This window comes from Peromyscus californicus, unplaced genomic scaffold, assembly GCF_007827085.1.
Source record: "Peromyscus californicus insignis strain IS unplaced genomic scaffold, ASM782708v3 Scaffold_5__1_contigs__length_169319896, whole genome shotgun sequence".
NCBI classification, from domain to species: Eukaryota; Metazoa; Chordata; class Mammalia; order Rodentia; family Cricetidae; genus Peromyscus; species Peromyscus californicus.
Window position 1 is genome coordinate 149,025,022 of NW_026294573.1, and position 72,089 is coordinate 149,097,110.

Genomic DNA, 72,089 nt, shown 5'->3' on the forward strand with positions numbered 1-72,089 from the left:
AATTGCAAGGAAAAAAAAAAAAAAAAACCACAGTCAGTACTAACAGATTCAACATTATAGTAATTGTAACATGTGTTTCCTGCAAGGCTACTATGTGCCAGCCGCAGGCTTCTGAGCCGATTATTCAAGCAACATTGGCCCAACTCCATAAGCTCTGCATTTATCAGCTCTGTAGAGTGGTCAACCTCTATCTTCTTGACAGAACAGGAAGGAAAAATGTACTTAAGGTCACTAGAGACCAAACTCCATTGTTAAGTCTGTCTTGAAAGCATTGTATTGTTGGTTATGTTTGGTTTCTGCTGTGACTCTGTACTTCAGTGGTTCTCAACCTGTGGGTCACATCCCCTCTGGCAAACCTGTCTCCAAAACTATATGTATTATAATTCATAACAGTAGCCAAATTACAGCTTGAAGTAGCAACAAAATAATTTTATGGTTAGGGGTCACCACAACTCCAGGAACTGTAATTAAAGGGTTGTAGCAGGTAAAGAACCACTGATCTAGTTCCTTATATTACATAAAAATCAAGTCCCCATGCAGTTTCACCAATCCTGATCATTAACTTTATTTAAAGTCTTGGATTTCACACCTTAAGAATTCCCTCTCCTATACACTTGTTTTCGCCACTGAGGAAAATTACTCACTGATCATCTCATGGCGTTCTATAACTCCATAGTATCAAACATGGCCTGGAACTCTACTTTCCAGATTAGATACCCTTGATTCACATCTATATTCCCATAATGGACTGCTTCATTTCCATTTCTATGCCTTCTGTGCTTAGATCGCTAAAAGATTTTGGAGAATATTGTAGCAGACCGCCTGGCTCAGTTATGAAGGCAGGCCTTCTAGCCTGCCGATCAAGAAACAAATTCATTAGGGCTATATTTACTCATTTGGGGTAATGCTATTGACCTTGGTAAAAGATCTTAACTAAAGATGATCAAAAGAGCCAGAGACAATCTAACAAAAACCTCAGTGCCTGACAAGGGAAACCACCATTCGAGTTGTTGGCCAGTGGAGTCTTTGGACCTCCAAAACAAAAGGCTATTGTAGTTGCCTTTGGACTACTTCCAGAACTTGAAGTTAAAAATCCTATCATTTAAAACATCATATACTTCAGGCCCAGGACTTGGAGGAATTGAGCTGGAGCTGACCTGGAATCCTCATCTTAAAGGGCTAGCTCTCATACTATTAGAAGGTGCTATGCCAGTTGCCAAAGAAGAAAAGCAATTGATAGTCATACCCAATTGTAAATCTACAAAGGGCAATAATGATTAGCATGGCCACATATCCCCATAGTGGCGCTTCTCTCTTGTGGGTACCCAAGAGCTGTCTATTTGGACTTAAGGCTCACTCAATAGGAATGAATTCATATGTAGGACAAAACATAGCCAATCACCCACTAATGGTGACATCATGAATCTTCGAGGAGACTCTACTACTGCCAATTTCCTAGACCAAGATAATTTCTAATAGTATTCTAAATACTTAATCCTTATACACACAAATAACTGTACTAGTCACCTCGCATCAACGATGCTTCTTTTTGCAGCAGACATAGACCATTACAGAGATCCACAATTGGTCAAAATGCAGATAAAAAAAAAATGGAGCACCCAACACCAGTTGCTCAGGAAATATCCCAGAAGAGAAAACAGAAAGATTCTAAGAGCCAGGGGACCAGGATGTCTATTGTGAGTGTCTTTTATAAATGACAGGGAGGTGGCACCTACAAAATCCCAACAATATAGCTGCCCAAACAAGGCCTGATCAATGACAAAACCAGTTTGCATGCCAAGGAAGATGGAGGAAACCTCATAAGTCCTACCCCAAGAGGGATAATAAGTCTTCAGGAACAATACCTTGGTATTGATAATAAATAAAGAATAGGTCAGTAATTTGAGAGGGAATCAGGGTCATGGATGGAGTTGGAGAGGGAGGGGTAAAAATGATGTAAATATAATACTCATGCATGAAATTCTCAAAAAACAGCTACTTAAATTTTTTAAAAGGACATAGCAGAGTAAATTGATATGGAAAAAAAAGAGGGACTTGGGCCAGAAACTCAGGGGTTACTAGAGGGAAAGAACTATATTTCCTAGACCTAACGGCTAACAACAAACTAGCCAGGCTGAAGAAGGTGGAGGTCCTTTCACTTAAACTGCTGCTTGCCTGGATTACAATATGTTAAGCACTGGGGAATGTAATCCAAAATACACTGATGATGTGGGGAGTGGGAAGTCAGGGAAAGAGAATGAAGGGATCTTAGTGGCTGACAGTCACAAAGACCATAGCCCTATACAGTACAGAATTTTAGACACCCTCATTAGCAACAACAGTTGGGGGCACTTTCCATGACCTTGTAATTCTTGGCAGCAGGTAGAAGCTTCACGTGTGTTAAAATCATAAATGGACAAGACGCGTCTCCTTAGTAAAACATATAGTGCTTCCAACAGCAGGCATTCAACTGCCACAGGAGTTTCAATAGTAGCCCTTGATAAAAGTTTATAGTGGCTTTGTCTTCCTTGGGAATTGCCTAAAGTGTGGCTAATGTTATTCAAGAAACTGATGCATTTAAAAATGATGGGCTCAAACACCCTAATTGTCATGCTAGAAACCTCATCCAACTACTGAGGGATCTGGATGCAGAGATCCATGACTAGGCCCTGGGTGGATCTCTGGGAGTCCAATTAGCGAGAATAAGGAGGCTTTATATGAGCGAGAATTGTTGAGACCAAGGTTGGATAAAGCACAGGGACAAATAGCCAAACGAATGGAAACACATGAACAATGAACCAATGGCTGAGGGGTCACCAACTGGATCAGGCCCTCTGAGTGGGTGAGACAGTTGATTGACTTGATCTGTTTGGGAGGCATCCAGGCAGTGGGACCGGGTCCTGTGCTCATTGCATGAGTTGGCTGTTTGAAACCTGGGGCCTATGCAGGATTGCTTGCCTCGCCTGGGAGGAGGGGACTGGACCTACCTGGACTGAGTCTACCAGGTTGACCTCAGTCTGTGGGGAAGGCTTTGCCCTGGAGGAGATGGGAATGGGGGGGGGGGGGGCTGGGGGGAAGGTGAGGGGGGCGGGAGGGGGGAGAACAAGGGAATCCGTGGCTGATATGTAGAACTGAAATGTATTGCAAAATAAAAATAAAAAAAATTTTAAAAAAAGGAAAAAAATAAATAATGGGCTCATTCAATAAGAAAATGTTACCTAAATTAAACCTAGTTGATTTTTCCCTCTCTTTTACCTTTGAAAGTATTAAGGAGTTAAAGAGACACATCTACGTAATTTACCAAGCAATTGATTTAGGAGTTAGATTAGTTACATAAAGAGAGTTCGGGCTTCATGTGTTAAATTTGATAGCTATTTATCATCACGCATATTTTAACACTCATACGTCTTTGATTTCAGCGTCCCTTTGTGTGAATTTCACAAAGTGTCAATATCTATTTGTTCACTCACAGATGACAGTTGTATTTATTTACCTTTTCCTGGCCTTCTGGAACTGAGCTGTCTAAAGCACACACACACAGCCTTCCCACAGGCATGCCTGGTCTCAGAACCTCACGTTATGTGGATGTTTTAGTACTTGCATGTTGAGTACGGCTCAGATAGCCTGATGGGTTTTTCGAGGGTAGTGGAATGAAAACCCAGTTACTTTTGACCCTAACTAAACAGCTATCTGTCAAACCGTGAATCCCTTGCTGCTCCATGGGCTGATTTAAAATTAGGATGCCGCTTGTCTTAGTGAATACAGTAGTTCGCCTCGGGCCACAAAGGAGCAACCAGGCCCATTGCCAGCTCCTACGGTGTTGGCGGTTCCAAGGCATAGACTCAGGGAGCCTCATTTTGAGTTTAGATGGATTTTTGAACAGTGCACATTACCATAAACTTCGGAAAGATTCCCCACAACAGTATTAACCCCACAGCTAAGATTAGCGGAGAATGTTTTAGATCCTCAGAGCCATAATCTGCTCCTCAGGTGAACGCTGAGTACCAAATGCCAGGACACTGAGAAAACAGGTGTACCAACCTGTGCCTGGGACCTGAGGAAGGGGGTTTACAAGCAAAGAGCAGCCAACTCAGAAGTTCCCGGGTATGCACGCTTTCAAACAAGTGTGCCTGAACGTGGGAAGCTTGAAAATGCCCTCCGTGACATGCTGCCTACCATGCAATTTCACGTGAAGGAGCACTTCATAAAGTGTATTTCATGGAACATGCATCCCCAAGATGCGCCACGTGAAAGGTATGCTGCATCACACTTCAGTTCCGGAGCTTAGGAAGCCCCAGAGCATCCTGTTGTAAAACACACGGTTTAGCACAGAGCTTCCCTATTTAACCATAAAACTATTTTTACGCAATTACCTTCCATCATCTTTCAGGATACTTTTCAATCGTGTACACGTTTGGAAGCACCATCTAAGCAGCAGTTCAGATACAGCTGGCATCTTCCAAACTCCCAAATGCGGCATCTGTGAGTCTTCAGAAGTTACATTTGAAAAAGTTGTGACCTACCCGAAGTGGTGGAATTGAATACCCCCACCCATTTCTTTCCATAGGAGCTATTGTTTATGTCGATATTCATATGGATGGAATATTGACACAAATGTGTGGAATGTCTTCATACCTAGTCTCAAAGAGAACATTGCAGCGATACGTTTTTATGGAAGCATTTAAATTAAAATTTAACCTTAACATGGAAACAAAATGCAGTAGTAGTAGTAGCCTGCCTCTTAAATGCTCCTGATGCCCAAGAAGTATGACAGACCCAGCTTCTGGCTTCTAGGGGAACCTCAGTGAGTATGAGAAGCCACAGATGAGATCTGAACTACCAACTCTGCGATCCAGATACTTGACCTGGTGTCACTTCCCAGGTGTGCCACTTTAGCAGTTCTGGGTCCACACTTGGAATAGCTCTAGACTTGCTCTAATATTTTGCTTTTGTCATATTTAAATTTGACTTAAAAATACATTGTATAAAAAAATCTTTAATAAAAAATAGAGAAAAAACAAAAAAGAAAAGAAAAAAATTAATGACGTTTACAATGGTGTTATGTTTTCATTCTACACAGAGCCTTGGAAATCACATAGCTAGTTTTGTTTGCCTAGGGAGGTGAGCCTGTCTTCTGTGCCATTTCTGAAGTTACCGGCTTGGCCTACTGCATTATATCAACCATACTTGTCACCTCCAATTATCAGCTTAAATGCCTTTTGATAGCAAAGCCTGAAGTTCCTTAAGATGCCAGTGTGCAATCATGGAAACATGGAACTCAGAGTCAGGGTTCCCACGATAGACTCCACAGTTACTGAGGTTTGGGGCTAAGCACTATTACCAGCTCTGGGGTCACCTTAGACAGCTGTTTCGTTTGCTGTCTGCATAATAGCCTACGGAAAACGGCAAAGGACCAAATAGAGCTGAAGCAAACCCCTGTATGCTCCTGCTGAGCATCTTTCCTGGTTCACGCATCTGTAATTTGTACAAAGGTGCACAGAGGCTATGGGTGGCCCTACCCAGAGCTCTCATTTTTCAAAAAGAGGACAAGTGTTTGATGTTTAAAAACATTAAGATAACATGGAAGGAAGCTGCTACCACAGGAGTCACTAAATGCCTTTGAGTCAATTTCTTGAATACAGTTGTTTATGTTCTTTCAAAAGACAATGAAAACATTTTGCGCTTCTTTATTTCTATTTACTTATGAATAATACACAAATACTGTAAACAATAATGTAGACAAAGTGTTTCTGAAGTATAGTTTTCACTTTCTCTTGACTAATGAGTCTCAAGTTTTATACCTGCACCCCATTTCATCAAAAGGCAGAGGAAGAGATGCCTCGGTGTTCTAGATATTGTCTGAAGTGATTAAGAAGACACAGGAGATCTTTGCTTAGATCTCATTCGTGGTGATGAGTGTATTTCATGCTGAGTTAGTCTTGTTGGACAATTTCCACATACAGTGTGGATATGCTTGAGCTGTATAAGTGTGTGCAGTGTGATGACTGGATGGTACCTGCGTACTGATGGTGTGAGACAGTACCACTGAGTACCAGTTGGATAGTTCTGCTTCTGAACTTATGGTCACTCTAAGATAACTTAGTCTCCAGTAATGTTCAGAAATGCTAATAGGATTTAACAAAGGCTGGGATTAGGCCTGAAAAGGCAGTAAGGGCCAAGGGACTTACTGATGCTTTTACAGAGATGATTATAAAATCAGATCATGGACCCTTAGTTGCATAAGAAGGAAAACGATACTATGATGGATGGAGAACTGCGATGAGAAGGTAATTTTATTAACCGGAAGTATCTGGTGTCAAAGAATGTTTGAGTGAGTGGAATTGAAGGTAGATGACAAGGAGGACGATGCTTGTCTGTGAAGAGTTCAGTAATGGTCAGGGTATTATGATGATAAGGTCAAGTGGCTGTCTATAGGGTGCTTAAATGATGCTGCTTGTGACTAAGTCATAGCGTGGCTTGGCTGCTGGCTGGCCTCTCTGCTGGGGCTCCACATGCTGCAGTTTGGCAAGGTGGTCAGAAAATAAGGGAACAACTAACATAAAGCAAGTACAGAGAAGTCCTCCTAACCCTCTACTCACAGAAGTAAAGTGCACAAATCAGGGAAGTTTAAGATTCCTATTTATGTCCACTTATCCAGGACTGTAGCTGTGTAAAACAAGTGAATTTCCATGATTTTTGTGCCAGACATGCTTGCTTCAAATGTAGCATCACTGGTATGGTTGAGTCATTTACGAGATTCAGAGTGTAATTTCATTTTTTTCAATGCTGATAGTTGACAGATGACTGATTAGAGAGTTAAAAATAAAGAGATAATGTGATTGACAACTCATAAATACCATGGATTTTTGCAAGCACTGCAATCTCTTCAGTGAATTTTGCATATTTCATTTCTGATGAAGAAAGGAATGGAGAAGAGAGAAGAGGGAAAAATGGGGAAGGAGGGAGGGAGGGAAGGAGGGAGGGGCAGGATGAGGGGGAGAGAAATGCTCTGAGCAAATGAAGACAACATTTCCATCTGGGGTTTGTGCTTTTCTGAGTGTCGACTCATTTTGATAGATTATTAGAAAACTCATATTTGCTCATAAATGTGAAAAAATAGCAAATGTAAAATTTGCAAATTTATTCCTAAATGTAGTTAAATTCATAAATATTTAGACACTTTTCTGTAAAGCTTCTAATTTATAACCTTTACATGAATCTATAATTTGGTATAAAAGCTTCTAAATGCAGAAGTAATGTCACAAATGTCTATAAATATTCACATCTCATTTCCAAATGTTCTACAAACCATTAGAGGAAGAAACTGAATGTAAACCAGTTTTTCAGGTGGAATTTGCTCTACATGACTCAGGACAATCAACAAAAACTTTCTAGTGATAATTTTCAGACCAACGTTAAGGTTGTTGCTTATATAATCTCAAAATACATTTTAAAAATCTTGAGAAAATGGCTGGTCAGTGGCAGCACACACCTTTAATCCCAGCACTCAAAGAGGATCTCTGTGAGTTCCAGGCCAGCCTGGTCTACAAAATAAGTTCCAGTACAGCCTGGGCCACACAGAGAAACCCTGTCTTGAACAACAGCAGCAAGAAAAATATTGAAAAAAATGTTAGAGTTACAATAGAGAATGAGTAAACATAGTAACAGACAAAAAGTAAAATCTGAGAAAAGTTGAAATAAAAATTTCAAAGAAAATCAATGACCAGTAGCATGATGATTCAATATTTTTTCTGAAACTCCTTTTTAAAAAATAACTTGTGAAATGGTCGTAATGCATTCTTCTTCACATTATTTTAAAAACATAGTAGAAGTATACAAGGAAGAATTGCTCCCTCTCACCCTGCCTCTACTTTTCTCACCACTGGCCTCTTTCCTGGGATACTTGGCTAGCTCGTTTCCATCCCAGCCTTATCAAACTCCTGTACACAGTGACCCCATGAAAAGAGAGGTGCCTTAAGTCACTTTAATAAACTCTCTGACACATTGTGCCCAGAGTGAGTCAATCACTTACCCCTGAACTAGCCACCACACCCAGAAGAATGGAATGCATCACTTAGCCAAGGCTAACCCCATTTCTAAAGCCTAGGCAGGGCCTTGAAAGCATCTAGGGCCATGTTCACAGAAAGCAGATATTTCTCAGTCCATCATGAATGCTGTCAGCAGTAACAGATGGAGATGAAGGCCAAACAAGCAGAAACTAAATGTTCTTCACACATGCTCAGTAGCTAAAATGGAACAATGTATGAATGGATCAGTATTTATCACTTAGCAGGTCCTTGGTTCCTTCCATCATTAACCACAATTTACTACAGTTGCTTTTTCAATGTTGAAAAAGAAGAGGAAAGAAATTTAATTAGGGAACCAGAGGATAGAACAGGCATTACTCTACAAAACTCTATCCAGAAAGTTCAAATCAAAGGGAAAATCTAAGTTTTCCCTTTTAATTCTGCTAGCAACACCTACCCTTTTAGTGTACCTACTATCACATCCACACAAATTCAGAGGCGGTCTGTACCCCATGCACGCAGTGCCAGGAAGTCAAGTAGAACTTTCATTTGACGTTGACGATGATCAGTGCGTAGCATAGACCTGAGACTGCCAGACAGCTGCTTCTGTCTGCTCTGCGCTCATTGCCCCCAACCCTCAAAGAGCCAGATTCAGTATTGCTTGGGTTTGGTGACAGTGCCACTGATCTGCAGCAGGAATTATTGATGTTTTATGTTGTTGACTGTGGAAAATATTTTATCTTCATCAAATGTGTTTCATTGAAAATCAGATCACTTGGCTTAATCCTTCCAAAGTTGTTTGGTATTTTTTCTCCACTGCCCTCTAGTAACATGTGCCTTACATTTATTTATTAGAAAAATTAGTACAGTAACTATCTTTTTCCTTTGTTTAAATTAAAAATAGATTTTTCTCTCATACAATACATCTTGATCACAGTTCTCCCTCCCACCATTCCTCCCCAAGTCCCCCTTCCCCCTGATCTACTTCCTCTCATTTCCCTTCAGAAAAGAGCAGGCCTCAAAGAGAGGACAGTGCAAGAGGACAAAACAAGACACAGTAAGACAAGGCAAAACCCTCATGGAGGCTGGACAAGGCAGCCCAACAGGAGGAAAGGAGTCCCGCGAGCAGGCAAAAGAGTCAGAGACACACCTGCTCCCACTGTTAGGAGCCCTACCAAAACAGCAAGCTAACAGGTACAACATACTCAGAAGACCTAGGGAAGAACCATGCAGGCCCTGTGAGTGGGGCTTCAATCTCCATGAGCCCATATGAGCCCTGGTGGGCCAAGTTATCCCACTGTCCTTGACCCTTCTGATACCCATACTCTTTCCTCTCCCTCTTGCATAGGGCTTCCTGTGCTCTGAGGGGAGAAACGTGATGGAGATCTCATTGTCTGGATGACTGGGAACCAGAGACTAGATAGCCCAGACACCTAGAACCAAAAACTAATGGCAACAAATAAACAAACCAAAACAGCAGCAGCAACAACAAAGCAATAAAACCAAAAATCAAAATTTAAAAAAAATCAATGAAATGATTCCTAGTAATATTCTGCTATCTTCATAGATCCGTGCCTTATCCAGTCACCATCAGAGGCTTCCTCTGGCAGCTGAGGGGAACAGATGCAAAGACCAACAGCCAGACATTATGTGAAGAGAGATTCTAAATTGGGGGTCCTCTTTTTTCTAAATGATTTGTTTTTCAAACTTCAAAGAGGTTCTTCTGCGGTTCATATGCCAGGTTAAGAATTCTTAGTCTGTAAAATTTGTATGCTTCTCTCTAATACTAGTTAGATGTTCCTGCTTCTGCATGAAAAGCATCAGTTTTCTACACTGAAAGCCTATAATCATTTTTGTCTATTCTTTTAAGAACGCTTTAGTCCTTTTGATCAGCTTAGTTGTTTTTTCCTTTAGTTGTTTTGTCCCCACTGCTGTTTCACTTTATGAGGTCAGCAGAAGTCGCACAGTAATCCAGCTCTGTAAAAATAGGTGGTCGTTGCATTGCACAAGGCAAAAAGCTTGGCTCATGTTTGAATTCTCCTTTAGTGTGTGTGTGTGTGTGTGTGAGTGTGTGTGTGTGTGCATGTGTGAGTATGTGTGCGAGTGTGCATGAGTGTGTGTGCCTATGTGAGTGTATGTATGAGTGTATGTGTATATGAGTGTGCATGTATGAGTGTTTTTTGTGTGTGACTGTGTATGTGTGTGAGTGTGCATGTGTGTATGCCTATGTGAGTGTATGCATGTGTGTATGTGTATATGAATGTGCATGTGTGAGTGTGTATGTGTGTGAGTATGCATATGAGTGTGTGTGCCTGAGTGTATGCATGTGTGTTTGTGCATATGAGTGTGCATGTGAGTGTGTATGTGTGCGTGTTGCATGCCCTTCTTAGTGATTAATATAGAAGAGCTGTTATCTCCTAAAGTTATGCCATAGATTTAACAGGTGACTCCCTAACTAAATAATCTGATATCCTAAATATATCTAGACCAATTAATCCTCCAAGCATTTCCACTATTTGTGGAAATATCTGGCTCCTGTCTCTCAGGGTTAAATAGTTACAATTTGTATCCAGCCTACAGAGAACACTGATTTTGTTCCCTGGTCTATAGAAAGTCCTGCACATACAAATTCACTGATGTCAAAATGCTGATGATTGGATGAGGTTTAAGAGCCCTCTCATGAAATTAGTGTCTGTCCCCGTGCTTGAATGACTCACCCTCATATCTGTGAAAACTGGAAGGTTTGGGTTGATGAAGTCTCTGAATATAAACTTGAGAAAGAGACATTTGCAGACATTGCTATGGCTAAAGAAGTGGTGTATACAAAGACTGGGCTTCACTATGCTCTGGTGAGTGTGAAACCAAGGCATACAGATGTGGAGGCAGCTCGTGAAAGGTCAGTCAAGAAGCTGGCATAGTATTCAAACGCTGGTCTGGCCTTGGTTTTTCAGTTTCTTCCATGGTACAAAAATTGTTCTTTCATCATGGTGTAGTCTTTCTTGGAATCTTTATTTTAATTCTGTAACATTTACATTCCAGGAGTAACAGCAAATCTGCTGATTACTTATGAAAGCAGGGGAAAAATTGCAATTACAGTCAAAATTAAAGTTATTTTCTAATCTTCTCATCTTTTTTAAGGAATGAGAAACTTTAAATATGGTCAACATCGCACATTTTAAGAGTCAAACTTACTGAATCTTTCTATGCCAACTGAATAATAATTTTCTGTAAAACAGTGAACATTATACAGATTTTTCATCATTTGACCTGTTTAATGTAAGTTGAAAGATCCCTCTTGTGTAAGTACCATTGCATAATGCTGTGCTGAGATATTAAGATATATTTAGTAATTCCATTAGAACTGCACCATCAAGCAGGGCAGAGCATATGGAAAGAAGTTGGTGAAAAACTGATTAAACATTTATATCAAGTACATTTTGATTTAACTCACATAAATAATTCATTTTTATGTTTTCTTTCTTTCAAAATAAACCTTTTTGACACCTGCTGTGCTAAAAATAATGCTAGCATGGCTGTAATAAAAAAGTCTTAAAGCTTGCATCAATGACATCATCTGGTACCGATGCAGATACTAAATTACTGGCACATAAGTGCAGAAAAGTAAGACTTGGCATTATTTATTATTTATTTAGTGCCTCAAAAATATGCCACACTTAGTGGCAAGTGAAGCACCTGACTGAATTTGAATTGAGAGTTTGTATCAAGAAAAAGTAAAAATTAAAAGGCTCACAAAGACACAATAGAAAATGTAGGAGAGAGCTATAAAGATATTGAGCCCCATTTTTCCCTGAGCATGAGAAATAAGCTGAGAAATGGAGTCAATGAGCTAATGCAAAAACCCCAAGAGATGTCAGAAGTTACAATAGAAAGAGAGAGTGGTGGTCAAGAAGATAATGGCCAATCCACATGATCCTAGCCTTATTCCAGACAAGTATTTCCGTAGAGGATGTTGTTAGCCTGTCCATAGATAAGGTGTAAGTAGTAAGTAGCTATGAACCATCAGGATATGACTCGCTTTAACCATGACTCAACTGACAAGTCCTACTAGGAGAAAGTCTCAGCCTTGGGTGAGAGTTACTCCGTCCTTATTATCCTTATAAGACTAAATCTCCTTTTCTTTGTCAGACATGCGGCTTAAAGCTCTGAGCATTTCTGAGCACTGATGTGTTTATTAGATAATGTTACTAAATAATACTTAATAACACTTTTTTACTATTAAAATTTTGTCACTTGTAGCAAATGTTCAGTTTCCATGTACAATAATATCAAAATTCTTCTTAAATACATTTGGTAAAAACACGAATCTGTCCAATGGCAGTTGCTATATAAATAAGAGGCGGTCAGAGCAACAGCCCCCAAAGTGGATGTGTTGAGGAGCAAGTATAATAATACTTGGAAATTGAATTCCCACTAGCTGTCTGGTGCTAGTTTATTCTACAAAAGAGGAAATGTGAAGGTGAGTGTGAATGTATGGCTTGGCCTCTATGTTATTGTGTAGTAAGAATATGCAGTGGTTACAATGGGCAACACTGTGTAGTCCCCTTCAAGAAACCCTTTCACATAAGCAGAAAGTGTATGAGCTGATTGCCTACTGCAGATCCCATTGAACAAAACTTAATTATTCTGTGAGAAAATGCATGCCAGTGCCACAGTGGACACTGGGAAAGAGAATCTCATGCTTGATACTTGAAAACTTGGACAGCATCTGCATAACCAAATATTTATCTGAGCTAATTCTGCTGTAAGGGACTCACAATGATTTTCCTCCATGATGTACTATTCAAAATTTCCAGAAGTAAAATTCAGTACAGTCATTACCATGTCTATTAGAATGTAGTGATGGCACATACTTTCTAGACTACATTGTTCAGCTATAAGAAGAAAGCCCATAAACAGGTTCATGGACATATTACAGCTATTGTTCTTTCTTCTACTGAATGAGGACTCAGCAAGGACCATCAGGCAAAAGATGAGAGTGAACCTGTACTGTTTGAAAGGGACACAATGATACCAATGCTTCAGTCCCATGGAGTAGCAAAGCCTTCCCTGGGTGAGGCTCAGAGGGATGACAAAACCTTCCTCTGGCTAGAATTTGAATGCTAATACTGTATGCAGGAAATGTCCACCATAGCTCCCTCCCTACACCCAGATGCTTACAGCCTGAAGACTGCTCCCCTACAGAAACTGCTCCTACTGTGATTAGCTAAACTGCCTTTTCTAGCTGTGTAAAATAACAACCGTGACGCTCTGTTTTACCTGTGTGTAATAGGAATAACCCTACTTCCTTGCTCAGCTGTACACAATGACTCCACCTCCCTGTTCACTGTATATAATAAAGGGGCTGAGCTTTCCAGGATGATGTAGCCTTCTCCACCCGAGGCCCAGACTACCTGACCTCATCTTCTCTGTCTCCATGTTTCAGTGTGTGTATCGCTTCTTCATTCCCTCACCACCCCACTTAGGTCAATCATTGGAGCTGTACAAGGCCATGGTATATAAAATTTTGAGTAGTACAGAGCTTTGAGAAAAAAACAAACATCAGGTTACATTTATCACCTAAAATAACTTTTTCTATAATTATGAAAATCGATGCAATCTGTAGCAGATGTATGTAATTCAATTAATATAATCACCGATGATGTTCTGTTCATTTAAAGATGTAGTTACCTACTCTTTCTATAGAAATTCTGTCTTTGAAATAAAATCACACAGAAACTAATATTCTTATTTAGACTCATTTTGTAGGTCCAGTAACATTTCTCAACAGGTAAAAATGTCTGTCACCAAGGCTGATGGCCTGAGTTTGCTTTTGGGGGTCCACAAGGTGGAAGGAGAGAACAGACTCCTGAAAATTGTCCTCTGACCTCCACACTGCATGCTGTTACCCTCCTCTCTAAAATGTAACGTTTTACATTTTAATGTGAACTATAAATTGCCTTTGTCCTGTGAACATAAGAAGACAGTTATCTAGACTATTTTAATAGAACACTTTCATTGCTGTATTATTTCTGTTTGTTAAAGTTTTGCATAAGATTGCATGTTTTAAAAAGTTCCTTCCTATAACAATGGATTTTACAGATTTGTAATTTCTGTAATTCAATCAACTCTATATTTTAGTTGCACTTGTTTTAATATTCTACTATTTTAATTAAAATTCAACAAACATCTCATCCACAAGCACTTAGGACCATAAATCCATCAAGATGGACTTTATTGGGCAAAGAGTATAAACACATCAAGGTTAATATCCTCAAAGTGAAATTTCAGTTTTCTCTCCTGTGTGTGGTATTTGAGAACCTGTGTTTACTACAACTCTATCTTCCTTAAGGATTCTATTCTGTGTGCCTTTCAGTTAACTAAGAATGTCCTATTTATTTCAAATGTTCAAATGTAAATAGAACCATTCAACATAGAACTTAATACACTTCACTAATTAGCACTCACAGTTGAATGGGAACAGTAGAACAAAATTACAATAACTCAGAACTGCCCAATTGGCACCCCTATTCTGTTAGATGTGGTTGCTTGTATTCTTTTTAGTAGAATAGAAAGTAAAAGTTCAGTGTGGCATTCCACTCTCTGACTTATGAACCAAATGTTAGGAAACTGAGATGCTACATCAGCCTTTAGTAGGTCAGTGGGTTACACAGTGTACACACTCTCTTCAGACCTCTTCTCTGGCTAATGGCTGTTTATGTAATGGAATCATTCTATCTTCATTAGTAGGCAGGATTAATCAACCTCTCCATAAACAGTGCTTTCTCAGGACTTGTATCTCTTCCTTAATATTGATGACATTCTGCTCTGCAATACCACACTTTTTATCCATGTCTTTTCTCCCTTGTTAATCTCAGTCTAATTTATTTATGAACTTCCCACAGTGGCTAATGAAAACAAAAGCTTCATTTGTATCTCAATAAATTTACCTCCTTAGTCAATAAATATCTACTACTCATCTCCTGCTTACCAGAATTATGATAGTCATGCTACAGTCATTACAACAAGTGAGAAGAATGCAGTTCCTGCCACTTCAGAACTGTGTAGAAGGAACAACTATTCACCTACTATATTAAGTACAAAGTCAATTGATCAGGTGCCAAGAGGGCACTGGGTGCAATATGTTCCCTTCAGCGAGCAGATGTGGTGGTGGCTTTAGTGACTGTCATAGTAGAAGAGGCAGAGAGAGGGAGTGGATAAACAGAGGCCATTCTTAAACCATACTGAATACACTGACATTGAAGAAAGCCAATCAATATTGTTACAGAATCTATAATATGAACAGGCAAATAGATATGTGCATTGAAAGAGAATTATTGATGAAATGAAGTCACTTGGTTTGCTTTTCATTAATTGCTTTCAAACAATATATAGATTTTACTGTCAAGAAGTTTTGCATGTGTCATATGTTTTGGCACACATACACACATACAAACATACACGAAGTGCTTTTCAAAAACAGTCAAATAGGAGAATGGATCTGTCTTCACAGAAGCAGAGAATCCATTCTGTTCCCTCTTGACTCCATAGTCAACTCTTTCCTCCCATAAAGGAAGGTAACAATGATGTTTGATAACGTGTTCCATATTGCTGAGATTCCTCAAAACAGCCTTTAAGCAATCCGTTTGGTTGATTAAGTAAACCACCAGAAGCATTAGACTACCCAAGAATCCTTTTCAGTTTTCAGTTTACTCCTTAGTAGCTCCAGACAAAATCAGAACTATAAACTTTGCTAGAGGGTACTCTTATCTTCCCAAATCTTTCCAACACATTGATACAGTGACTGCCATAGGGTAGGAAACAGTGGTAATTTAGTTTGCATGGACCTTACCATGCTGTCTTGGATCTAAGCATTGCTCCTCCTGTGTCCTAAATAGCCTTTGAACATCTCTGCATCATCCTGTGGTATGTGCTCTGTTTTTGCTTCAGTCATAAACCTTATCTTGACTGGAGCTGATGAAAGGAAATGGTGGTGATTTGAGATAGGATGTTTTGAATATTTCAGTCAACTGAGCTGCACATTTTTTTCCCTATGTTATATTTTAGGCTATCACTAGGTGTTTTTTTCCTCTTGCAAAGTAAAACATGTTTGTATTAAAATGATATACATAATATACCTCTGCCCTCAGTCCTTCTGCATATTTATTTTATTGCAAGATCTGTTTTCTTAGTAGAGCACAAGGGAGGGAATTGCTAAATTGGGATATTAGCTTTTATGAGGTTCATTAAATGACTGTGAGTGGAGAATCAGGAGAGAGAATTTGGCAGACTTCTTGCTACAAAGACTAATGATGCTGTCTAGTTCAACAGAGAGAGGAGTCTCCTGAATTAATTTTTTTTTTTTGAGCAGTATATTGGTCACTGGATGGACAAGTTTCTTTTCTTCCATCATCAATCCCTACAAAACTGTATGTTTATCCTTAAGTTACTCAATACACACTTCAGAAGAAAATTCTAAAGATTATCACAAGTAAAAAGCTTATGCTAGAAGATAGAAGATACACAGAGATTAATATTTATTCTCTGCTGTCAATTACATGCACTGACATATCATGTCAAATAAAAAAGTAATCCCCAAACATCACCTTTTCATGGTGGATGTTTTACTTTAAGCATTTTTTTCACATATAGTAAATCAATTAAGTTAATTTCAACTATGAGTAACCGAAAAATTCAATATATCAGTGGCTTAAATATTATTGATATTTATATTTCTGCTTCAGTGACTTTAAACTACAAATCCATATTGGAAGCATTTCCATTTCATATTTCTTTTTTGATTACTATAATTATTCTGGAACAGAAGCAAAGTAGAGGTGAGAAAATAAATAAGGTGAGTCAAAGGAAAGTTTGGGGTTAGTTCCACTGGGGAGAAATTCACATGTATGAAAGGAAACTCCAGGTTTAGAGAAAGTCATTGAGACAGTGTCTTTAGCCTGCCTACATATCAAGCCATTAGGAAGATGTCTGTTGTGATTTGACTCTGTCCCTCAGCTTTTTGTGTGTGATTGTTTGATCTCTATGCTGTGCTGCTACTTTGAATAATGTGGAGACTTTAAGAGATGACATCTAGCTGGTGGGAGGATGTTGTGGATGTCTTTCTCTATGCTATGAATATGTGTTGCTCTGATTGGTTGATAAATAAAATGCTGATTGGCCAATAGCCAGGCAGGAAGTATAGGTGGGATAAGCAGAGAGGAGAATTCTGGGAATAGGAAGGCTGAGTCAGGATGCCAGCCCGCTGTCCAGGGAGCAGCATGTAATGGCACACAGGTAAAGCCACAGAACATGTGGCAACATATAGATTAACAAAAATGGGCTGAGATTAAGTGTAAAATCTAGTCAGTAGTTAGCCTGAGCTAATGGCCAAGCAGTTTTAATTAATATAAGCCTCTGTGTGTTTACTTGGGTCTGAGTGCCTGTGCACTCAGTGGGACACAGAAAAACTTTTGCTATAGGAGGAGGCCACTATAGAAGGCCCTGCTAATGATTTTCTTGCCTCTGGTTCCTGTGACTCCCATTCAGCTCCCCAACCAATAAATGGAGTGGCTGAAATTTTAAAGCCTGTCCAAGTTATCCAATAAAGTATCTTCAGTAAGCATTCTACTAAGCCTCATGTTGCCAACTTGGGTCAATGGTATTCTCAGGGGTATTTCTCCACCATTGGTTATTAGCACTGATATTGACATATTGGAAAAAGCATTACAGTGACACCAACTTTCTTACCATTAGTCCAGTGACTAGGAAGAAAAGATCATGAAAGTCCCCACTGAACAGAATTAAATATAACTCTGTGGTATTACTTCCTTGCTGTGATGCGCAATCTTAGTCATGTTTTTGCACCCTAATCATTTGATAAAAGTGGTTTTTACTTACCTGATATGATGCCTGTGAATACACCCATTTCAGTACTTGACTGGACAAAGATATGCTCTCAACAATAACTAGTGGAATTGCTTTGAGTTTCTCTCCATTTAATTTGATGTTGGCTATAGGCTTGCTGTAAATTGCCTTCATTATATTTAGGTATTTCCCTTGTATCCTTAATCTCTTCAGTACTTTTACCATGAAGGGGTGTTGGATTTGGTCAAAGGCTTTTTCGGCATCTAATGAGATGATCATGTGTTTTTTTTTTCTTTCAGTTTATTTATATGATGGATTACTTTTACTGATTTTCATATGTAAGACCACCCCTGTATTTCTGGAATGAAGCCTATTTGGTCAAGGTGGATAATTGTTTTTATATGTTCTTGGACTCAGTTTGCAAGGTTTTGTTTTTTTGTTTTGTTTTGTTTTTTGATTATTTTTGCATCTATATTCATAAGGGAAATTGGTCTGTAATTCTCTTTCTTTTTTGAGTCTATGTAATTTGTGTATCAGGGTTAACTGTGGCCTCATAAAATGAATTTGGCAATGTTCCTTCTGTTTCTATTTTGTGGGATAATTTGAGGAGTATTGGTGTTGGCTCTTCTTTGAATGTCTGATAGAATCCTGTGCTAAAACTGTCTGGCTCTGGGCTATTTTTGATTGGAAGACTTAATGACTGCTTCTACTTCACTAGGGGCTATAGGTCTATTTAAGTTGTTTATATGATTTTTCGATTTAACTTTGCTAAGTTGTATCTATTGAGAAAATTATCTATTTCTATTTTTGCTGAACTCAAATCTAAAAATAGACAGAAAGAATCAAAGAAGTTAAAAGATTCAGACATAGTCAAAACAAACAAACAAACAAAAACCTGCTGTACCTCCATTCTGCTACTGCTTTGTATTCTGTCTTTCTCCAGCTCTCTCTTTCTGTCTCTCTGTCTCCTGTCTGTCTCCCTGTCTTTGTCTCTCTGTCTCTGTCTCTCTCTGTCTCTGTCTCTGTCTCTGTGTGTGTGTACGCGCGCGCGCGCGCGCGTGCGTGTGCATGAGTGCGCATGTGTGCGAGTGCTCGCTTGTGCGCACATGTGTCTTTGAACTACTTAATAGATAAGATACCAGTTAAGGCAGCACCCTGTGAGACAGACTTGACCAGAGCACTATTCTCTTAAGAGCTGTATATACCTGGGTAGTTGATTGTCTTCATTACCTGGAACATCTGTGAAACTGTCTTCTATCAGCACCCTAGGGCTAAAGAGAAAAACTCACACGGATATTTCCACATCTGACCTCATGAAATAGGGAATGTAGTGCATGGGCTGCAAAGAACAGATACCATCCTTCTGGAACAGAAAGCCCTGACTTAGAAGAGGGAAGATCCAAAATTATTCACTGAGTATTATAAAACATAAACAAGCAAGAGAAACCAGCTAAAAACACCATAGCCATTTGGCTATTCAAGTGTGTAAGGCATGTGTTTGATCAGGCGTGCATAAGTCAGTACTCACATGCTCAAATCCTGCCAATTACTGTGAAGTCCCTCTACTTTCTCTCTGGCCCAGTCAGCTACAATGGATCATTTCCAGCTCACAGTGTACAGTATTAAAAATTTACCCCCAGTGTTAAGTCTCTGTTTCCAAGTGTCTGCTGTGTTAAAAGTCCTCCTGCATATGTCCTTGTTAAAAGACTCCACAGTGGGGCTAGAGACATGGTTTAGTGGGTAAGAGTGCTTGCTGGGTAAGCATGAGCAACTGAACTCAAATGCCCAACACACATAAAAAACTGGGTGTGGTTATGCAAGTACCTGTGATACTAGCAGTATAGAGAGTGGAGACAGGAGGATTGCTTAGGCTTGCTAGCTTTGGCCTTAGCTCCAGGAAGAGTAAGAGAGCCAGTCTCAAGAGAATAAGGCAGAGAAGGATAAGAGCGTCTGAGGTTCTAACCTGACCCCTGCAAACATACAGGTGTGCATCCATGGACACACGAATGGGCGTGCATGAACATATACGTTCCTTGTTTGTTTTGGTGAATTTATATACTTAAGGAAGACATTTTTCTCCTTGAAGTTGGGATCTGAATGGTTTGATCACTGTATGGGATTTGCTGGGAGCCATGAAAATCTGCCTCTCTCAAATGACCCAAAGAAGTTTTCCTTACAATTCTCTAGCTCATCTGTGTACTTCCGTTTATGTGTATTTCCTTCAAGTTGAAGAACCTCCCAGGATATTAAATTTGATTAATCATAATTCTTGCTTCATTTTAAATTACTTAAAATTGAGGAAATTCTCGTAAGATACCTTTTTCCTGTCTAGAGCAACAGTGTTTTTAGGACGGGTGGCAAATGAGCTTTGAGCGTTTTCCAAGTCCGTGCCATTTAAATATTTACTGAGAAGTGCCAATTCTTTTCAAGAAATTTATTTAGAAATTAATTCCAAGCACAAATTATGGCTGTGGGATCCATTTGGACAACATCAAGCCAGTTGCTCAGTTACCATTTAAAATACAGTCGTAAAATACTGCTTGGTAATATCACTTTAATCTGGTGTTTACTGTACCTGAAAACTGCCTTGGTGTACACTTCAAATTATTTAGATAGAATGTGGTTACTAATGACCAAAGGACCACCACCACTGGGTAAATAGGATTAGAGGTAAGTCAGAGATATTTCACTACTCCTGACATGGATTTAAACGCCCGAGGATCAAATTGGCAAACTGGATGAAGTTCCTTTTATGTAGATGAGTGTCTTTCTTGCCTGGAATATTTTTATTTATTGGCCACATATCAGAGCTACATAACGCTGTAGGAAATGCTGTCACATTTGGTTCTGCTGCTTCTAACTTTCAGAAAAAGCAGAGCAGCAACACAGCGAGGCAATCAGCGGGGCACCGGCTGGGCGCGCAGGTGGACAGACAGCCGCACAAGGATGCAGCTGCGCCTCTCTGGCAGGCAGCTCCGTTTGTCAGCTGCGTTCACAGCCCCAAAATAGACACTTTCCCTTTCCGTCCTTCCTGACTCACCTGGAACATAATGATGCTTCCCCCTTGCAGAAAAGTACAGCTTTATTTTTATGGCCACAAAACCACCTGGTGATATTTGTGTGCCAAGAACTAAACGGAGATTTCTTCTCCTAGGACCCAGCAAACAGAGCGTGCTTTACCTTGTGTCAAAATCTTTTTTTCCCCTCTAGCACAAACCACTTGAATTTATCCTTCATTCTTAAATAGAATTTTGTACCCCTGGACAAACTTCTTACCACAACCCCTTCCTTCGGTCCTCCCCAGTCTGTGGTAATAACTTCACTGAAGCTGACTTTTTTTTTTTTCAGTGATATTTGTCCTGTGCAATTTAAAATTAAAAAAAAAAAAACATTTAAGAGTTGAAAGAACTCTGTCTCATTGTAAAAATTCTTATAAGTAAATAGATTTTTATGGTAAAGAACAGTTTTTGTTTGTTTGATTTTATTTGTTTGTTTTTTTTGTTTTGTTTTTTTTTTTTTTTTTTTTGTCACAGCAGAGTCTAGCAAGGTATTTGCCTCCTGAGGGCAATGTCATTCAGCCCCTTGTGTTCAGGAGCAGCTCTGAGACTGGATTCTGGCCAGGAGCATGTGGCAGAAGACTCAAGTTCCATTCTCAAGCCTGGGCAGTAAATCCTGCCCCATGCTCCGCATCTGGCTCTGACTGCAGGGCAGTTGTGACCCCAGTCTCTAATGAGGGGCCCAAGTAAAGGTTCCTGCTGGCCACCATGGGATTCTGATGAGAGCAAGAAATAGGGTCGCATACAGCTGCCGTGGAGGTCTAGGGTGGTGAGTGGGAGCAGCCAACCTGCCCTGGCTACCATGTGTTTCTTAACCTTGTCACAGTGGCCTTCTCAGGAAAACCGCCAAGGAGAAAGCAAAGCAGCTCTCAACAGTGATTGCTGACAGAAGGCCTGATGAGGAGGGTGGTTCTAGAGCAGGGAAGCCGCCAGCAGTAGCCTGACCTTGTCTTCAGAAAGGGTGGGGGCAGAGGTCTACTTCCTGCTTTACCTCCCAAACGCAGCCTGGACCTCCCACACACTCTTTGAAAACTGGTACACCAGGGTAAGTTTAGACTTGATGTTCTAAAGAAGCAAATCCATCCGTAGCTTTTTCCTTCCTTCCTTCCTTCCATAACAGGAATATATATGTGTATATCTATATTTGCTGAGAGTGTATTTGTCCATGGGTCTTCAGGTTCATCACAGGTAAAAAGTGTCACCGTTGGATACATTTATAACTCTTTGCTTAAGTCAAAATACTCATTAAACAAAACAAAAAATAATATCAAGTAAAGACTTAGCAAGGATTCAGTAGTCTGTGCATCACAGCCCAGGAAGACAGGCAATTCAAGCTGGAAAAAAATATCCACTCAGATCAAGCTTTTTCGATTGAGAACACACAGGAACATCTGCCGGCTTGTTGGCTCTCAGTTTTTGAAGAAGTGCTTTATTTTCCTGGGAAGTGCAAGCTTAGAAGCTGTATTACCTTGCTCTCCCTAGATAGTTTTGGGCTGTGTCAGGTCCCAGGAAGGAAGCAGGCATTTTCCCTTTAAAAAGATGGCTTCATTGTCTTTCAATTGAGGGTGCTCTTATCCACAGGAAAAGCCTTTATTTATCTTACCACCCATATTATTCTCTCTAAAGTACCTCAGCTGCAGAATAAAGGGCTGTCCTTTAGCACCTGCTTTGGCCAAGCTCCTGCACCCAACTTTTACAACTCAGCTCTTGGATTGCGGAGATAGCTCTGGTGTAAATGCCTGTCATGCAAGCATGGAGATCTGAATACAGTCCTCAGCTTGAGGGTAACAAGATAAGCATGGTGGCACATGCCTGAAGTCCTCGCACTGAAGAGGCAGAAACTAACAGATCCCTGGCCAACTAGCCTAGACTTGCTGGTGGGCCACATATGCAAGCTAGAGACCCTGTCTCAAGAACAAGGTGGACATTGTCTGAGACATCTGGCCTCCACCTTCACTGGCACACACATGTGCACCCGCACACACATGAAGATTCACACAAGGAAAAATCATAACTCCCTCTCCTCTCATAGTTACAGGATAGAGAAAGCCAGAGATTAGAATCTAAAGGGGTCTGTTGAAGGGAGAATAATTTCAGTTGCTGTCTGTGTGCACAGCTGCCCTGGTACTAATACTTCCTCCCAGGAACATCTGCCCAGGGCCTCACCAGACACCCAGCACACAGGCTGCTGGCTCAGTAATACACACTGTGATGTGGGATTATCCTGTCTGCATCTCTCCCATAACTGTGTCTCCTTCCAAGTGAAGATGTTGGTTATCCAGAAACAAAGTGGACTCCATTTTGGGAAGTTGTGATAAGGGGATTAAGAAACTACAGAGGCCTAAGAGTGTTTTCTGTGTTACTTAGAAGAAGAGCAGACCCAGCTTTAATCAAAGTTAATCAACCCATCTGAGGCAGATCAGAGCAGAGATCCAGACTGGGCTGGATGCTAATACCTTGGGGGCACCAAGGGCCTTGCTGGTAATAGGCATGAAGCTTCTTCGTCCAATGCAAGAGATGCTCAGTTGTCTAGACCATATGTCTGCTGCAGTCTGTGGACTTGTGGATGGAGAACTGCTCAATCCCAAGGCACCATGGAGCAGAACAAGTGGTGCTGGTGCCAAGGGGTGAAAGACTTCCTTTGTGTGTCAAAGGTAATCAGTGTCCGCAACAGAAGTGCAGGCGGATGAATGTGTTATTGGTGGTGCGTTGTGTACTTTTTAGTCTAGTGTATTCCTCTTTTTTTTTTTTTTAATCAGGGATGAAGGGTTTGAAATTCAGAAAAAATAGAGGACACTAATACTGAGTTTTTAATACTTAACATTCTTTGTGAAGTTGACAGTTGGGGAGGTTCTCCGTTGATTGCACACAAGTGAAAGTTACTAGTATTTTATTTTAACATGTATTATAATATGATTACTAACACATGTACAATGCACAGTGATCAAATCAATTTTGATTTCAATTTTGATGATCAGCATATTCATCACTTCCCACAATTATCACTGAATGTTCTTTCTTCCAATTATTTTGAAATATACAAGAAATAATTATTAACAATTATTTTTCACAAAATCATTAATAACTGAAGCCAGCACAAATATTCACGAACAGTGCATTTGACATTCATACTTGATGATGCACAGATGTAGTATATATGTGTATGTATATTAAATCATAACAAAATTATATACAAAGAATAGGAACTGTATACAATGGTAATAAAATGGATTCATCTCACAAACCCAGTAATGCAAAGGGTAAGGTTCATAGTGATCTGAAAAGTCCAGTTATATCAGTTCTGCAAACAGGAAGTCTAAGCTTAATGTTCAAGAAGGGATTCTTCCAGAGAATACAGTAGTGTCTCTGGGAAACTAACAAGGAGGATTCAGGAATATAGGAAAATTTTAGTCCTTGATTTGGATTTTAGAATTTAATTATTACCTTCGAATCAAAGGGGAAAAATATCAAGCAAACCCTCTGGTTTCATTTGCCTTTCATTGTTTGTTTTTATTACCAATTTTAGAGGTCACATGGCTAAGCAATGTATTTCTATTAGCTGTGCTGTAGGTAACACTTGTCACACATTGGTGACAATGGTAAAAGTTGCCTAGGTTGTTTTTCTGAAACTTGGCCAAAAGTCCACCCTCCAGACCATTTTCTGAATATGCATCCTCTGAAGAGCCATAGCCATGGATTACTTTGTAGCTGGAAGTTTTTCTGTGTCCCACCCAGTCCACAGCCACTCAGACCCAAGTAAACACACAGAGGTTTATATTATTTTTAAACTATGGCCATGGCAGGCTTCCTACTAGCTAGTTCTTATATCTTAAATTAACCCATTTCTATTAATCTATGTTTTGCCACATTTTCTGTGGCTTTACCTGCATCCTGTTACATGTTGCTCTTTGGACAGCTGGCTGGCGTCTCTCTCTGCCTTCTTCCTGTCTCTCTAGTTAGAATGTCCAGCCTAACCTTATTCTGCCTCACCATTGGCCAAACAGCTTTATTTATCAACCAACTACATCAATACATATTCATAACATACAGGATGACATCCCCATCATTACTTCCTTTTTTCCAGACTTCAGTCACCACCCTGGACACCTCAGGCAACCCTACAATCTTTGCCCCATACCTACCCCTGAGGCTAGTTCTCCTATTTCCCTATGATTGGACATTTTGTCAATAAATACTTAAAGGGAATCTGTTTCAGAAATTGGTCTTGTTCAGTAACATCTTGTGATGATCAGTTACACACAACCTCACAACCTTTATAAGTGTGTGCACATTTTATGTTTGTGCTTTCATGCCTAATAAATATTTTGAACATAAAATTTTGATGAAGCTAAAGATTAATTTTATAGAAATAAAGCACAGTTCCTAAAAGTTAGAAGAATAATAGGTAGAGAAGACAGAAAAGAGGTGGACAATGGGTACCAAGCCCTAATTACACAGGGATAAGCTGTAGTGTACTACAGTCCAGCAAGTTGACAACAATTTACAATTTTTATGCATGTTGTAAAGAACTCAAAAAGGTGTTAGAAGGTTCCAAGTACAAAGAAAGTTCCAGTGTTTAAGTAGATGAAATACTATGAGAGGACATTGTTAGAAAACAAATCATCTCATTGCATTGGGCAAAGCTATTTCCTCCCATTCCAATTGAAGATATATTTACATATGAAATATATTCATACTAAGAATGTGTCAGTAGTTACATGTTCAATGTATGACTTTGACATCATAATTTCTTGTAGCAAGTGAACATGACTCAAATTGCTATCAGTTTCTGAGTAAAATTGTGGATATTTTAGGCAGTAAGCACAGACTTTTTACAATTTTAAGTATTTTTTAAAAAATAATCTTTAAAGTTTTATAATTAATAATTAATTATACTAGAAAATAATTTAAAACCCCAGTGACTTAAGGGCCACATTATAGCCAGGCAGTTCCCTGTAAGCCTGGTTACTTAGAGGACTTCAGGAAGCCAGACACATTTTAATTTGTTCATCCTACAAACATTTCATGTTGAACCGCTTGGATGCATTGCTTCGAACATAAAGATAAATAAGATATGACCCATGGCTGAGCAATTCACATTCAATTTAGGAAAAATAGCCAGATATTTATTCAGTCACTGACTTGAAATTTATTGAGCGCTTCTAGATGATGGATAGTCAAAGATGAATGGCCTTGATGGCCTTTCCTCTTGATGAGCATACAGCATAGAGTGCATGATAAATTCCAATAATACAGCCTATGTTTTATGATAAAGGGCAGAGGACGAGACAGTATGCCTGCTACGGGTTAAGCTGTGGTGACAAGGAAGTGATAGCCAAGCTTCATTCTGAAGGGTAAGATAAGGTACCATCACGTGCAAAGGTATGCTCACCAGCAAAACTGGGAAACTGTAGGTCTTTCAGTAAGACTAGCCCACAGGTGGGCAGTGTTTTGGTTTGACTATGAAATGCACTCTGGAGGCTCGTGGGTTCAAGGTTTTGCTGCCAGCTAATGGGCTTTCTGGTAAAGTTTGGATCCTAAGGGCAACAACTTCATCATTGTTTAATCCACTGACAAAGTAATAATGTGATGGCATTGTTTGGGGGTGATGTACACATTAGGAGGTAGGACCCAGTTGAAGAAAGTAAGTCACTGGAAATGCATCTTTGTAGAATATGTTTTGTTCTCAGTACATTTGTGCCTCTGCTTCCTGGCTGATGTGAGGCGAATAGCTTGACTCCAGTGCACGTGCCCTGCACGCTGTTTTGTCTTACCTTCGGCCCAAAGCAATGGAGTCAATCAACTATCCATAGAACCTCTGAAATCATGAGTCTAAGCATGTATCTCCTCCTTTGAATTGGTTCTCTCAAGTGTTTATTGCAGTAACAAAAGGCCTGTCTAACACAGATGTAAGAAAAGTCTGAAAAACAAAGAAGGGACCAGATAGCAAATTTTCTTCTACTGCTAAGCATGCTATATTTGATTTCATCCTTTAAGCAGGCACAGCTATTAGACACATCTAAGTAGATCTCTTAGAGCAGTCATATGCTTGCATTAGGATTTTAGAACTACTCTGCTCCTAGCAACTTGGAGGGTCCTCCCTAAAGCAGAGGCCTTTCACAAGGCAAAAAGCAGATAAGAGCACATAAAAGACATTCCTGCCTCAGAGCTGATGACATACTTGCTGTTTGAGGTAAGAACTGGAGTTTTAGTGATGTCTATCCAGGTATGGCACATGCAATGGGAATGTCCATCTGTAGACTTCTAAATGCCCTTAGAAAAGGGTGTCTTTGAGATCAATGGATGGAATCTCTATAAATCCTGAGAAAAATACATATCCCTATGATGATTTGAATGAGAATTTTCCAACATGCTCTTATATTTGAAGGCTTAGTCTCCAGTTGATGGAACTGTTTGGGAAGGATTTTAGGAAGTATGACCTTATTGGGGGAGATATGTCACCAGGGGCAAGCTTTGAGGTTTCAAAATCCATGCCATACCAGGTTATCTATCTCTACCTCCTACTTGCTGATAAACATATTAATATTTCAATTACTGTTCTAGTGCCATCCTTACATGTCTGCTGCCGTGCTCTTTGCTATGATAGTCATGGTCCCTAAAATTATAAGTACCTAATATTCTTTGTAAGTTGCTTTGGTCATGGCATCTTATCACAGCATTAAACACGTAACTAAGACACCTCCCATCTGATAAGTAGCACTATCTTTATCATTGTAATCTAAGTGATAAAAGTGATTTCACTTTTCCAATAAATGTCTGATACATCCTTCAGAGGGTGGATCAATTCTGATCTCCTTTAGAAAAGTTGCCATTGATCCTCTACATGTGGTTCAGGTAATATCAACTGCTCTTCCTACAGCCAGGTGAAATTTTTGTGTCTCTACTTAGATCTAAATTTGTCTCTGATCACTAAAGTTTTCCCAGAACAATTTCATTTGACACCTGTGGATAAAATAAAGCCTATATCTAGAAATTCTGAAGAGATGAAATTGTGGAGAACATGTGCCTCCTTTGAGATTTCTTCCTCTGCAGTAGTTGCTGCTTACAAACCAGTGCTGCCATTATCTCTCTCTTTTCAGAAGCCTCATACTCTTCCTCCCAGGCACACATGATTTAGTTGGTTCTACTCTTGTCTCACTTAGAGTGTCTCTGATATGTCTGTGTCTTTCTAAGACTCTCAGAACAGCACCAAAGACATACTCAGGTCATTTGACGTTATCTTAAGCAATAACATGAGGCCACCTTAATAGCTATTGAATTAACAGGTCAAACGGTAAATTTACACCATGAGCTTCAGATGTGCTAAAATGAGGTTAACTTTCTTAGAAAATACTTAACACACTTTACAAAATCAGCTCTCTTAAGTGCTAGTTAATGCGTTCTAAAGCTTAGTAAAGACAAGTAAGTTAGAATTATGCAAAGAGAGAGGGGAATAAGTTATGTTTTGATACCGAAGTTGCTAATACTATTGGGTTCCCTACCCCACTGCTATTCAACTTCATGATTTTCCAGAGAAAAGAGTGAAAACCACAAATCACACAGTGACCTCTGTTACATGCTTTTAGCCAGCTGCTTGTCATATTCAGCAGGGACCCAAGCAGAACCATGCAGGCACAGGACCTGTACAATGAATTGGAAATAGGCATTTCTGTTCAATGGCCTTCAGCCTGACTTGCTCTAGCACAAGACTTTTTTTCAAGCAGCATTACACAGTGTCTTCTGCTTTATACATAGGTGGAGCATGCCACCAAATATGGAGAGACAAAGGTGGGGTTTAACATAAGCCAAAACCCTCCTCTGGATATTGAGGACCTTTGTGAATGTACTGTAGCTCTGAAAGCTTGCTGCTACAGAGGAGACCTGATTTTCAGACTCAAGACATTAATCTCCTTGTAGATGAGTGTAGATATAGTCATGGTGCCTATAAAGCACCATGCAGATACACTTATAGAAACAGTAACACTAATTTCATTCCAATTGAAGAGTAAAGTAGATCTACGTCTCACCATGAGACAACCATTAGTAATAATTGAAGTATGGGTAGAAATCACCAGCCTTCAGAAGTTTTTCTGTCTTTATGTGGACTACGGGCTTGATTCCTTCACTGTTTATTGATTATACTAAGACAAATTCCTAGGATATTCAGAAAGAGTTAATTAAAACATTTCACATTTTATTTATTCTACATTTAAAAGAGTTTTTAAGGTGCCAATCATCCACCAAATCACAAAGCCTGTGTGTTAATTGGTTGCTCCAACTTTGGTTTCATTGAACTGTTTATTAAACATATACCATGATGTTTCAAACACAATTTAGATGGAATACACACTGAACTTAGAAGCTGAATTCGGTTAGACATTTTTCATGAAAATACATGGATTGGGGAGATGTCTTAGTCCATAAAATCATTTTTTTTTAGCAAGAAAGAAGACCTGAGTTTGGTTCCTGCTACCCAGGTGAAAATCAGTCATGGTCACAGTCACGCCATAACCCCAGCACTGTGAGCAAAGACAGGTTGATCCTGGGTACTTACTGCTTAGCCAGCCAAACCAAAACCAGTTAATTTCAGTTTCTGTGCCAGAGCTGGTGTCTAGAAACAAGGTAGACTCTCTAGAGCTCAGGGAACCTTACATTAGAGGGAATGAAAAGAATGCAAAATCTGGAATAAAAGGAGTATGGCTTCAAAATGACATCTTCTAGGCATGACACAGCCATTGCAACCTTGACCTTACAGCTAGCCTTGCCAAGAATCAGTTGTAGAGAAGGGGAAGCTTGTAGAGCTCTATCCTTGCCTTCTGAATCACTGGCCACTGAAAGATTCTAGGAGAGAGAGAAAGAGCTGCTGTCTTCAGTTGTGTACAGAGGAGCCCTCAGGTCCCAGGGGTAATTCCAGCCTCGTGGGTACACAGGCTGCTGAACTCAGGCTATCATAAAACAAACAAACAAACCAAGATATGATTGTCAGAAATAGGTAGGAGAAGACATGACAGGGCTTATAAGTAAAAGTGACTGGGATATATTTTATGTATGTACAAAAATGTGAAAGAACAAGTTTAATTAAAGAAAAATAAGGTGGAGAGTCAAGACCCAAGATCTTCCTTAGGTGTCTGCGTGTGAGCTTGTGGACACATGCACCCATGTTTAGGCAGACACACGAGTGTGTACATGCACACAAATGCAAGCACATGCACACACACACACACACACACACACACACACACACACACACACACACACTAAAAATATAGACCCTAATGTTATTTTGTGGGTGATAAAAGACATGAGCACCATGGATGAAGCAGTTGCTTAAAGGGATTTGTGGGAAGACTACATTAGACTCAACTGTTCTAAGGTTTTACATGTAAGGTGTGGCTAGCTGAGAAGTGTTCAAATGTGGAGTGCAGCAATCTGCAAAGGTAGAAGGTGAAGGGATCCAGCTGAGAAAAGAAAATCCAAAACAAATGTTCTCAAACCTATGTAAATTAGGCCTCTCAGTTATAAAGTGAAAAACGCAGTTATCCTTCGCAAGAATGGCAATTATGTGGTCACTCTCATCAATATTAATGACATGCACCACACTGGCACTAAGCCAGTGCAAGTTCTCCTCTTCCTCGACATCATATTGAGTGAATCCAGTACAGATTTGCACACACTCTGAGAGGCTTGGCTAAGAGTTTAACTCAGTTACAACCCCCAGTCTCATACAAATGGTGTGAGGCTCACTTCATATTTGAAGGATCTGGAAACTGATTTATACAGGTTGGTTGCCTAGGAAATAGCAGGGTGATGCTTTCCCCCATAGGTAAGACATGGCACTAACTCTACAAATCTTGAGCTCAAGGATTTCATTCTGATCTTCTTGGCATATGCCAGTATAAAAATTTCCTCAAACACATACTCATTCTCTCCTTTAAGTGAACAGTGGTAGCACAATTAAGAGTGAGAGCTCAGAAAAAGAGGCTGCTTTTACTAGATTTTTAAGGACTGCCTTGGAAATAACGACTGCTTATTTAGTGCATTTACATTGGCTTACATTGTCCATGATATCTTGTTTCTAAAACTCTTGACTGTTTACCAAACTCTTTTGCATTCATTATCTTGTTAGACCTGCATATTTACTCTTTGGGGTAGCCATCACTGTCTGTACTCAACTGATGAAGCAAAGAAAGCTCAGGAAACCAGGCAGTGACCTGCCCAGTCTCATGCAGTTGCAGTAGGAGGATCTAAAGCTCAGGTTTCTGACTCAGAGAGCATTTTTTTTAATAAACACATTAGAGTATCTACTGGAATCTAGAAAATACTCATGCCGTGGAGTATTTCTGGAACTTCAGAAGTCAGTGCACAAAATGCTAAAGCAGCAGTCTGAGGAACAAGTGTATGTAGCAAGGGCTCAGGCAGGCTTTTTAATAAGTAGATACTGTCATGGAATCTAGAGTCAGTCCCATTTCTGAATTTACATATGCTTCTTCCTCACCTGATGTGGTGGTGGCAGCAAGCAAGTGAGGTGTCCAGGGAACTGTCTGGATGAAAGAGACCTGCATAGCTTTACGTACTGAACACAGCATTCTCTTCAGGAGAAAATCAAAGCCAATGTAAGCTACTAGAAAATGAAGATTTTTCAATACTCGTGGCAGTAGGATGAAAGCCATGAGGATGGGACCAGATTCATACTCCACCCTTTTGAGCTATAAATGATAAAATGCTGTAGTTGTGGAGAACTGGGGATAGGGAAAGGGCACAAAAAGAATTTGTTTATATGAACTAACTAATATACGTCTGAAATTATACATCAAAAACAATAATTTGGTCTCTGCTGCACAAAGAATCTGTAAACAAACACATTACAGCACAGCTCTTTATATGAGGAGTTAATCGGAGAATAGCAGGCATTAAATTACAAGCAGTAAGGCTTTCTTAACAGTTCTTAAAAGCCTAACAGATTTTCCATCCCAAAGACAAGCTTCATGCAAGGACACCATAGCCATTCACTAATCCCTCTGTAACTCCGAGGCAGAGGCTTTGAGAAGGTGAAGACCATCTTCACTCTTCAGAGTCCACATTGGTCAGCTTTGTGTGCAAACTTGAAAAGTGTTTTCAGAAGCCCAAGTCAATGATTCTTCTGCAGTTCTCCATAGGTTTGCACAATAATGAAACACTGTAATCCAGCTTTATGGATGCTCTCAGCTGGGGTGGTGCAAAAGGGACTCTGTCTGTCGCCTATGCCACTTTTATGGGAACATGTACCACTAACTCATGGTTTTTGTATTTTTGTGTCCTGGGTTGGTGTTTTACTTTGCCTTTTGTCTTTTCCCCTTAAGCATGAGAATGTTGCATAATGCCTGTGGAGAAAAAATAATGCCAGACAAAATTTCTCACAGGTGTGAATTTATGAATCAACAACATATATATATATATATATATGTGTGTGTGTGTGTGTGTGTGTGTGTGTGTGTGTGTGTGTGTGTGTGTTTGTGTGTGTTTGTTTGTGTGCGATTTTCAGCATAAAGCAAGGCAATGAGTTAATGGGCCTATGACCCTAGCATCTTCTCTAGGGAAAATGCTCTAGAACTTGCTAGTCAATGTTCCCTGGGGCTCTTAAGAACCTGTAATCAAAATAAATAACAATATTCAGCTATACTTTTTTCTCTCCAATATCCAGAATTATCAATGAAATAAAATGCATGATAAACACATCACTACTTAGCACCATGGAAGTTGAAGGGACAAACCTTCAGTTTTGGATGACATGGGAGGTTCTGGGTCAAGCATAGGCTAATGATTTTAGGCACCTTTCTTCTTTCCAATGGAAACACAACAGGTAAGTAATTAATTGACTAAATTATTATAGTGTACTGTGAAACAATAAGGGATTTTGAATAAAATAAAGCTTCAATAAGCATATCTGAACCATGGCTTTCAGAGGAACCTGTATTGTAATAGCTGGCACTATTTACATTACAGACCCAAAATGAGCATTTTTGAAGTACATTAACTTTTACTACCAGATAATAATAGGATTTTATGTTTGTATAGCTTCTTGTGGTTTTACAGCTTGTTTATGGACATTAGATCATGGATCTTCTGCAAGGTTGATAGGCATTCAGGTATCTCTGCACCAATAAGGCAGATGGGGACAGAGACATTGGATAGGTAAGTGATCTGTTTATGGGGAAAAGTCTCCTTCAAGTCATTGTTGGGATTAAAAGTCAGAAGAATTTAGAAAGTGTCCCACATTTTTCTCTGTGTTGCTATATCAGGCCTGGTTTTAGCCTTCAGAAATTTTATCCTTCATCGTCTATCTTTCTAAAATCCATTTAAAAGTACTCTAAATGGGGAATGACATGAAATGATGTACATGCATGAACATGTCACAATGAAACCTTCTGCTCTATATGCCAAATGAAACATTTTTGAAAGCTGAATCTCAGAGATTGTCCAGTGGGAGTTGGAATCCCCCACATCCTACACCATTTAAAACCCAGCTATGAAGACACATGTCTGCAACTCCATTGTAGGATGGGAACAACAGGAACCCTGGCGCCTTGCTGGCCAGCCAGTTCAGCAGAAAGAGCAAATTCCAGGTCCAATAGGAGGGCCCATCCAAAAAACTAAGATTTGTAGAGTGGTAGAGGAAAACACTCAATATGGACCCCCAGCTTCCATGTATGATAGAAAGTATAAGCAAATATGCGCACTCACACATATACGGCACACACTATATATAAATATGAATAAATAGATAAAATTAAAATATATACTAAATAGATGGTTGGTTTTTCCATCTTAAATTCTACCTATCTCCATTTGAAGCATTGCTTTTAAAATAATAACACAGCCGGGCGGTGGTGGCGCATGCCTTTAATCCCAGCACTCGGGAGGCAGAGGCAGGCGGATCTCTGTGAGTTCGAGGCCAGCCTGGTCTACAAAGTGAGTTCCAGGAAAGGCGCAAAACTACAGAGAAACCCTGTCTCGAAAAACCAAAAAAATAAAAAATAAAAATAAAAAAATAAAATAATAACACATTATATTTACTTCTGACTTAGAAACACAGCATACCAAATCTAGGTTGTGAGAACTGTGTACTGAGATACAGGTTGAATTTGCAATCTGTGCTATGTGACATCTTGCCAAGATTCCATCCTTTACTTACACGGTTAATCGAGGACTGTGAAGTTTGGGAAAAGCATGAAGTACCTATTGTTATTTTTTCTCTTTTGCTCTTTTTTTGGGGGACCCATCACCTAGCTCCCAAATAAATTGCACACAGAGGCTTATTAGTAATTATGAATGCCCAGCCTTAGCTTGTCTTAATTTCTAGTCAGCTTTCCTTATCTTAAATTATCCCATCTACCTTTTGCCTTTGGACTTTTCCTGTTTTCTTACTTCTGTACATCTTACTCTTACTCCGTGGCTTGCTATATAGCTGGGTGGCTGACCCCTTCTCTGGCTGCTAGCTCTCTCCTCCCAGATTTCTCCCTATATATATGTTCTCTCTGCCTGCCATCCCCACCTATCCTTTCTCTTGCCTTGCTATTGGCTGGTTCTTTATTAGACCACCAGGTGTTTTCCACAGGCTCAGTAACGCAGCTTCACAGAGTTAAACAGTTACCACAAGAAATGGTCTATTAAAAATCTTGCTTTGGGGGCCTAGAGTGAATTCTCTTCCCAGAACCTCTGTCGTATACCTTGCAAACACCTGTAACTCCAGCTCACAGGAACCCAATGCCTTCTTCAGGCCTCTATAGACACCAGTATACATATGCCATACACACACACACACACACACACACACACACACACACACACACACAAATAAAAATAAATCCTTTTGTAAAATCTTTCTATCACATCACCATTGATTAAGAATGGATAGCTGATGTTGGTCATCACAAAGCTGAACATTCTGAGATGAAAGCCACGCTTGTGCAGGAGCCGCCGCCGCCGCCGCCGCCGCCGCCGCCACGGGCACATATTTCCTTGCACCTGGCAGATTATCTTATTGTAAATGGATTTAAGAGTCTGTGAGGGGGGCAGATGTTCATGACAACAGAAGGAGGACAAATTAGGCTCTCTTACAAAAGGGAACATACGGGAGTAAATGCAGCACGCTTCGCCTACAGAACTGCTGTAAGAAACAAAACCTTGCCATGAATGAGGAAACAGAATGATGGTGTAGATCAGAACACCCAGAAGGGAGACCAAGTGGCCGAATTGTGTCGAGCAGCAAACATTTTTGATACAGCTTTGACATTTTCTGAAACGTATTACAGGACTCCATCCTTAGTCAGTCCAGGAGCAAAGGCAGCTTGCAGTGCTGAGGGGAAAGCTCTGTTTCCTTTCCACCCCAGGAACTTCCAATTTTCTCCTCATGCTGACAGGATGAGAGCATCAGCTGGAGAACTGAGACAGTGTTTATCATCTCAACATTTTCCTGGGAGACATAATGCTAACTCAAAGTGCAGGGCTTGTTTTTGTACTTAGGTTGCCATACCTTTTGTAGATGTTTCTGTGCAACAGTTGAAAATGTGAGAAAGGTATGGCTCACTGGAAGTTCACTGGGACACAACAGATGTTAGCTTTATGGTTATTTAAGCCACAGGGGTCAGTGGTAGAGAATTCTCTGCTCAAAGAATTACCAGCATGGCACAAAGGATAACCAAGCACCAAGTGTCACTGAGGTATTTAACATCATGCTGGACACCACAGTGTATTAACAATTATTATAATGTAAGTAGTGCTGATAGTTCCAAGTTGTTCCTAGTCCTTTTATCCTTTCAAATATCCTCTCACATTTTGAATGTTAGAAGCATAATGCAAGCACCTTTCTAGTGACAAGTTAGTTCTACTGGAAGGCAATATTGTCAAAGAGCATTCAGTCATCTCCCCTAGAGAAAGGATGACAGAGGAGGGATTGTCTCCAACTGTTGTATATATTCATGTACAAAATGGTTGGTTTTATTATGAGATTTTCACGTCTCTTTCATGTATTTTATATGTAGTCACTCTAACTCCCTTCCTCTTGTCCTTTTCTGATTACATGTCATGTGTATTTATGTATATGTGCATATATTTCAATATAAGTTATATATTCATGAGAAAATACGATATTTGTCTTTTTTAATCTGACTGATCTTGCTTAGCAAAATATGATGTCCAGTCCACAAGTTTCCCTGAAAAGTGACATAATTTTATTCTTCCTTATGGCTGAACAAAACTGCGTTGTGCATGTGTATGTGTGTGTGACTGTGTGTGTAACTGTATTGTGTAAGTGACTATGTGTGTGACTGTGTGTGCATGACTCTGTGTGTGTGTCACTGTCTGTGTATGTGACTGTGCATGTGTGTGTGACTCTGTGTGTGTGTCTGTGTGTGACTGAATGTGTGTCTGTGTGTTTGACTCTGTGTGTGTGTATGTGTGTGTGTGACTTTTTTATTCATTCATCCGTTGACAGATACCTAGTCTGATTCTATAACTCAACTATTGACAATAGTGCCTCCATGGACATGGATGAGCAGGTGTTTCTGTAGCATGCTGACTTAGACTCCCAAGGGGAATGGAGGAAGCACTGAGTGTGTGCTGTTGACATAGGCATGACCACATGAAAGACATTGACCTCAAAACCATGGAAAGATGACAGAGCCTTCCTCTGCTCCCTGTCAGCTGATGACGATGTATATAGAATATGTCCACAGTAGTTTGCCCAACTGATATTTACTGCCTGAAGCCTGTTCCTATTGAGATTAGCTAAACCTATCTCCTTGCCCCAGCTGTATACCATAAGGCTTGCATCCTTTTTTGTCAGTATATAATAACCTGCCTTCGTGTTCAACTGTATGCAATATCCCCACCTCTCTGTTCAACAGTTACATTATAAGCAGGCTGTGCTTCTAGGATGCTTCAGCTTCTCCACCATAGAGCCCAGTGCACTCAGCACCATCTCTCTATGTGCCCGTGTCTGTGTGTGCTTGTCTTTTCTTCACCACCTGCAACAGGTCAAGTCCCTAGAGGCATGCAAAGATTGGCAGACACCTCGAGTGCATACCTAGGGCTTGCCTAGCTGGATCATATATGGAAGTTCTATTTGTAGTTTTATGTATTTCCAACTTTTGAAAGATTTAGAACTGAACCACTTTCAATAGCCCAGTAACTTGTTTTTCAAATTCATGATGACTAGGTCCTCCTACAATGCAGGAAAGGCTACTCCAGTCACTCTACCAAAATTTAGTGATCATTTCCTGGATGCTTCTCTCATGAATGCATAACAACATCATGGATTAGCAACAATTATGGCACATTTGGTGAACACAACTGACCACATCACCTGAAGGCACAAAGACATTTTTTATTTTAGAAATATATAGCTCTATCTAGAAGAGAAATTTCTCAAGAGGTATTTGGTGGGACAAGATGAGAATTTTGTAAATAAATGTACATTTATGAGCTTTCAAAAGAGGCTATGGGGATGAACAAATCATGAAACTTCTTACTTTTTGGTAGATTTTGGTCCTCTAACACCATGTTTATGTGAATTGGGCCTCTGTGCTGAGCTCTACATGAAAGAGTTCATCCTGTTTCTCAAGTGCCCGATTTATCATAGTTAGTTTAGGCACTGGAAGCATCTGCTCAACAAGTACATATTTTCAAGTACAAATTAAGAACTGAGAACAAGGCCAGGAATGCACTGTTGTGTGCAGCAGGGGGATGGTCTCACCAACAGGGAGATGCGTTGGATTTTAATAGGGATGAAACTGTATATCATTAACATTCTCCCTTCAATGTCTTGAAAATCCTCGGTCACAACCCTAGATCTTTGCCTAAGAATCTACATGCATGAGCCAATTTGTTTTGGGGTTGCCTTAAATGTTTGGGTATTAAAAACAAGACCACTTTGTTATTGTGAAGAAATTTTAAGAGAAGGCCCTGTTTATATATTTTGTCCTGTAATTTGTGCTAGGATATGGATCTGCCTACGCACTTCGTGTATCCCACATGATCTTAGTGGGAAGACTAAATGATCATTTTGCATAATGTTCCATTTCTCTTTTTTTTTAATAAATTCAAGCTTAATTTGTATCAGTTGACAGAAGCAGCTAACCACATCTTTTGTAACTATTTTTTTTCTTCCTGTATTATCACAAGAGGTCAAAATAATTTGAGATGGGGAGAATGTTGTCAGATGATATATTTATTGGAAGATTTGTTGAGATAAAACAATGACATTGCTTATTAAGTAAATATCTTGCTGTCTCTATTTCTCTGGTTTCCCATGTGTTCACAGATGATGCATGCTCACTTAAATTAATGAATAGAGTGCTCTAGTTTTGCTAAACAGTGTATATAGGTACAGATTATAGTCTTGGATAGGAAGAAATGGCCTGTATGCCAATGACTGAATGCAGATCACACTCAAGAAGACTGATGTGGAAGGATTCTTGTTAGAAAGACGATGCTCATTGTGTAATCGATATGCTGACACATGTTGCTGAATAGTATTCATATCTACCTTAGTATAAAGAGAAGCCTACCTGGGGGAATGGAACTTAAAATCTCACCAAACACACTTGCTTGTATTCTAACTGAGGAAGAGAGGAAGCTTGGGTAGACAACCTGCTACTTGTGAGAGAGTCGGACTGGAAACTCTTCATTCTTCCTCGCATTCTGTGCATTCTGAGTCTTCCGAGCTCCAATGTGATCAGTCTGACCTTTTGCTTAAGCACTAATTTTTTAAGTCCTTAAAATTCCAGCATGCAAGTTGTACATAAAATATTTAAAACATGAGTCTTCACTTTGAAAAGGTGAATTAATGAATCCATCAATCAAAAACTCTAAAGTTCTGAAAACCTCTAATTTACTCTTCCTGTAATTGAGAGGGAGAAAAGTAGCCTTCCCCTGGAGAGCTCCACAGAAACATGAGTAACACTTGCTGTTGATGGAGAGGTTGGGAAATTTAGTGGAGTGAGACAATACTTATATGTGCAAATGCACAACATTGTGGTGTTCACCTTTCTGAATTTCTGTGAAAATTAAAGCTTGAAAATATGTGTAAACTCTATAAAATTTGAGCTGCTTTAATAGTGATTTATAGATATGTGTGTAGAGAACACGGAAAGAAACCTTAATGTTAACCAAATATTATGCAGTTGTCTCTTGTGGGAAATGTTTGCGTGTTTACCTTCACATTGAGTATTCTGACAAGCTTTCAACTAGCATGCGCTATATTGAAATAAAATAAAACAGTAGTGTCGGATTATTCCCTTCCACTGCTGGTCCGGATATGCCATGGTGACAGTAGCTAACATTAAAAAAAAACAACAACAAACAAAAACAAAAAAACCCCAACATTGTGGTACATGATTCAACAGTGGGTCAAAGTATGTATCTGAGATTTCTCATAATAGAGATTTAATTTCATTCTAGAGAGCAAAGAGAGCTTTCTTTACACAGAAGCATAGAGTTTATGCAAGATTCTCTGAACTTTCCCTACCTCAGAACTCCATCTACCTATGTTGATTCAAGATGACTTAGTTTGTCTCCCCCACGGTGTCTTCCTCAGTCCCCAATTCTTTCTTTCCTTCAATTAATGAAATCATAGTTCATTAATATTTGATTCTGAACTATAATTAATGCTGGACAATAACTCAGGAGGATATCAAAGACATTTTGAGCTACATGAAATGTTGGGCACTATACAAAGAAGACAGATTTACACTTCCAATTTTTACAAGTTATTACTCCTTTAATTAATTTTTTCTTCCACAGGTAAAAATTGATATCCCATTTCTGGTAAAAGTAAAGAGCTCAATTAAAAGTAGCAATCCACTGTTTCACTGAGAAGAAATGTACATGTCTTCTTTAAAGTACACATATTCTCCTCTGGCTCTGAGTCATTCCTTGGCCTCTGAAGTCTGTCCTTGGTCATCAGTGCTTACGTATGTATGTATGTAAACATGTATGTATGTATTTATGTGGTCAAGTGAGTCTCAGAGTGTAAATGAAAGGATTACATGTTTTTTAGCATTGCTAAAAGCTTTAATTCAAAACCAGTTTGACTTAGTAGCTGGGATTTATACAGATCTAATTTCTTTTGCTTAGTAGAAATAATTAAATTCAGACTGGGGTTTTAATGTTATTCTTTCAATATACTTTTGTTCAAATACACACATTTATCTATCTATCTATCTATCTATCTATCTATCTATCTGTCTATGATAAATATACATATAATAATTTAAAATATATCAAAATAAATGCAAGAAATGTCTTTTATTTTAGGTATCTGGCTATATTATGGCTTGTTCCATCTTCCTACTTCCCTGAATCCACTATCCACAGAAGTCCAGACACATTTAGGTACAACTGTAAGCTTGATTGTACACACACACACACACACACACACATACACACACACACACACACACAAACACACACACACACACACACACACACACACACACACACACACACACACACCTATATCCTAGAATCATTCTCACTTTTCTTACACCACACATATACTTGTGTGCCTTAATTTTTTTCATTGTGGAGTAGATTTTTAGTTGGAGACCCTGATTTCTGCTCTGCGTTGGTGAGAACTTGGGTCATTTTTGTTTTTAATCAGTCCCTGAATATTAAGTATGAATCTCAAAGCATGACAAGGTTGTTTTCTTGAACTAGTGAGCAAATAGGAGACCATGGGGGTTAGCCTTTATGGTCTTTCTCACACAGACACATAGAGTAATTCTTTTGTTTTATTACACCTTATAATTGCTCAAACAAAAATGGTGAGAGTGCCCTGAATGTTGGGTTTGACTACTAAGACAGTTTCACACAGTAATGAGATTTCCCTCTGTAGGAGGGCTATGAACTGCTAATTAGCATCTATGACCCAATATTCTCTAGCAAACAAGAGTAATAGCACTAATTCCCAGTTTTATGCAGAGCACAAGTCTCGAATATTACCAGCATTTCTGTTCCGTTGGTAATTAACAGCACGTGATTATTATAGTCAGAAAGTCTATCCTATTGCTCTGCATGCTCCTAGGTAACAACAAAGAAAGAAATTATGTTTGGGAAAGCTATGTGTGTGTCACATTGACGGAATAAAGTTCTCAGGAATCCTAATTTCTATCACTTAAATTTTCTTTTTGTTTATGTTACCATCACCTTCAATTTTTCATACATATTTAACTAGTATCTTAGTTGTACATAATACTGGGTTTTCTTGTGACATTTACATGTTCCGCCAAGTTTTTAAAGTTTATAAGTTCATATATAAAGCATTGTGTCTATGGCATCTTATACACACGTGTCAATGTATTTTGTTCTTGTCTGCCCCACGCTGCTGCTACCCCATTCTCCATATATAAAGCATTGTGTCTATGGCATCTTATACACGTGTGTCAATGTATTTTGTTCTTGTCTGCCCCACGCTGCTGCTACCCCATTCTCCCTGCCACTCTCTGCTGCTCCCTGTCTTTCCCTCTAATAGTCTCTCTTCAAATCTCACATCACATCACCTTCTTATTTCCTGTCTCTTACCCTTCCTTAAACTCTCCTCCTTTCTGTCATGATCCCTATTCATGACAGACACGTGCACATTTACATCTAAGTTACAACCATAAGAGAAAATACGGTATCTTACATATGTAAGAGAAAATACGAAGCTAGTGTATTTCCTTTAAAATAATGATTACCAGTTCTAGCTTTTTTCCTACAAATGTCACACTTCATTATCCTTCATGGCCAAACAAAATCTATTGTGTTATGTACATATTTTCTTTATCCATTCATCTGTTGATAAACATATAGGCAGTGTCCATGCCTTGGCTATTGTGAACAGTGGAGCAATCAACGTGGATATATATGCACATGTCTGTGGTATATTGACTTAGAATCCATTTGGTTTATACTCATGAGTGATTTAATTAGATCATATGATAGTTTTATTTTTACATGTTTTGAAAAACCTCGATATTGATTTTCATAGTTCTTTCGCTGGTCCTCACCAACAGTACATAGGTCCATCTTTTCCCACATTTTCATCAACGTTCCTTGTTATTTGTTTTCTTGATGATAGCCATCCTGCCTAGGAAAAGGTGGACTACCAAAACAGTTTTAATTTCCATTTTCTTAATGGGTAATAATATTAAACATTTTCCAAATATGTATTAGCTTTCCATATTTCTTATTTTGAGAACTATATATTCACTACATTGACCCATTTATTAATTAGGTGATTGGAGAGATTTTGGTATTTCATTTGTATTTAATAGTTCTTTATATGTTCTAGATACTAGTTCCCTATATATAAGGCAGAATCGACAAATATTGTCTCCTATTCTTAAGGTTTTGTTTATTCTGTTGATAGTTTCTTACATTATAAAGAAGCTTTTTAATTTTCCCATCTGTCAATTCTTGAAACTATTTCTTTTGCTATCTGAGTCCTTTGCAGATATTCTTGTTCATGCCTATGTCTTGAAGTGCTTTGCTTATGTTTTCCTTCAGCATTTTCAAAGTTTTGGAGTTACATTCAGACTTTAGTCCACAAAATGAGCCATTTGAATCTATTTTCATTCTTCTATGTGTGGACATGCAGAACTCCAAAGAAGAAAGGGAAAGAGGTATCATGGTTGACTCAGAGGTCAAAAGTCCTGAATTTGGTCCACCTCTTCTGTGTCCTATAAGTGGACCTTGAACAACTTATTGCTTAGTTTAAGTGCCTTTGTCCACAAAATAAAAATAAGTACAATTAATTAATGTATGTGTGATATTCATATGTAAATCTCTATTTAAACATGGTTGTGTTGGTCAACATTTTTATAATTAGCTCCAGTGCCAGCAAAGAAATTGTGGGCTACAAATATGACAATATGTAACAAGAACTTAATCACTGGAATGGCAGCTCAAATGCAGGTAAGATTTAATTGCATATTAACTTCATCCAAAGACAAATAAACAACAACAGTAACAACAAAAAAACAAACCAAGGGTTCAGGAAAGAGAACCCCAGAATTAATTCAGACACCAGGCAAGTTCTAAACTGGTTTAGGTGTAAAGTCTTCTGGGACCAAGTGTGGACATTCCTGTAAAAAGCATGGGTAGGAGGGAAAGGAGAACTTTGCTGTCTATTGAAATGAAACTGCTCTCCTTTATTTCCCCAAAAGCTGTACAGGAGCACATCTACCAGAGTGCCTGAAAGAGAAGCTCCATCTGCAAAGAAAAATGGTTCCCAGGTCAGAGGACAAGGCTGTATTTCTCCCCATGGGCTCTTTTTAAAGTGTATGTTTGAGAGAACATGATTTTTCTTCTGTCTGCAAACACACAGTAGAATTAGATATCAGCATATACAAGTGTGATCACTCTTTCTCACAGGTTAGCATTATTCATATATTAACAGTGGTAAATTCTCATTGTCTTAGTCACTAACTGAGATTGCTCTCCTTACAGGTGAAATCACAAATATTCTTTATTTTGTTTTTCCTTTATACCATGCCAAATTATATAATAATCTTGAAGAAATTCAGAATAGTAATATCACAAATAACCTAAACAATGAACAATAACATGTAATACCACATACTACCCAATACACAGTTTCACCCATGATGATATAAATTGCCTTGTACATCGAACACATTCATTCTTACTTTCAACTCTTTTTTGTCTAATTTTTTTTTTTGTTTCTCAAGACCGAGTTTCTCCGAGTAACCACCCTGGCTGTCCTGGAAGTAGCTCTGTAGACCAGGCTGGCCCTGTACTCACAGAGATCCACCTGCCTCTGCCTCCGAGTGCTGGGACTGTAGGTGTGCACACCCCAGCCAGTCTGCTTTCACCTCTGAAGGTGGGGAAGGCAAGTGTGACATGACAGGCTTACTTCACTGAGCTGTCCTTGCTCTTCACCCGTCCTTTCCATTACTCAAACTCTCCCACCTGGATTGCAGCTCGGCTTCCTTTTCTGTTCTTGAGTGTGACTGGTTGATAATGACTACCTAGAGCATAGTGTTCAGAGGAACTGAAAAAGGAGGGTAGAATTTCTCCAACGTTCTTGACAACCCTCTTGTATGTAATGATATAGTCATCATTTTGTACTTATATGAACCTTTTTGAAATTATTCATAACCTTATAGATTTTCTCATCTGAATCATAGGAAACAAAAAATGGAATTGACTACTTTTCTGTTGTTTTAGAATAGTACACACTTGGTACTGTACCAACAAAGGCAGGAGGGAGAAGTTAACTGAATACATATTATGGATGACTTTAAAAATCCCAATATTAGATTGTCTTGGGAAATTATGTAGAAGTTAGGGAAAATAATAATTACCTTGAGGTAAATTAAAGCTACGTCACACAAGCCCATCAAATTCTGATGAAAAGGCTGGAATGTAGATTTCTGTTTTCATTTTGGCACCTGGATCATGAAACAGCTGCCCCTTTAATCATTTACAAATTTCTTTAAATCGTATTTCCTTTCCCCATGTTGTCTAATAGCAAGTATAATTAATATAATTTCTGTAAACCTGTAATAATCATGTATGGATTTTGTGAATTGTGTCTCCTAGTGCCTTCAGATAGATGAAGCTATTTAAATCTGGATCTGCTTTTTGGCACAGATCATTTCAGTGCCCTATAAATAATTAATCACATAGAAACCTACATTAATGCAACCCTTGGATCCTAAATTGGGACCTAGAAGCTAAATGATGTGAAGTTCACATTCTCCAAGAAATATTTATTTTCTCACGTGCCCTATTTTATACAGTTTATTTGCTCTATATTTAGAATCCCAATTAGCAGTCCAATATCACATTGAAGTGTGGGAAAATTCCTGTTATCATGAGCACACAGTGCTCTATTTGTTTATTCAGTGGTTATTTACTAGACATCCACTCACCAGGTACTGAGTGAGAAGGATGTCGAGGTGACATAGTTACAGTTTGACACAGTTACAGGTGCTTTAGAGTGGCAAAGACTCAGACAAATTGCGAAAAATAAATAAAAATAGCTCTTAGATATTCTGAGCAATGAGAGGAATGATATAAACAGTTGGCTGGGCTAAAGGCACCCCATAGGAAAGTACTCTAAGAGGCAATGCCCTCTACACTGGGACCCCCATGTCAGTATGTCCCAGGTACCCAAAGAACACCTAGGAGCCTAATCGTAGAGCAGGAAAGAGTAGAAAGTGATGTAATTACCGGGAAGTGCTAGAAGTGTGCTGGAAAGTGATTATAAATTACTGCTGAGTTTGGCTCATGTGCCTGAATTGCCCCTAGTTGGTGGAACTGCTGGAAGAGATGGGTCATTGAATGTAGGCATTGAAGTTTCCAAAGACTTGTGACATTTTTAGTTATCTCTCTATTCCTCTTGCTTGAAGTTCTAGATGTGAGCATTCAGCTGGTCTTGCCACCATGACTTTGCTCTCTGCCACCATGGACTCTAGCTATCTGTAAGTGTGAGTCCAATTAAACTGTTCCTTCTATAAGTTGCCTTGGTTATGATGTTTTATCACACCAGTGGAAAAGCAACTAATACAAAGAAGTGATTATATAGGGAAGATGTGAATGAGCAGCAGCAGCAAAAAGATGCTTTAAGTGGCAACTGCAAAAATCAGGAACCCAGTTCTAGATCAGAGGGATGTGGACTAGGTGACTATGGTGTGTGAAAAGTATGGTGTACTGTGAGGTGGAATGGAGGGTATGCTGGGGAAAATGAAGGAATGGAGAATGTGGTAATATATTGTGTATCAAATAAAGCTTGCCTGAGGATTAGAGGACAGAACCAGCCACTAGATTAAACATAGAGGCCAGGGAGAGAGGCACACACCTTTAATCCCAGTCCTCGGGAGGCAGAGATCCATCTGTATCTCTGTGAGTTCAAAACCACCCTGAACTACTTGAGATTGATTCAGTCTAGGAGAGAAAAAGAGTCAGGCGTGGTGGCACACACCTTTAATCCCAGCACTTGAGATCTCATGCCTTTGCTACCAGTATTTGGGAAGCACACGTGCCATTAATTCCAGCACTAGGAAGGAAGTGAAATGGCTGGGTGGAGAAAGGCATATAAGGCACAAGGAGACAGGAACAAAAGCCCGTTTTTTTGGCTGAGTACTCAGAGACTTTCAGCTAGAGGATTCGTGGAGATAGGTTCTTGCTTTCCATTCAGCCTGAGGATTTGGTAATGGTGATAAGTTTCTCTAGTGACTTATTCCTTTGTCTCTCTGATCTTTCAGCATTTACCCCAATATCTGACTCTGTTGTTTTTTTTTATTTTATTACAAGACCACTTAGAATTCATATTACAGGAATAGGTTTCTGGATTTAAAACAATGAATATTTGTGCCATTTCACAAGATGAGTAAAACTGGGCAAAGCTGAGCTTGTTGGAAAAATTCAGGGTCTGCTTAGAGGAGGTCAGTTTCTGATGTCTGTGACTCATCTCCACAGAGATACTGATGAAGAGTCAAATACTTGAGGAATGTTGTAGCTTTGAAAATCAAATTTATGAATACTCACTTAGAGATGTTTGTTAAAGACATAGAACTAGATAAGATTTGCAAGAAAGAATGTATGGGGAAGGAAGTGAAGTCATCTTAGACTTTACTGCCCCAAACACCAGCCTATAGACGAGATCCATTTGAAAGAAACTTTCACTTGTAAAACAATTAAGGTGTCGGGAGTTAGTGACTTGAAAATGTATCAGGAAGGCCTGCATCAATGGAACCTGGGCAAAGAGAGTATCTGCGAAGGAGAATGAGGGTCCTCCATAAAGAATGCTGGCTGCTGAGAGGTAAATGGAGTTGGTGATGATTGGCTATTGCTTGGGTACAAGATCATCATCTGGGAAAGGACAGTGTCACTGGGGTAGTGTTCAATAGAAATTACTGATCTCAGAGAGGTGGCCTAAGAGACTGAGGGTAATAGAAACATGGACAAATTAGAGAAAGCATTACTGGATGAGACGCAAAACAGAGAACAAGGATTGCCTGTCAAGTTTCATGCCCTAATAAAGCAGGACACTTCACCTGAGCAGAGGAGTTGCACTAAGATGTGCATCTCTAAGTACATTCTCCATTAAGTGGTGTCTTCATTTGAACATCTATCTAGGAAGGTAGTTGTGTAAGAGTAACATCTCATGATACCCTGCTTCACCTGGTAAGCAAACAGAGCCCAACTCTCCTGTTTGATCAAAGGGCAGGTTGTATTCATACACTTTAAAATTAAAATGACAAAGATTCAGAAAACATCTCAGTGAATGCATCTCTAAGTGAAGGATGTCTTACCTTCAAATATAAGTTTGGAAACTGTAATCTAGACAAGGTTTGTTTTCTGATTGGTTTATGAAGGAAAGCTAGTCATCTTTCTTTGAAATACTCAATGTATTTCAATAATACAATGAATATTATTGGCTTCAAGTCTGTTTCTAGATCCTTTGGAAAAGCTGAATGATTCTTTCAAGAGAGAAATAGGTTTATAAAAGAACTGAAATCATGAGAGATGTTTGACAGTGGCCTTAAACATTTTAATGCAAATTAAATTTTTACTAGCTCTGGGCTCAAAAGTCAGGGAGCTAAGGGGGAAGAAAAGTGAAGTAAAATAAAACTGCCCTCTTTGGACTGCAAAGATAACACTATTCGATCACTGTGTTGCTTCACACTTCTGGAGCAAGGAGATGGTTCTTGTCTGTATGAACATGTGAATTCCTTTATATTTTACAATTTAAATCAGTCTACATATGGCAGAAAAAAGCATGGAATAAAAACAAAGATCTCTCTTTTTTACAATCAGAGAACACCAAAGAACATAGGAAGAATGTGTATGTTGCTCTATCATCCAGAAACAAAGTTGGGAATAACTATGGTTGAGGAAGTGATAAGATTTCCATGGCTTGTAATCAAAAGCATAATTGAAAAGACAAAGTTGGTTTAGGGAGACAGATGCCGTAGGAGAACCTGAATTTGGAGCCACCTCACCCAGGCAAAATGCTATGTATGGTAGTGTAGACCAGTAATCCTTGAACTGTGAAGTCAGACAGGAGGATCCCTAGGGCACTTGAGCAAGCTCTAAGTCCATTGAGCAACCATCTCAAAACTTAAAGTGAATCTTTTTGAGGAAGATTCTCAATATCAGCTTCTAACCCAACTTGTTCATACACATACAATACAACATTTTGTCTTCACTTTGAAATATAGTGTGTGGATTTGTAAAATGATACCATGAGTGACTGTCAAACTAATTCCACTTAAATGATTTTATTTTTTAGAGAAAATACATTATTTTTGAAAATTAAAAGTTAAAAAAATTTCTAGATTTACCATTTGTCCCATCCCTTTTATGTACCGTGAAAAATCTAATTGTTGACAATATGCCATAAACACTTTTCAACACAAATCCCTTTTATTTTGAAGATTGCTAAGTGGAATAAAATGGCCTGCAAACACAAATGCTGTGGTGGTCTGCTAGTACAATTTCTGAAAGAATGTTCCTCATTTGGCTTTGACTTCCAAGCTTTAAACTATCTTGATCCTTTTTTATACTGTTGTAAAACTGCAACTCTCAAATTATTTTAGTAAGAATTCTTTTAAAAAATAACAGAGAAAGGAGGCTTTTCTACTTTTAATTTCCTGCAGCAGGTCCCACCCACAGCACGATTGTAGTAACTTAAAGATTAGCTCTTCTGTGTAAGATTTTGTGATACTATCTAAGAATACAAAAACACTTAAAATATTCTAAATGAAGTTTTGGCATCCTGCTTTGTGACTGAAATCAGCTGCACATTTGGTCAAAGTTCCAAATCTATTGACTTCATATTTATCTAGTTGCACACTAAAATTGACATAAAATAAAAGGACAGATTTCCAATCAACTTTCTCTTTTTTAATGTTAGCATCTATAACGTCCTAAAACTGGTGCTGTAAGAAAGAAAGCCCTGCCTTCTAGGTGGTGGCCACTTTCCACCATGCTCTGTGAGCCTAGTGAAGTTTTTCCTTGGCTGGGGTTTTAAGCACCACGGACAGTTACAGCACATCTGACTAAACCCACATTACAAATAGGTTTGGTAGTTTGAATGAAAATAGATGAATCTTTATTGCTGGACACTAATAACAGAAATTTAATTGAAAACTAATAGCCACTAATTGGAACGAATAATTTCATATTTAAGTACTCTGTTAGAAATAAAACCAGGTTATTAAAATGAAATCTTTAAACAAGCATTTGAGAACTGTTTACTGCATTTACTACCTTCTGAAAGACTGGGGTTGGAGTTTACCTAGGAAGAGCATCCTCTCCTTGATTTGTCTCAGGGCATGCATCAACAACGTATACCAGGGGTAGAGTTAGGCTTAGTACTGACAGGCAAAGCCACGTGTGACCCCAAAAATACATATCATTGCAGTTCTAGTACAAAAAAAAATTGAGCTGTGGTCCATGAGCACTATTTAATTATAAGGTGCATTAGAACTGAGAATGTATCCCTGGAAACTTATTTTCTGATTGCCCATAAAATAGTGTCACAGCAGTACCTTGGTTCTGAAATTCTGGGGATAGGGAAACAGGTAGAGAGATAATGCCCAAGAAGATGGTCCTCAACTCAAGGTCCTGGTACTGACTGGACATCACATTGTCACTCTAACCAACATGAAGCAGATATTTTCATTTTACTTGCCCTGGGAAATTATTTATGGATTGCTATGAAGATAGTCAATGTGCACAATGTCACTACCTCAGAATAAATGTTTAATCAAAAACTGCCTTCAGTGTTAAAGAGTCTAGGAAGACACCACTGAGCAGTTTAGTAAGTGGTCATATCCGTCTGCCTCCATTTTCTAGAATAGAAGTATTACAGATGCCCCATTGAGACGCAAGATCAAAAGTCATATATTTGGAAGGGATGGATAATTTGTGGAAGACCGTGTGGCCATTGCAAAGCATCTGATGGATGTAAAATTTCAAACTTCTATCCTTTAAAGGAACTAGTAATTCATCAATATGCTAGATCTGAACAATCTTGATCACAATGCTAGCATCAAAGTGAAGTGAATCCCCTGGGGATTCTGAACAAGTTGCAGCACAGCCACATTAAGCACTCAGTAAGTAGACCTAATTTCCTCAATCAGACTAATCTCACATGGTCTAATAGCCCCATTTGCAATCGGTAAGGTTGATTCCCAGGAATTGAATGTGAAAATAATGGCTTGATTCCAAGAATCAAGAAGACAATGATTACTTCACTAAAAATAAAAATGATAATCAAAGGTCTTCTCCAAAATACTCTCTAGTCTTTTTGGTCAATTAATTTCAGATTAAAAATACCAATTAAATTTGGAATCTGATCATTTATGAGTTGCTTGCAGATGTTGTAGCTTGCCTTTGTAGACTGACAATCAACGTACAACATTAAGGATCATATTGGATCTTATGCTTTTTCCTAATCTGATACTTTTGAGTTCTCAAATGTTGGAAAAGATAATGTAAAGAGAGCTGACACATATAATTTTGTTAGTACTATCTATAAAGTGAGCATTTACAATGACTAGTCCATAAAGAAATACATCTGAAAATATAGTTCCTAGGTACTGAAAATATGATTATGCTTTAGGGTTAGAAAATTATTAAATTCTCTCTCTCTCTCTCTCTCTCTCTCTCTCTCTCTCTCTCTCTCTCTCTCTCATGTTTTGGCTTTGGGAAACTGCCAAATGGATTTTGCCAACCACATTTTTCAGTCATTTCTCATCCCATGTGTGTGCTTTAATGAGTGTGTAACCCGTATGTTCTAACTCACTTAAGTTTAACTTGACAAAAATGTGTTTTAAGAATAATATGATTTACAAGAGGACTTTAGAGTCATCCTAAGAAACCATAGCATTACTTTTTAAAAAAAAGAATGTTAAAACTGATGCTGAATAGACAGAAAAATCCATAAATTCAGAGCACAAACCTAAATCTGAGATCCATATTTTAAATGACTTGTAACAACTTTACTGACAGTGGAATAAATAAAAAGATTCAACTCTAAATTATTGCCATACTGTGTAAAATGAAAGGCAAAGAGAAACAAGACCTATATTTCCACTTATACTAAGTGTAGCAAGAAGAAAAACAGCAACATGAAATGACAAAGACAATTCAAATGTATGTTTCTTCCATATGGAAGACTAGACCTCTAAGCCCTCTCACAAAAATTTATTCCGAACACATTTTTAAAATAATACTGAACTGAAAATAGGGGCTGGAGAAAACAATGTAAAGTAAAGCAAGAGCTACATGTTCTTACAGGAAAATTCAGATGTCAACCGGAATTACAAATGAAACCTGGACCACACAAGAAAAGGAACTTGAACCTGAGATGGAGAAGGAGAGTCCAGTGACTATGACCTAGAAGCAGTCTTACCTCACATGTAAATGAAACACAAATTATCTCTACCTCCAAGCATCCTTAAGTTTATTAAAGCCCTTAGTATTTTTAGGAAGCAAGTTATGTGCTATAAGATTCAATTACCTAGAAGATAGTACAAAAGTAGGTTATATGTAATATGCCTGCAAAACTACAAAACAAAATAAGCAATGTCACAGGGAAGCATGATAAAAGTCAACAGAAAGAACAAAGAGCAGACTAGATTCCCAACCATCTCACACACTGAAAATGTCAAGTAATATAACTACGTATAAAGTGTGCTAACAGCAAAAATACAGTGGAAAAATAAGAACTCATTCTCAAATATAACTGAATACATTGAAAAGAACCAAATAATTTTTTTAAAAAAATTAAAATGAAACTACAAAATAAAGCCAATAATAAAAAGGTATTGTATAAAGACACAGGGAATAGAAAATGAAAGTTTAAGCAGTATAGAGAAAAGTGATTACAAATAATTTGTCAAAATAAAAAAGTAATTGAAGAAACAAAAGTCAATATGATGATGGCAATAACTTTCTATAATATTAAGAAATATGTATATAGGTAAACCAAAATGTGTAACTATCAGAATAAATAAAGTAAGAATCACCTTGTAGTAAAATTTCTTTAAAACACTGAACACAAAAGAATGCCTTTAAGACCATCCAAAGAGATGTTATATAAAGGCAACACTGTTAGGTTAAGAAACAACAACAAAAAAAGCAGAATTACTATGAAAGGAAAGGAATTGTCAGTGTAGAAATCTACAACATTTTACTCTTCCTAGCTAGCTTGTTGGTTAAAGTAAAGTACTTTAATGCAAAAGAAAAGTTGTAAAACTTTGTCCACAGACATAGTTTACTAAAGAATGTTTTAAAATACATATTTCAGAGGTAAAAAAAAACTAAGGAAAGCATATAATCAAATAAATTAGAAAATATAACATATGTGTGAGCATACACACACACACACACACACACACACACACACACACACACACACACGTGCACACACCAGTTTATCAAAATAATCAAAACATATGCCCATGGTCTGGGGATCTAGTTCAGTTGGCAGAGTATCTGCTTAACATTCCAGAAGCCCAGGGTTCAGTCCCTAGCCCTTCATAAACTTGCCTCAGTGGTTGTTTTAGTTACCTTTTTATTGCTGTGATAAAACACCATGACTAAGGCAATTTATAGAAGTAAGGGTTTGTGGTTTCAGAAGAATAAAAGTCCATCAACAACATGGCAGGCAAGTGTGGCAGTAGACAGACATGGTGACCATTGAAGTCAGTTGAGAGAGTTCACATCTCAAACTACAAAGAAGAAATAGGGCAAACTAGGAATGAGGGCAATCTTTGACTCCCAAAGTCTGTTCCTACTAACACCCTTCTTCCAGCAAGGCCACACCTCCTAAACCCAAGGATCACCACCAAGGGGGACCAAGTATTCAACAACCCAACACTATAGGGATCACCTGCTCCAAACCACCACAGTGATGCTCACCCATAATTCCAGGGCTTTGGAGGTAGAAACATGAGTATCAGAAGTTCTGGGTTATTGTCTATACTGGGAATTTAAGGCCAGCCTGATTACATCAGACTATTTCAAATCAAAACAAAAATAAGTGAGTTTTGTAGCATTAAAATTAAGAACTGAAGCACTTGAGCATATTAGCTAGTTTCTACTCAGTATTTCCCTTGCAATCTGAATAGACTGAATTAAGTCCTCCTGAAAGACAAGGCCTGTAAATGAGACCATGTGTCACTCGATCCTTTCAGCTGTAATCAAGTTAAGCATGAGATCTAAAATATGATAATCCCTCAGATTTAAGATGAGTCCCAAACATAATAATTGATTAATATTCTTAGACAAGGCAAAGAAATCAGAGATATGAGCACAGGAGTAATGGCCATGTAAGGGCAGAAATAGAGACAGAAATTATCAGCAATCATGATTAAAAGGAGCACTCATAAGAATTTCAGATTTTTCCCCTCTTTCTATGCAGAATGACATTAAACTTTCATAGAGACTTTGTTGAATATGTGGGTTGTTTTCAGTAAAATAAACATTTTAATAATGATTCTTTACTGTGGGATAATGCTTTTGTACACTGGTTTAATAAAACACTGAGTGGCCAGTAGCCAGACAGGAAGTATAGGTGGGGCAAACAGACTAAAGGAATTCTGGGAAGAGGAAGGGCTAAGTCAGGAGTCACCAGTCAGACGCAGAGGAAGCAAGATGTGAAGGCAGAACTGAGAAAAGGTACCAAGCCACATGGCTAAACATAAATAAGAATTATGGGTTAATTTAAATATAAGAGCTAGTCAGTAATAAACCTGAGCTAATGGCCAAGCAGTTATAAATAATATTAAGTCTCTGTGTGTTTATTGGGGTCTGAGTGGCTGTGGATGCAGGACACAGAAGAACTTCCAGCTACAGTTCTTTTATATCATGAGCATGGGGAATATTTCTACTTATCATTTTCAATTTTAATGGAGTATTACATTTTTAACAATAGGTAACAATTTTAATGGAGTATTATATTTCTAACAATAGGCTAACAACTTTGAACTTTTGGTCCCTAGTTGGTGGCAGTGATTGAGGAGGTTATGGATCCTTTACACAAACTACATTTCTGGGGGTAGTAGGCCTTGGCAGATTATAGCTTCCTTCCCACTTCCAATGTTTTTCTCTTAGCTTCAAGTTTTCAGATAAAATGTGATCAGCCAGTTTTCTGTCCTGGCTGCCATGCCATGCCTTCCCTATCATTATGGGCTGTTGGCCTCTGGAACTATACTTTAAACCCTTTTTTGCATAAGTTGATTTTGGGCATGGTACTTTGTCATAGCAACAGAAGAGTAACTAATGCTAATATTATTTCATCTTTTTGGTGAGACATTTCTAAATATTTTCTGACAGTGTAAATGGTGATGTTTACTTGATTTTTCTGTTAGTATATTCATTGGTTTTAAGTGTTAAATTGGTACAATCTAGAACTACCTTAAAACAGAGTCTAAGAGAGAGTTTGTCTAAAGCAGGTTGGCCTACAGGCATGGCTGGGGGGGGAATATTCTTATTTAATTGAGTTGACAAGATCTGCCTACTATAGGTGACACCATTCCGTAAGCAAGATATCCTGAACCATTTAAGAGTGGGAAAAGCAAGCTGAACATAAGCATGCATATATAATTTTTAGCTGTGTGTAATGTGGCCAATTGTCTCTGCCTCAGGCTACTGTCCCTGTGACTCAACACAATGGTGGTCTATAGCCTGTAACTGTGAATCAAGTATCCCTTCTCCCTTTTGTCTGGACATTTTATCCCAACAAAAAATTGGTTGTCAATTTTATATAAATGTTGATATTCATACTTTTATTTTATATCCTAGAATTAGTAAAATGACTAAGTTTTTTTTTGACATAATTTATGAAGTAGTTACAACATGATCCTATGATTACCTACAGAGAAAAGTCATTTTATTTTTCCCTTTTCAATTGGGTATCTTTATTTTTTTAATCTTTTGTGTCTGATTGCTTTTGCTAGTACTGTGGATATCACATGGATGGGAAATGGTGAGAGTGAGCACCTTAAGTTTATGCCAAATGTTTAAGGATTATTGGTAACAATGTACCATATTTGGAAGTTAACACTAAATGAGTAGATTTTAACGATGATGGCCTTCAAAAAGTATGTGGATTTCTGCATGTTCTAATTTCAGTCTGTATAGTAACGATTTTACTGCCTATATGTATTACATAGTATTTATTTTATATCTTGAATACAGATATATCCTGAGGAAGAAACTTACTTTACCAACAACTTGGTTTTGGACTTCTGAATTCAAAATCTATAAAAGTAAATGTCTAGTGTTCAAATAATCAAATTTGTTGTAGTTTGTTACAGCATTCCTCTAGCTCCTCACCAAGAAAAAAAATGCTAAGCCAAGGTCCTACCAATTCAGAAATGATGAGGAGCCTTGGCCGGATGGCTCAGTGGTGAAGCACTTACCAGACAAACTTGATGACCTTAAGTCAGTGCTAATGCCACTGACTTCTGCATATGTGCCTACCGCCACATGACAATAAATAGATAAATAAATTAATTAAAACACTAAAAGAAACACAAAGGGTTTAAAACATATGAAAACCAGAAAGTAATTAATAGAATTTTCACAGATATGATTGCTAATACACACAAAAATTAAAACAATGTTTAGCATTCACTAAAAATAGTATTATAAGCAGGATGAACACACTTCCTCCAACAAGACCACACCTACTCCAACAAGGCTTCTCTAATCCTTGTCAGTAGTGCCACTCCTTGATAACTAAGCATTCAAATATATGAGTCTATGGGCAACATTCTTATTCAAACCACCATGTTATAGTTATATAGTAAATTAACATGTGAACTGCAATTTTAGAGGTATATAATGTAAAGAAATAGAAGTCTCACTTCTGTCCAAAGTGAGTCCTAAACATTGAGGTAATCAAGACACTTGGGGCCATTTCCCTCTTTATTATATTAATGATACCACATAAGAGAGGAAGACAATGTGTAATTGGTGCAAACATTTGACAAGTGATTTGGTATCATCTTCATCTTTGCTATATAGTACATTGATATACACATATAAAATGGAATGTGTGAAAGATACTCTTGCCAATTATTTCATTAAGCAATTTTTGCGAAAGGCCCATTCTACTCATTTTATTATAATAATAATGACTTTTATTCCACAGCTAAAAAAATTTTACTACACAGAAACTTATAAATCACTCTTGACAGGCAAAAAAGTTCAAAACTTTCTATAATGACCTGGTTTGTAGGAGCTTTCTTAAAATACTGGAAAAATGCAGTGTCCATCAAAATTAAAACAACTAAGTAAGCCACATATTCAGATAAAGGAGTATTATAGGATGATGAAAACCAGTGACTATTAAAATCAATGAACATTAGAATACAATCCTACTTTGAAAAATAAAAAATAATTTATTAATAATAGAATTTTTATAAAGCTAAACCAATAAAGAAGCTATCTAAATTGTAAAGCAAAAATAAAAGAATCTAAAAAAAATTCAGAATGTGATGTAATGGAGGCAAAGCAATAGGTTTAGAAAAAACCATACTGGTGGCTGCAGTCTAATAGTTTGATTGCCTTTTAATTACCTCATTTCCTCATCCAAATAAGTTATATATACATAAAATATTACATAGTGAAGTTTATAAACAAAGCGCTGAAAAGTAACGTTTCAATTGTTAAAGGTTTTGAAACGAGTTGGATGTGACCACACATTCTGACTGTGCCATGAACTAAGTAGTAGATGGTGGGGGAGATGCTCACAAAAACTGGAATCCAAACAAGTTTCAGAGGAAGAATTTTTATCCTGGGACACTTAGTGAGGACTTGACAGTCATATGTCTTCTATGGTTTAGGAGTCTCTCCATCTGTGGCAAGGATTGATGTTCAGGAGATGGATTGGATGACCTCTTTGGTCCTCTTCTGCACGTGGTTCTAGGTCTTTTGGCCGTATTATTCTCTTTTGAGCCTTGACAACTGCATGACCTTACTCTATCTCTCTTTGAGTTTTCCCCGACTACCTTAAGCAGTTTCCCAAGGAATGTAGTGTATTTTCAAGTGAGTGGTAGATCTTGGAAAAGGCATCCAGAAGAGGCAAATAAATCTAACAGCTTAAGTGATTAATTCTGGACTTTGAACTTTTCACCTTCCTTAAAAAAGGTTAGTGCACATGGTGGATCAAACAGAGTGCACACATACATATTCATATCACGTGTTATGTGAGAATTATGTGTAATGCATTCACTAACTAAAAATTAAGAAAAATATATATTTGTATATGCCATATTTATATGCATACGTTCATGATGACAAACTTGGGGGAAAAAACAATTTCTAAAGATCCTGCTAAAGGTTATCCTAAACATAACTTCATGGACTAAATAACATCAGCATCCTTCGTCCTTCAGTGGTAGCCTCAGCACCATCTTAATCCTGGGCACAAACATTCCCGGTGCAGCCTCTGTAATGTTCTCAGATCCATCTCAGTTTCCTGTCGCTGTAGCCTTGAAGAGGGAGTCTTTACTCCAAAACTAAGGACTAGGTGAACTTGGTTTTTGTTGTTGTTGTTTTGTTTGTTTGTTTTTTGTTTTGGTCCACAGGTCCAATAATATACTCTGCGGTGCCACATTTGAGAATCCTCTTACACTTCAAATAATTTGAGGTTCAAGTATATATTGAATTCATCAGTTCAATACTCCTAGACGCCAATAAATGTTTCTTACGGAGTATTTTCTTTCTTTTTGTTTTTCTGTTCTTTTTTTTTACTCTGTGTGATTTAATGACATTATTTTTCTCCCCCGCCCTTCATTTTTAGAAGTTTCCAGGTCTTTGAAGTCTCCTCATGTACAGAATATGAAATAAGCTTGTTTTAAAGAGATTGAATTCCAGCTCCATAGAAATTGTCTCATTTAACACATGAGATAGAGGAAAGAAGACTCACTCAAGGGAAACCTTTTCTTTCCTATTCCAATGGAAGCTTTTTTACAGTAAGATTATGCTTTTATATTACTTGTTGAAGCTAAAACAAATAAATAAAATGGATTAAAGAAAGACATTGGAATGAGTTGAGACCTGAGAAGCACGTATGATGTAACATATGACTACAGTTTTTAGTGCCAGAGGCAAATGTCTGCATTCAATTTGCCACTGGAGTCTTAGAACAAATACCACCACCCCCTAACCACTCCCGCCCACAAAGCAGCAGCCAGCTGCAGGACAGATTCCCACCAGATGGAATGCAGGTGAGACATCAGCATAGCACGCACCCAGTCTAAAGGGGGCATGTGGAGTTTGGAGAGTTTTAGAAACTTTTATTGCAGGAACACATGTGTTAGTGTAGCAGATGGAAGCAATTATGGCAGAGAAACTTTGCCCTAGCCTTAAGACCAAATTCCAATACTATGAGCTCAGGCTAATGACTCCCCTTTAGGACAAGTAAAATCAGACCACAGTGAATTTTGAAGATTGACTTCACATTACATCAGGTCACAAGCGGCCCTGCTAAAAACTCATCAGAACTTCATGGTATCTCTACATCATTTCTCACTCGGAAAGGATGTGGCTTCAGACTCACTCCTCTAAATTAAGTAGGCTTCCCTAAAGTCTATCTTACAAACCTCATCTGACACTGGACTTTTAAAGTCTGAATAACACAAAGTACAATTATGATTGCTAATGAATAGCGTGATTATTCCAGATAGGAGAAATTAGCTGTATTTGAATCTTTTTGCACATATGGTCCTTTCTGAAATAATCGTGATGTCTTTGAAGGAGACAGGCAGATACTTGACATCTTCCTTAATAAATAGTATTGTGGGAATTAAGATGGAGAAAATAAAACAGGCTGCAGTTGAGTGCTAACTCTCTGGCCTATAAAACAGTCAGAAGGATTAGAAGTAAATCCAGCCCCATGAACTCTCTTGACTGGGGTTTTTTTTCCTACAGACTTAGACACTAAAGTAAATTCTCTCCCTCTTTGGTTTTGTTGTGACTGGTGACTCAAAAACCCTGGCTGGTAATAATTCTGACTGTGCAGGAGTATGTTTGCCTTGCAGTGACGCAGACTTGCCTCTCAGAGTTCAGTGCTCTTACTCTCATGGAACCACTGGCTGACAAATTTACTGAAAGGGGAGAAGTACTCAGAAGATACAAAAAATCAGGGACTTAAAGGGATAAAATTAGCTCTTCTGTTTCATAAATCAGTTCTTCTAGCAATATGCATGGTGGCTTATTTCCTGTTGAAAGATAAAATAATTGTGTATTTAAATAGGGAGAGAGAAAGTCTTACAAATGCATAATATCAGCTTAAAATACAAAGCTATATTCTAGATGTGGATCACAAGTCAGACAAGCTCATGGCATTAGCACAACTGGGGACCTGAATAAGCAGAGTGGAAGTCACAGAGAAAAACCTAAAATGTGAGGCATCCCTTCTTAATTTCCTCCCCCCAAGAACCAACCTAATCCCTACCATTAGATAGAAGATCTGACTCTTCCAGTCCACAGGGCTCACAAGAACAGGAGAATAGTACCTTCCCCTAGTCTTTCATTGGGTTAGTAAGGTTGGGAAAATGAAATACACGTGGAAACATACATGGAAGTGTGTTTTCCTAAGTGGCTCAAGTAAGTGTCACCCTTGGGTGACAAAGTAGCTCTCCTGTTCTGGCCTACTTAATCAGGATGCCTCCACAAGGTTGTGTTATCATTCAACACAGGGTGCTGAGTGACTATCCCTTACCGGGATCTGCATTCATTCTTTAATTTGGAGATCTACAGTCTTGGCAAATTTAATGTTGTGAAGAAACAAACCTCCGTTGTAAAATATACTGATGAATTTACTTGCCACTGGCTTACTTACGCATGAATTATTTCAGCAAACTTTCCAACACACCTTTGATTATTACCCTTGGTGCTAGATGTCAAGGATACAGTGATAACAGAAACATAAAAGTGGCTGGACTTACAAAGTTCATGAAAGAAAGCAAGGAAAAGTCAGCAGCAGTAATTAGAGAATTGCCTACCCTTCACTATTCAAGACAGAGTTCATAAATTAAAGCTCCAAACACTGAAATTAACTGGCCTTAACAGAAAGAAGAAGATTTGACAGGTCATATGAAACAGGGGAAGGTGATCTAACTGTAGAAAGTAGCCCCACCCACCCTTCATAATTGGCAGCTCTATTGGCCAGCAGTGGACTCCCAAAGCTCGACACTCTCTTTATGTCATTTGTCTGAAGTTTGTCAACTCTATTTCAAGACATATTCAAAATCACCTTATGTATCCCTGATTCTTTATGGTCACCTTGCTGTATGAAGCCTTTCCTGAGGAGACACATGTCTATTCACTCCAGATATGGAACCAAGGACAAAACAGAATCCAACTTGGTGAAGCAATGAATTTCTTGTGGTTACTTCGGGAGTATGATTGAGGAGTTGGTTACAGAGGTAGGAAATACTCCAAGGAAAGCCCAGCAAAGGTGGGAACTCAGAAGAGTTGCAAACTTGAAGCTTCTGCATGGCCTTCAGGTGAAACAGTTGGCTGAGGCAATCGATTCTCCTGTCTCCATCAGGGTGCTTGTTTTGATCACTTCAGGAAGGACACAGAGAGGCAGCATGGGAGTTATTGACTCACTCAGGACTAATGACCTCAAATGGGAAAAGCAGGTCACTATGTGCAAGTGACAGCACAAATTAAAGTTAATTAAATTGAACTCTTTTTGTAAAAAAAATTTAAATTATTTTGTGTGTATGGTGTGTTTTGCCTTAAAACATTTGTGTCTGCACACCACGTACATGCCTGATACCCACATAGGCCAGAAGAAGGCATCCAATTCCCAGAACTAGTGTTATAGATGCTGTGAAGCACAATTTGGGTTTTGAGAATCGAATCTGAGTCCTCTTGAAAAGCAGCCGGTGGAATTTAGCCACTTACCCATCTCTCCAGCCTCAAGTTTTGAACTCTTGACAGCAGGGGAATACCAATCCAGAGCTCCCAGGAGAGTTGAAGCCCCCAGAGATGTCCAGAGTGGCAAGTCACAGGTCTCTGAGCCGGTGAGTCTTGGAGGCAAGAAACAGCAGCAAAATCAAATCCCCACTTGCAGCCAAAGCATAGGTGAGAAGCCAAAGAAGGAATGAGATGCCATCTGTTGCTGCAGATGGAGTCTTAGAGGTGGTTCTATAGGGACCTGAGGAGTTCTCCCCGAGGCAGGAGCCTTGCACAAGTCTGTCCTCTTGAATAAATAAGCCTGTTCAGAGCTGTGCACTCCGTTGTATAGAGCCAGGTAGACCTCATTGGCTGAATATGTGCTCATGCAAATAAGATATATAAAAAAGGATCAATCAAGAAGGGGCTATGAAACCTGGAAGGAGGAGAAGCTGAGCCTGCAGAAAGTGGTCCCATTCAGATCAGCAATACTGTTCTTAGCTCCAGTGGTGGCAGGAACGCAAGTACTAAGGTGTCACAGTTTGCCACAAGATAGTTTGAGCTCAATCGCATTGATACAAGGTCTGATCACCTTCATACCCAGAGCTACTTCTGCCATTTCTGTCCAGCTGCTGTCACATCTGGTTTAAATAGATATTGGTAGGTGATTCGGACCTTCCACCATCATTGCAAGCCCTGGCCTGTTTCTTGCACCCAATTGTGCTTTGGGCTTTTTATTGTCAGTTTCTTTCCTAACCAGGGGTTTTGTCTTCTTGTTCCCAGCTGTTGCTTTGCTGACAGCTCTATCCCCAGAACCTATGTGGAAAACAAAACAAAACTGCCGTTACAGCACACTCTTGTAATCGCAGCATTAAAGAGGCAGAGACAGGCAGGCTTCGGACTTAGATTGCAGTTCAGTGAGCCCCTGTCTTAAATACCAAAGTGAACAATTCTTAGGAAATGATACTTCAGGCTGAATTTTGGCCTCCACACACATGTGCACACACACACCCTCATACATGTGCATCCACAAGGCCATGTACATACCTTCAAATACAAGCACTCACACAAACTAAATCAATATAAAGCACCTCAGTTCTCTTAAGATCCCTGCAATAACATTTTTGTTTCTTACGAGATAGAATTCTCAGTCTTTTCATGGTTTATAGCTCCCGAACTTCATGAGCTTCATATGAGTCAAGTTTTCACCCTTCTCTGAGCTAGTACTGTGCTCACTGGCCCTAGCCATACTTATTTTGCCTTAACTCTTCTTTCCTTACCTGTTTAAACAGGACACTCGGTCTCATCTTGCAGTATCAACTTCAAATATTGCCTTCTTCAAAAGGCCCACCCCTCAACAGCCACAGCAGCCTCTTGAAGCTGTGCTTTAGTCCTCCAATTGCTTGCTTTGCATAGCACAGACTTCCATTTATCTATTTTGTACCCATCTTCTCCACTCTTTTGGTCCCAAGAATGAAATATTCTGTGTGCATCTTGTTCATAGCTTTAGTCTCATTATCTCGCACAGAAACGATCATAAGTAGACACTAGAAACTGAAGGAATGTCTGGATAAAACCTATCAGATTTTTTTTTCCGTAATTTGTTGTAAAACAAGGTTTTGCAAATAAGTAAAACCATGCACCTAACAAGAACTCAAGACACACTGGTGGAGTAGAAAAGCTGAAAATGTAAACTTGAAGCAGGATGACTAAAGGTGTGTACAGAAGGAGAAAAATGCCATTGCCACATCACAAAACGGAATAAGCCCTATTCTGCACAGCAGCAAAGGGGTGCATAAGGCTTTATCCCAAGGACTCAAAGATTTTAGGATTTAATATAAATGGAGAAAAGCACAGATTGGTGGAGTTCAGTGTGTGAAATTAAAATTACACTCACTAGTGAAAAGTTTAATAATCATGATAAGCCGTGTTTATCTTTTTGGTGAGCAACCAGAATCCAGTGAGTGCTTCTCACAAAGCGACATATGATCAGACGTGACTGTTAAGGAAATCAGTGTGACAGAGGAGAGCAGAGGGAGAGAACTCGCTATAGAACAATGCTTGGAGAAGTTGTTAACTCATCAGGTAACAGCGGGGGAAGGTAGTAAGACAGTGCTAGAAGGAAACACCTAAAGGGGAAGGAAAAAACTGAGATGAACTTCAGATAGACAGAACAAATAGAATCATAGCCTATGGCAAGGGAGATGAGACACAGCTTTTGGGTAGTGAGGGGAGCCGCGTGGCTTCTTATTTAGTGATGATATTCAAGTACTTAACATCAACAATGCAGAGTAAAAACTAGTTTAGGTTAAGAAAGAATATGACACAAATTTAATATGATATTTTTCCAAATAAGCAGCAAATGCTTAACTCCAAAAGATTTTTGGTATGCAATAGACTCTGCTAGACCCTTGCCTTCTAACTACTATTATCAATACAGTTTTGCATTGTGGCCATAAGCACCTGCATAGAGAGAGAGTTTTGTTTATTTTCTTGTTTTCATTTTATGTAAATGGAAGCAGAGATTGCTTTTCATTTACAATATGTCATGCATTTGCATAGAAACTAGACGTTTTACTACATCACTATTTTTAATGGCCTCATAACATAATGTGTTAACACATGGGAACATCCCATTTCACTTGACCAATTCCCCATTGTTGAGTGCTTGGTGTTTCTCAGGTTTTATTGTTGACAATAATGTTATAATGAGAATATTTTTAAAAGTACATTTTCAACATGCTAAATTAAAGAATCTAAAAGCCTTCCATAAATGACAATCATGAGTTCTTTGTTTAAAGCGTTTTCTATATTCTACATCCTGCATCAAATGCCTCATAGCATTACTTTATCAGCCCTCATTGTGATTAGCTATTGTTAACCCCATTTTACAGAAAAGAAAACAAAGGCTTAAATTTGTGCAAGTTCACAGTTACCAAAAGGAAAGCAAGGCCTCTATGGCTCCAGTGACCTGCTACATGGGGATCTGACCAAGGGAAAGTGAAAACCACCCAAGAGGAGGGCTTAACAAGTGCCTCGGGTGATATTAATATGCAGTGGCTTTTTAAAAATCAATGTATAAAACCTTCTTTCAAAAACAATCAATTAAATAATTGCAATTGTAAGCACTGATGAAATACATGATGCTGTAATGTATGTATACAATGTAGAATAAAATGATTAAGTTAAGGTAACTTACACATCAATCACCTTAAGTACTCCTTTGTTATTGACAAGAAGGTAATGAGAATCTTCAGTCAAACATAACTAAGGCCTGACATGGCTGTGCACACCTGAGGCAGGACTGTGATCTCTGCAGCAGCCTAGGCCGAATAGAAAGTTAGAAGCCTGTGTGGGCTACTCAGAGGAGTTATGCTCAGACCTTTCCTCATTTGGGGGCTACAGAGAAGGCTAATAATAAGGGTGATACTAGCACACATGTGTCAGCAGACGTATCAGCACCATCACTGGACAGCTTCAGGGAGTTTACTGTACTCATGTTGGTCTGATGTGGATGACAACTGCCAGTCCAAACTTGTCACCTAGAATACTGAGTCTTTTCGTGTCCCTTCTCTACTGCTTTGCCACAGTATCCTCGGCTGGGTCATTCTCATAAGGTTGTTTTCTGAGCTGGTAGAAAATGCTATAAAGAATACTTTCATTTTAATGCAGCAGATTTCTCCCACTTGCCTCACCTATACGTACATCAATGACTATATATTTGGGGATGTTAAATAATGTTTAATTTAATAATATAGTGCTATATATGGATCACAAATTATGTTGAATATTATACTAATTGAGCAATTATGAGATAATGGCAGCCATCTTTCCACTATTTTATAAAGATAAATCCTGTTTTACCTTTTTCCCACCAGCATATTCAACATCTTCATTGTTAGAGAACATTTAGTCATAGGAAACAGATTCCAAAGCACAAAATGTTCATGTCTGATTTTCAGACACAAAAGATTTGAAACAAAGTATGGATCTGTGATTAAAGCTTAAAAGCCATAAAAATCCTCTTCATAGTATGTTTCATTTTATATTAAAGGACATACAAATTATGGATACTTACTATTCTAATTTTTTGAAATGTATGCTTTACAACATAAATTTGTGTAAATTCAGGTTTTGTTTTGTTTTGTTTGTTTGTTTGTTTGTTTGATGGTTTTACAAAGAAAACCAAGAAAGGGACTCGGATGGAGGCAGGTTCCCATGAACCATGGAGAGGACTGTAGGAGGCAATTGTATAAGGGGAGGACCCGTGGGGTAGGACCCATGGGGGAGGAAAGGAGAGCAGAGGGAGTCTGGGGGACAAGACATAGATGGCTACTGTGGACAGCTGAGTAGGACTCAAACATCAGTTAATATAGAAGCCCTGTAGAAGCACAGTATGTTCTGGAATTGCTCCCTTAAAGACAGAGGCCTGGATCACATGCCCACTGGGCCTCATACCCCAGTGAGTGACAGGGTATGAGCTGGCCTTATTTCTCACCATTGCACTTTAAGGATGCTGTCTTGCAGAGGCCCAGTGGCCCCCACAGCCTCTAAGGAGGTGCTGAGGAACAAAGCCTGTGTTAGAGACAGGACTCTGATGGCAAAAGCATTTTTGCCCTAGATTAGAATTGGATTGAAAATGTGACACTGGACAAATATTACAAACAACTCGAATAATAGGAAAAACAATGGAGTCCCACATCTCAAACCTCCCAATCTTTAATCTCCTGCAGTCCAGAAAGTTATTTTCAACACATACAGCTTTTTATAAATTTTATTTAACAGTCTGACTCTGCTTTATATTTACTCATACCCTGATATTTCCCAATATAAAGATTGTATAACTTGTAGATTGTGAAGATTGCCCAGTGAGTAAAGGCTTTGCCTCACAAGCATAGAACCTAAGTTAATCTCCAGTATCCTTGCAAAAAGCCAAGCTTGATAGTTCATCCTGTAACCCCAGGTCTAGGCTAGGAGCCAGACACAGGAGGCTGTTGGGGCTCATTGGCCAGGGAGTCTAGCCAATCAGTGAGCTCAAGGTTCAGTGACAGACCCTGTTCAAAAACAAAATAAAACAAAACAAGGTGGAGAGTGTTAGAGGAAAAATCCAGCCACAGTAAAATGAATCAGGCAGGCAATGTATGTGCTGCCAAAGGTAGGGTCAAAGAAATCATCCAAGCCTCTAAGTAAAAGAACCAAAAAGATTATAAATGAATCCCAGATATTGAACTTTGGGATTGTTTGCACTTTGGAGCTTGGTTTTACTTTATATAGGTTGTGGTGATGCCATGTTTTCTCCCCCTTAAAGTAAAAAAAAAATATTTTATTGTTGATATTACAAAAGACATTTGAGCTGGGCGGTGGTGGCGCACGCCTTTAATCCCAGCACTCAGGAGGCAGAGCCAGGCGGATCTCTATGAGTTCGAGGCCAGCCTGGGCTACCAAGTGAGTTCCAGGAAAAGGCACAAAGCTACACAGAGAAACCCTGTCTTGAAAAAAAAAAAGACATTTGAGAGTTCTTAACCTTTTAAGATAATATTACAGGGATAAGTTTACTCATTTACTCAGTAACTTGCATATGTTTTCAGGGTTGAGCTTGAAACAAGTAACTAGAAACAAAGTTTGTCTATTTAGATATACCTGGACAGCCCTCATACTTCAGAGATCTGCATAATATGGCATTTAAATGTTGATCTAAAAGCTTATTATATCAGACAGGCTTCCAGTTCCTAGCAGTGACCCAAGGTCTCCAAAGAAGATTACATACAAGGCACCACAACATCGCTGCCTGGATTATGGCTACACTGACCACAGGGCAAGATGCCCCAATGCCCGGCTAGCTCAGTCAGTAGAGCATGAGACCCTTAATCTCAGGGTCGTGGGTTCGAGCCCCACGTTGGGCATCAGATATTGGTGAAATTATTAAGGCAACTCCACCAAGTTAAAAGGGAGGTTTATTTTGTGGGGTAACTTACAAGTGAAGGGATAGTTTACAGGGCCTGGGAAAGATGTAGCACAGTCCGGCGGTGTTCTCTGGAGAACTCTGTTCAGTCTAACCTCCAGCGTTCAGGGCCCAGGAACCAAGAGAGCCAGCGCATCTGGATCTCCAGTTTTCAGGGTCCTCTCTTGGCCCCCACCTTGTAGGCGTGACAGTTGCCAAAGCCTCATGGGGGTTGGAACTTCCAGATCAAGGCTAGAATGGCTACCCACTACAAGGTGGAGAGTATTAGAGGAAACATCCAACATCGTTCTCTCCCTTCAGTGTGCACGCACATACATGTTTGTGCATGCATACACAAGCACACATGTATACACAACATTATGTGGATTAATAAATATTAATATCCCTTATCTCAAATGCACCCCTTATATGCATGAAAAAATCATTTATCTTTCATACCTCTTCCATATATGTGGAATACCATTGCAGTATTTTAATATAAATGTTAAATATCAAGATATTACTTATGTTTCTTATTGCTTTGACAAAAATATCGGACTAGAGCAACTTAAGGAAGGGTTTATTTTAGCCCCTAGTTCAAGGGTGCCATGCGCCATAGCAAGGAAGTCATAGTGGCAGGCTCATGAGGCTACCGGTCATATTGCATCCACAGTCAGAAAGCTAAAAGGTGGATTCCAGTAGTCAGTTGGCTTTCTCCTGTGTATGTAGGCTAGGACCACAGCCCACATGTAAAGTAGGTCTTCCCACCTCCGTTAATTTAATACAATTCATTATTCCTATATGCTCAAAGATTGTCTCCACAGTGTTTCTTGGTCCTGTCAAGGAGATAATTAATATAAACTGTCACAACCAATACATACAACCATGTAGCTGCTCTGAAGACCATAGTGTCATGGACATATTTCCATTCCTGGGCAAACTTTGTTTTCCTGAACTTGCAGAGATTGTTTATCATTTGCCTTTTACTGTCAAAGATTTGTCTCTATGCTTTCTACAGATCAAACATTGTCACCATCTGTCCTTTCAGAATGTTATTTTTTAAATGGAAGCGTTCTTCGTGGAACTGTCCATCTCTCTTTGTAGTTCTGTTTACGCTGCCCTCATTCACCTATATACTTTTTTCATAACCATGCCAAGTTTGTCTTCCCTAGCCTGGGTTGACTCGGCCACAGATTTATGGAATGCATGTCTCCCTCTTACCTCTGCCCTTGCTGTGAAGTATGCCCCATAGGCGTGTGTTAAATACTTGGTTCTCACTTAGTGACTTTTTGTTTTGAAAAGTGCTGGAAACTTTGGGAGTTGGACCTAGCTAGAAATCAGTCACAATGGGTATGGCTTTAAAAGGGTATGCTTGGTTCTGGTTTTCAGTCACTTTCTTGATTTCTGCTCTCTGTCTACTAGGTTGACTCTTCCACAAGCATCACTGCCATAAAGAGCCGCCCAAGTACCACTGTAAGATGTGCTGCCCAAGTATCAGTATCATGATTTGCATGACATGGGTCCCAGGCACCACAACATGACATGCTACCCAAGCACGGAAGACCAAACAACCATGGATTGAACCCACTAAAACATGAGCCAGAGTAACTCTTCCCTCCTTTCAAGTTGTTCTTCCTGGTATTTTTGCCACATCTACACAGATGTAACTAACACAGTCTTGTCTAAGAAGGAGCACAAAGGAGCTTAATTTTCTGAGATCTGGGTCATATAAAAATATACTTATTCTAAACATCCTCACTGATCCAGAGTCTTGCAGAATAAAGTTTTAGGTCAACATTTATTTTTGCCAGGGTTGGAAACCATTGCACTTCAGTCTACAGTTTGAAGTGACATCTGATGTCTTCCAGTATCTGATCTGTGAACGTGTATTTTTTTTTTAACGTTTCTCTCCATGGTAACTTTCACATTTTCATACAATGTACTAGCTGTGTTATGGATCACTTTCATCTTAAAATCTATGTCCTTCGGTTCTGGAAAACTTTTATTATTGATTAATAGTACCCTCTTTTGTTTTCTGTCTTTTTAATAATTCACCATTTTGTTGTCAGTTTGGTCTTATTTTCCAGCTGATTTCCTCCTTCATTGTTAACACTTTGTCTGAGCTCTAAGCTCTTCTTTGGCCTCGGATTTCCCCTTGTCTGACTGTCATGTTTCCCAGCTTGTTTATAATTCTGTATTCTCGACCTTGCTGCCCCAAGGCTAATATTGTATCTTTAGTTGTTCAGTCTAAAGCAGTGGTTCTCAACCTGTAGGTCTCAACTCCTTTGTGGGTCAAATGACCCTTTTAAAGGGGTCACATGTCAGATAATCTGTATATCAGATATTTACATTACAGTTCATAACAGTAACAAAATTACAGTTATGAAGTAGCAACAAAAAATAATTTAATGTTTTGGGGTGACCACAACGTGAAGAACTGTGCTAAAGGGTTGAAGTATTAGGAAAGTTGAGAACCACTGGTCTAAAGTGATGCTTGGATGTTTAGGCAAAAATAAATAATCTAAGGATATAAATATAGATATTTAACAAATTTTCTTATATTCCTTGCATTGCTTCTAAAACACACACATACATACACACAAATTGTATCTGTTTACCCCCATGATCTTTGGTGACCTACTTATTCATAATACTAAGTGATATTGGTTGAAAGGCATGTGTGGAAGCAGTATCACTTGGTAGCCTTCACTGCAGGGAACTTCATCAGGAATTCTGGCCATGTCTATAATAACTTCAATTTCTTTTTTCTAACTATTACTTCAGAGACGAATTCTCCTAATTCTTCTCTTATGCTTTTAATTTGGTGGCAATTTCAGAGATGTATAACAGAAGAAGGAAGACTCACCAAATGTGAGCTAGGTGTCCAGACTGCACACCATGGGAAAAGGAGTTGGAAAGCTGGGTGAGCACTTGTGTTTACCTCTACCTTCTGACTACAGACCGTGTAACAGCCACCCCACATTCCTGCCACCCTGCCTTTTCTGCTGTGATGGGCTGTATCTTCAAATCAGGAGCCAAAACAATTATTTCCTCCCTGCTTTTCTCAAGTATTTTGTCACAGCAACAAGAAAAGTAACTAATCTATCTGCCCATGTTCTAAGCAAAACACAGGGTAGATGGTTTTAGGTGTCATGTGCTGTGTGTTTATTTTCTCTTACTGCCTCTTTATCACCCTGACACTTCAACTCTTGTCTCTTATGCCGGGCAATCAGAGTCTGGTGACTTCACAGTGTACTTTCTCCTGAGAATGAGCCTCTGTTTCTCAGTAGGAAGAGGGGAAGAACATCCCTTGCTGGGGATGTGGCATGGATGGATGGACTTGCAGGATCTGAGGACTGAACTGATTCTCAAGTCCACTGTCAGGATGCTTCCTTACTTCAGTCCCATCCATGTCTTACTTTCACATTCTAAAGCCACTGCCTCCGACTTGGATCTTTGTTGCCGGTGTTCTCTTACCTGAATGGACTTGCATCTCAGGGGTATCGTCAAAAGCTCTTCAGTTCAGCCTTCTGTGGTCTCCTGGGCCATTCATCTATTACCTATCACAAAGGTATATGTCACATCTGTCTTCCATCTGTCTCTTCACCAATTTCCCTTGTTTTTGTAAGACTGTCCTTTTTGAATATATTTATAATAATTCTATGCTATACAAATAGAATAGAGCATTCTCATGCCATCCCACTTAACCAAAAGCCCTAACAACTGTATTTCCATTGTATTGATTGTTCACACTTACTTGTAATTAACATTGAGCAAATTCATAAAACAAAAGATCAAAGCAATTCATAAAACAAAGGGCAGTGAAAATGAGATGACATTCATCAATTAACATTTCTATACCGCAGGCACAAATACTTTCCACATAAAATCACGTTGGATCCTGTGCTCTGTGTTTCATAAGGACCATTTCACAGATGAGAAATTAAATTTTAGGTCATAAGAGTTTAGTAATTAGACCAAAATCAAAACATTTGAATGTGGGTTTATTAAGACTTCAATCTATGCCTAAGTGACTTTCTCAAGTAACTTCGCTCGCATGCAAAAGATTAACTCAAAATGTCAACTTACTGTTACCACTGTCAAATATAAACAGAAGTGTCTGATTGTTTCATAGAAATTAAATACTTTACAACTAAGTACTACATAGAAGAATCCTGTCTTATGTTCAAAGTTCAGAGTGAATGGTTGTAGGTGAGGGGCAACCTGAAGCTTCCAGCTGGAGTTTGCAAACTTTTTCTTGAATTGCCGTGAAATATAGCAGAGAATCAAGAGCCCAGGATCAAGTTTCAAGAATGCAAAGCTCTGGCCATATGGAAAACTGACTTAGAATCAGAGACTGATGGTTTTGAACTTTAAATGCTGAGAGTTGAGACCATCTCATCCAGAATGTGAGGTAAACTTATCATTGTGTTGTTAGCTGCATTTTACCTGAGGTAGTGACAGTATAAATGTGCTGGGGTGTATGTTTGTTTGCCTGTTCAGCTCCATTACTACCAGTGGCTTATTTGCTTGCCATTCACATTTACAAAAGACTAGACCTTTGGGGGCTTCCTTTGGTCCCTTCCAAATATTTCCATTGCCAGATGCTCATGAATTCAGGTGGGGTCATTATCCTTTTTATTACTAATATACAGAACTTTCTTCTTTGATTAGATTATTCACTGGTTCTCTGGGGACAACTTACACATCTTTATCTTTATAAACATGATGTAATACTCTCTTATTCATTTCCTTTTTTCCTGTGTCCTGCAGCGTATTTATTTTTTACCTTGTTCCCAATACATGAGACACACACCAAGGTATACACACACAACAGGAAATGAATATGGTTGTTAACTAAATGCATTATCCCAGTGTCCCAACCCTTATATAGCACATATCTTTACCCCTTTGATAAAATCTCTATTTTCTTCAAGTAAGTTTTTTTTTTTCTAAGTAAGGTTGTATATCCTATATTTGTAAGATTCTGTAGCTGGAGTTTTCCTGCCTGGCCCACAGTCAGGACAAATCTCTCTCACCTGCCAGTCCCACAGCCAATCAGACCCGACCAAGTAAACACAGAGACTTATATTGGTTACAAACTGTATGGCCGTGGCAGGCTTCTTGCTAACTGTTCTTACAGCTTAAATTAATCCATTTCCATTAATCTATACCTTGCCACATGGCTTGTGGCTTACCAGCATCTTCACATGCGGCTTGTCATCATGGCGGCTGGCAGTGTCTCTCTGACTCAGCCTTCCACTTCCCAGCTTTATTCTCCTCCTT